Genomic DNA, 72,089 nt, shown 5'->3' with positions numbered 1-72,089 from the left:
TTCAAATATAGATGGTCTCCCAAGAGGTTAGTTTGTACATTATTCACAGAAATAACTTTGGCTGCACAAAGATTTGTGGAGCATTTCAATTGCCCTGAGATAATTAAGAATTTGTTCAGTGAACAAAAATGGAAACCTTAAAATCACAGTAGCTGAACAAATTATTCCAAAATGGCATCATTTATTTGATAGTAAAGTTTGGACAAAAATTAATGGAAGATTCTATTGTGGTCACTTCAACTGTCTGAAGGAATACAAAACAAAGAACAGAGGACTATTGAGTTGTTAAGTCCCCTTTCAAAGAAGGATATCGAGCCTCCATTAATAATTATAACTCAACATGTACCATACCTAACTGAAATTCAATATATTTCTTGGCCTGTAACTTATAAAACTTCTCATAGTTGATTCCCTATAATCATAGCATTGGTACAGCCTGCTAACATGTTCAATAAGGCAGCTGCACTTGGGCTCTAAGAGGCATACAATTTTCATTTCTGCCCTGTGATTGAGTGGCTACCTCTGGCAAAAATTCTTCTAATTAAATGTGGCTTTGAATAATAAATTCACTGTCCTTCAAAAGAAGAGTGCTGGATGTATGAAATGAAGAGTGGCCTTCACTTAAACCTACTTCCATCTTAACTGTATTACTCCTCCTGTTCTTGTGAGGGAAATATTCTTGATGCAGCTTAGAGAGAAGCTACTTTCATCACATATTTAAAGGAGACATATCAAACTCACACAGCAGAGTATTCTATTATACAAAAGAACAGCTATTCCTTTTGTCAAGAAAAATAATAATTTAAGGAGTGAGGACAAGCACAAAACTAAAAATTAAATGGGATCAGAAAAGGCAGAAAGCAAAGGGTCAGGAGGGAAGTATTTGTGTTCTAATTTTCTAACCACTTTCTTATTTTTTTACCTAATCTTTTTATCAGTTTTTATTTTTCTTATAGAAGAGGCTTTTAATAATGAATATGCTAACACTATCTAATCAAACCCAAACTTATATTATGCTTACTGCTTATATTAGCAGGTCATTCTTCCTTCCTCACAAGGTTTTTTCCTAACCAGGTTATATTTCAGGACCCAAATCAAATGTCAGTGGGGAAAATTCCCAGGGTCAGAGAGTTCAGATCATTATTCTTCTTCTGATTCTTTTAGTCTTTTAGTGCCAAGAGTGAATTACTTGATCATTTATAGGAACAGCATAAGAATGGAGAATAACACTGAAGCTCGATATCTAAGCCTAAACCCATATCTTCTGCTCATTCCTTGATTCTAATAATAAATCATCCATGATATTGATTTTTTAAAAGAGCAACTTGATTACATTTCAAAAATTTCCAAAAGTCACTTGTTCACTCAAATCTAAGGCTAGGGGTCATTTTGTTAGCATGGTAGGTCATGAGCTTAGCAAAATCATTATGGCTACATTTCAAAAGCTTCTTGTATAATTAGTAAGTTCTTAGAAGGAAAATAGTTAAACAGATCCAGGATTTTTCTAAAAAGTGCCAATCACAATGATGGAAAAGCAGACTTTCTCCACTTCCTTTCAGCTTATGCTGCCTAAATATTCTGTTTTAAATACTGATAAGACTTAGATCAGTTCAAAAGACCCACATTGATTTCACATAGTTGCAAACATCATCTCTACTCTTACTACTCAAAAATACACCTGTGTAACCAACCCTGATCTCTCAACTATATTCAAGTCCTATATTTCTAGTTGCCAACTGGACATCACTACTGGCTGTTCCATCTCCTCCAACTCTAGATTTTCTTCCCCAATATTTTAACTTCCCTCTTTGAATTGCTTCTACTTCTAAATTAAATAATGTATGAAAGTGAGAACAGTTCTTGGAAGATTAGCCTGTGCTTTCTCAGGGTTAGCTCCTTTTCTCAAACTCCCTATTTCTATTAGTCCCAAGCTTAATAGTAAACCATTCCATCTGCTCTATTGTCTTCATTAAGTCACTATCAAGTTATTTTTCTATTCCCACTTCTCTATTCTAGACTATGTTTATTCCTATCTGTATTGCATTAGCATTCTATAATTTACATCTATCTAAGTGTATTTACTTATAGTTAATAAGTGGGTGGGTGGGAAAAGATCAATCAAAGAACTCGTGTGCATATATGCATAACCCATGGAATAGACAATAGGGTGGTGAAGGCCTGAGGTGGGGGGCAGGGGAGGCCTAGAAGGGGTCAATGGAGGATAAAGGAGGACATATGTAATATTTTCCTGTTCCCTACTACCTGCAAACTGACATTTCTCAGTTCTCAAGATTAATCTTGCTAAAGACCTACATTTAGCATATTGGTCCCCTTCACAAAATCTACAGTAGACTCTTATAGCATGGAAAAAGTATTATAATTCTTCTGCAAAAATTAAAGTTTAACAACATAGAAGTATTACTGGTGAGAAGAAATCACTGATATCACGTTGAAAGCAAGGCAGAACACGCTGACACATGGGGTCCAAGATTAAAGTTTATATATGCAGGGACTGAGATAAGATCTATGAGGAGAGAAATGTTCATAACCTGTTCAGTCGGTAAGTCTTGTCACTGTTGCCTTCTTGTAAGTGTGTATTTGTGGCCTTGTCTACTGGTAATGGTCAATCATTTTTCAATTAAAATAAATATTAATATGTTTACATTCATTACTGTAAACAAATCTTATGAATGAAATTTCAAGAAATAACAGGTAATGGAAGGAAACAAAGTCCTTAAATTAGCCATTTTGACGTGATTCCCTATAGTGCTGTTAATATTGCTTAGAGATCTAAATGTCACATTATTTGAACACTACTGAATAATGTAGGTTGGTGTTTCCAGTGTTTGAATATTTGCTATAGGCTTTTTTTGGTAAATACTCTTAAACTAATATTTCCTATTTAATGCACAACTTTTAAAGAAATACATGATATAAAAAGTATGAAGTGCTTTAAGAATATCTTAGAAGGAACTCATACAACTTAAAAAAAAACAAGACACACAATCCAATTAAAAAATGGGCAAAGGACCTAAACATACACTTCTCCAAAGGGGAAATACAGATGGCCAAGAGATATATGAAGAAATGCTCAAAGTCACTGATCATCAGAGAGATGCAAATTAAAATGTCAATGAGGAATTGTCATTATGAGGAATTTAATTATCATACTGTTATGGAAAACAGTATGGAGTTTCCTAAAAATATTAAATATGGAACTGCCATTTGACCCAGTGATCCCACTTCTAGGAATATCTAAGAAACCCAAAGCACCAATCAGAAAGAATGTATGCACCCCTATGTTCATAGTGGCATAATTACAATAGCTAAGATCTGGAAACAGCCCAAGTGTCCATTAGTAGATGAGTGGATTAAAAAAAAGCTGTGGTACATTTACACCATGGAATACTATGCAGCAGTAAAAAAGAAGGACCTTTTACCCTTTGAGACAGCATGGAAGGCTCTGGAGAGTATTATGCTAAGCGAAATAAGCCAGTCAGAGAAAGACAAGTATCACATGATCTCATTCATATGTGGAACAAAATAGATCCAGAGACATAGAAGCATGAAACAGACTGTTGAATCTCAGAGGGAAGGTGGGTAGGGTGGAAAGAAATCAACCAAAGACGTTGTATGCATATATGCATAAACCATGGACACAGACAATAGAATGGTGAAGGCCTGGGGCGAGGGGCAGGTGTGAACTAGAAAGGGTCAATGAGGAAAAAAGGGGACATAAATAACAATAATAGAGATTTTTAAAAACAAAAAAATAACAATAATTTAGGACTTCAGGCATTCCCAAGAATTCCTGGGAATTCCAATTTCTCATTCCTGAATCCCAAATATTAACATCTGTCAGGAATTTTGAAACACTAAGAATTACATAAACAGAATTCTAATAAATTGAAATGAAGAAAAAAATAACAAAAATAGGAAAAAACAACAAGAAGATGGCATTAGAAATTGGTTATAAATACTAAAGTAGAAAAGAGTTCTCTCAATAAAGGGGAATGAGATGGATACAGAAAGAAAGCACACACAACACCACAGCAGTATAAATACACAGCTTATTTGGAGAGCAGTAAGTCGTCTGGTTTGGTTTACTGTTGAGAGTACAAAAAGAGACCAGGATAGACAAGACCAGGGTTGAAAAAATGTTGAGGCTACATTTGGAGGGTGTTGAATGCTTAAAAACCAAGTGTACCTATTTGAAACTGGTTCAACAAATAGTTGTTGAATATTTCCAATTTTCTCCACACAGACTTGCCCAGTTATTTTTGCACCTCCTTCTTTGAATTTCTATAGAATTTAACACTTTTACTAGACAATTTAACAGCTGTGAGCTTGCGAGATCTCAGAGACAGGTTCAGTGCTACTTGATGGCATTACCACTTGAGATCAAGAACTGCCTGCATCCTGTCATATCAAACACCTTCTTCCCTGTGGAGTTCCTGGGGGAGCCCTATACATGAAGAAGAGCAGAGTGGAAATCCAAGGACCACTATATTTACAGCTGAGTGCAGAGCGCAGAGCCTTCATGTTTAATCGAATCTAACATATATCGTGGGATCTGGAGACAAGTTCAGGATCATTTTAAGAGAGAACAGGAGTGGGCAAGAAATTCAGAAGTGGTCCTAGAAAAAAAATATAGGAAAAATAAAGGAAAAGAGTTTTATTTACCCCCAAAGAAATAGGTCCTGCCTCCATCTTTAGTATTGTGACAAAAAAAAAACTACAAGATGGTACATAGAATAGAGTCATGCTTTTAAAGGCATGAAGTTCTACTCACTAGCAAATGTTGGTCTAATGATGATTCTGAGCCCTGACTAATTTTGACTCTTCTTTGTGGGGACCAGGAAGCATCTAGTAGAAGATGGCAGGTGGTGGGTGTATAAATTTGCTATTACCTTCAAATAGGATTTCTTTACAGCAGCACCATTGACAATTTAAGGCCAGACAATTCTTTTTAGTGGGGGGCTATCCTGTACATTGTAAGATGTTTATCAGCATCCCTGACTTTCACCCACTAGATGCCAGTACCATCCTTCAAAGTGTGACAACAAAAAATGTTTTTGAGATATCACCAGATGTCCCTGAAGGAGTGAAATCGCACAATGTTCAGAACCATCAGTTTCTCTCTCACTGTCTCGCTCTCCCCCCTTCTTCTTTCCTTCCACTCTCTCTAAAATTCAATGGAAAAATATCCTCAGGTGAGGAAAATAAATAAATAAATAAATAAATAAATAAATAAATAAATACCATTACCGTCATACAGCTACCATTTATTCTCACTCATGTGACTGCTGGTCATATGTTGGGAGGTCAGCTGGATCTACTTCAACTTGCAGATTCCACTGGGTTTATTTATTCTGCATAGGTTGGACTCAGATCTGCATCAAGTATGTTCATTCCTGTGCCCATGCTGACCGTACAGCAGCTATCTAAGGGAAATACTTTCTAGGACAGTGGCAAAGACACATGAGGTGAAGCCCAACCATGCTAGCTCATTTAGAGTCTTTGCTTGTTTCATGTCTGCTGACATCCTATTAACCAAAGGAAAGCAAAAGGTCAACTCCAAGTTAGGGATGGAAAGCACATTGGCCAGCAGTAGAACAATTTTTGTTTATGTAGCAAAGGGCATGCATACAGGGAAAGATGAATACAGGGAGAGATCTTTATAACATCAGGTATGTTAGCAGTTGAAAGTGTCTAAATAATCAGATACATGTTTGCACGCTTTCATCCTCAATCTATGTCTCCAAGGGTTATGTCTGATCAGATGTGAAATGATTCAAAAGTAAAACCATGAGCCATTTTAGCTAGAAAGGATACTGAACTGTACAGAGCAGCCAATGTGGCCCTTTGTTACAACTCAAGTTCTGCTTTTTCTCAGACCCCATTTAGGAAATAACTCTCCTCATCAATAGGAGAGAACACAGCCTCTCCAATCACCATAACAAGTATAATTTAGGACGCAACCTGAAAAGCTCAGAGTATGCAGATATCAAAGAAAGATGAAGAGTTGCAGGGCCACAAACAGAAAAGTTATCTAAGAGCATTTGTACCAATTCTATTAGAGGACCAAACTTCCTTTGTAATATAATCAATTAAGAATCTTTTGGTAAAGACAGATTTTTCTGAAAAAAAGTAAAATAGTAAGAGTTATCTTGAAAAAAGAAAAAATAGTAAGAGTTCTTATATAAACATCTTAGTTCAGATCAACACAGGACCTAGAAGACTTGAAACAACAAAATAAAAAGGGAGTTCATACACAGCAAGAACCAACTATTCTCTTCTCCTTTAGAATTTTCTCCATATCTTTAGTGAGAAAAAGTTATCAGGCTTTACTCAAGAGCTTTCCACATCACTTATAGTTGACTAGATATAATACCACTTAACTATAGAGCAAATTGCTTCTCTACCCCCATGCAGTGGATTTAGTTATTCTACATCCATTCTTCTATAATCTTTAAGATCACATTTTATTCGAGATGAATAGCCAGATTAGTCAAGCCCACATGACTATTTAGGTCAATTGCCCAGTGGTGACTTCTGAATGTCCTACACATTTTAGCTATTCAACATCTCTTCCACAGAAGCCTCTTGCTCCATACCCTAAAATTATCTGATCCCTATTCTTATCTATGGAACAAAGAGGTGCTTGAGCACAAAGCACACAATTGCCAAGATCCATTCAGGCATTTCTGCTTTCACTACAATATTTATGGAGCACCTATTATAAACTAGACACTCTGCTAGATGAAAAGTAAATAGCTCTAACCAGTTTAGCTCAGTGGATAGAGCATCCCTCCCCCCCCCCCCCAGACTGAAGGGCCCCAGGTTCAATTCTGGTCAAGGGCATGTACCTTGGTTGCGGGCTCAATCCCCAGTAGGGGGCGTGCAGGAAGCAGGTGATAGATGTTTCTCATCGATGTTTCTAGCTCTCTATCCCTCTCCCTTCCTCTCTGTAAAAAAACAATAAAAATATTTTTTTAAAAAAAGAAAAGTAAATAGTTCCTATCCTTTAGAGTCTAAAGTTTAGACAATAGATCTAGAAAGGGATAGTGATAAGTAAACAAATAAATTACAGAGAATGTAAAGAGGTCATCAACGGAGAGAAGCTCCTGTGCCATCTGGGTAAGGAACGATACAGACGAAGGAATGGGTAACATCATTCTAGCCCAGTGGTCCTCAACCTTCCTAATGCCTCGACCCTTTAATACAGTTCCTCATGTTGTGGTGACCCCCAACCATGAAATTATTTTTGTTGCTACTTCATAACTGTAATTTTGCTACTGTTATGAATCGTAATGTAAATATCTGATATGCAGGATGTATTTTCATTGTTACAAATTGAACATAATTAAAGCATAGTGATTAATCACAAAAAACAATATGTAATTATATATGTGTTTTCTGATGGTCTTAGGCGACCCCTGTGAAAGGGTCATTCGACCTCCAAAGGGGTCGAGATCCAGAGGTTGAGAACCACTGTTCTAGAGGCATCAGGAACAACTTCCACAAGATGTAATGAAGTAGACCACATTTCTCCCATCAGGAACCTAAAGAATCAAGGTGACAATATATCTTTATATTTAAGCATGCTTTTCTAGCTCTGCATTTTCCACTTAGTGAGAAATATATTACAAATGGAAGTATTAAAGTGTTCATGAGTTGTTCTTAACCTTCAAAAAACTCCAAGGATGTGCTGTAGCTAAAACTATAATATCCAAGGATCTCCATCTCCTCACCATATTTTCCAAGTGTTTTTATAAACTATAGATTCTAGAGCAAATGTTACCTATGATTACACTGCATTCCATACTATTGATCTTTGTGACCTCCTGCTTCCTTTGCTAGAGTACTATAATTACCTTATAAAAAAAAAAGAGAGTGAAGTAATAGATGATAAAAACATTCACTGAATTTAGCTCTCACCCAGGCTATCATCTGGAATCTGAGTCTCTCAACCTTTTTCTAAAGCTATTAATATTATTGCTGTGTTGACCTTTGCTGCTGTTTGCCATTTTGAAATTTACAGATCAGCAAGCACCAGTAAATCTTGTCAGAATTAATGCAAATGTAAGACACAGTCATTACCAGCTCCTCACAGTAAAGAATAGCTTGCTACAATGTTATTACTGAGACACAATTTATCCTGATTGCCAGAAAGATGAGCCACCCTGAATATAAGCAGTAAACTCACTTGGAGAAATAAATCTCACTGGCATTGCCCACACAGAGATTTGCTCACACGATGAATGCTGTAATTTCAATGAGTGGCAGAGTGATTGATTCACTCCAAGTATCTCCCATCTCCTCCTGCTGGAAAATGAAAGTTAATTTGCTCTCATTCATTCTCTTCACCACACAAGACATTTTTAGGGGTTGAACTCAGCAAGTGAAGACAGGTATATCATGGTCGAAATAAGTCCTTTCCCCCCCCGGGAATGTGCCTTTATATTTTAGCCCTGCACATTTCTTTCATAGGACTTCCTAGGATTAATATACCAATGAATTCCAAGCCTAATAGAAAGTGTTCTTTACTCTATAGGATGTGCTTATGTTTCTGATATATAAATAAATTGTACCATAAAAGAGTTGGCAATATATAGGTAGCAGAATTCCTATTCATGACAATTTCATCTCCAAAGTGCATTTTTAAATCTATGAAGAATTCTTGAGATGATGTTTATTGAACAAAGAATTTGAATGTAGTAGTCTTCTTAGAGAAGAAGTGTGAATAAATGAGTAAACCCTGAAAAATAAACCTAAGGAAGAAATACTTTTATGTTCCAGAAAATAACTAGCTAAAATGTAGGTGTTTATCAATCCTTGGAGAAAGAAGGAAATTTTAAAAGAAATTTATTTTAAATACATGGGGAGGAAACTTGGATATATGAACAAAAAGAAACCTGGGCATGAAATGGACTCATCTTTTTCCACTTCCAGCCTCAACTGAGGACCTCACACTTCAGAGAACATGAGAAATCACATGTCACAAAAATGCTACAAAATGATTGTGGGAACCACGCCAGAGGCGCCTGATAATCAAGGCCAATCAAAGCACAGAGGCCTTGTCAATACACCAAGCTATCCAAGGCCACTCTGTGCCTCAGTTAAGATACCATAAGCAGGTGCAAGGCCATAGTGATCTCGTGGTACACTGTGCCCTTCTGTAGCCAATATGACTGATGTCACTGTTGGCAGCTAGCCTTCTTTGTCTCTGGAGTAATATACAGGTGACTGACCAGCTAGCGTGAGAAGCAGAGGCGGTAGACACGGAGAAGGTAGCTCCTGTGTGTGAAGAAGAGAAGCTAGAGAGCTCAGACAGAGCTGAGAGCTGCTGCTGCGATGTAAGACTAAGAGCTCATAGAGAGCTCAGAGGTAGGTAAGACTAAGAGCTCATAGAGAGCTCAGAGGTAGTTACTACGTGAGGCTACAGACACCAGCTGGAGAAGCTGCTGAGTCAGAGAGACTGGAGAAGCTGCTGAGCCAGAGAGACTGGAGAAGCTGCTGAGGCAGAGAGCTCAGGTACTACTATGATGTGAGGCGGTGAGTCTAGGGGGCAGCGTGCAGCTGCTCAGATAATAGCTGTGGGTACAGAGACTGATGCTGCTCTGTGGGAAAGATGTATCTGCTCACCAGCCGGTGTTCGGCTGCCTGCCTGTATGGACTTTGCTGTGAAGAGCTGTCTTGTCGGATGGCTATGTGGCCACTGGCTTCTGCAATAAAGACTCATTCTTTTTTTTAAAATATACTTTATTGATTTTTTTTTTCAGAGAGGAAAGGAGAGGGATAGAGAGTTAGAAATATCAATGAGATAGAAACATCGCTCAGCTGCCTCCTGCACACTCCCTACTGGGTATGTGCCCGCAACCAAGGCACATGCCCTTGACTGGAATCGAACCTGGGACCCTTGAGTCCGCAGGCCTACGCTCTGTCCACTGAGCCAAACCGGTTATGGCAAGACTCATTCTTATACACCCACAACCTCTCATGGCTTCTTCTTCTAAGATCCTGGGCCCTAACTGGATTGGTACATTTACACCATGGAATACTATGCAGCAGTAAAAAAGAAGGACCTTTTACCCTTTGAGACAGTGGATAGAGTGTCGGCCTGTGGACTGAAGGGTCCCAGGTTCGATTCCAGTCAAGGGCACATGCTTGGGTTGTGGGCTCTATCCCCAGTAGGGGGTGTGCAGGAGGCATCCAATCAATGAATCTCTCTCATCATTGATGTTTCTATCTCTCTCTCCCTCTCCCTTCCTCTCTGAAATCAATAGAAATACATATATATAAAACAGCAGGTGTAAGTCCTATATTTATAAACAAAAACACCTATATGGTTTAGAAACTTTAAGACCAATCTTTTGATCCTCTAAATATTTCTGTTCTGCCCATATATCAAACATTATTCTAAGTGCTGAGGATAAATACAGCCCCCCTTTAAGATCCTTACAATCTAAGAAGGGACGCAAATAGTATAGTTGTTAACTTGTGATGAACTGCATATGGTGAAGAAAATATTAAGTGAATCTCCTTTTTAAGCAAAAGTCCAGGAAAATGGAGGGTACATGCAGATTTACTTTTCTGATAAGAAGGTAACTGAGTCATAAGAAAATTGTTTTCATTAAATTTTTTCAGCTGTCAGAAAAGCTAAAAATCAAATATTAGTTGCCAATGTTAATAATAACCGATCAATCAAAATGAGTATTTACACTGGAGTAAAACCTTCTTAAATTTAACTTTAAAAAATTAAGAGCAGCCCTGGCCACATGGCTCAGCTGGTTGGAGCATCATTCCATACACCAAAAGGTTGCAGGTTTGATTCTCAGTCAGGGCACATACTTGGTTATGAGTTCAATCCTGAGTTCCTCTCTCTATCTCTCTATCTCTTTCCCTCTCCCTCTCTAAAATGGAAACATATCCTCAGGTGAGGATTTAAAAAAATTAAAAGCAGAATTTAATTGCTCTTGACCAATAAAGATTATAAAACTTACAATTTAAGAAATGACTTTATAAGAGCAACTAGTAACTATTGATGGAGAAGACACCACTGGGAAATTTTTAGAACACGGGGATGAGGACAAAGCACCTCTCTGTACCACAGAGACCAAGACAGACCACATTTGATGGGGTAAGAGGAGCAGCAACACGCTAACTTCATTGTCCCTTCCTTAAGCCAGGGCAGCACCTTATGGAGAGGTCGCCCCTGAGCCTACATTCTAACATTGGGAGAACAGAGCCCATGGTGGACATCAGCGAACCCAGCATTGTGGGTCACTTCTTGGGAGTTCCCACTGTTTCATCTGTGAGGGATTGTGAGGGAATCTGTGAGGCTTGACCATTGGGAATCTGATTTTGGCAGAGAAAGGAAGAGGGGTTTGCAATAAAACAACACTAATATTTGAGCAGACCAACTTTTTACCTGCAGCACCCAAGTAGTAACCTGTCTCTCCCCACACCTGCCACATCCTCCCACCATGGTGGTGGTGCCCTGAGATCCAGGAGACTCAGACACAGTGGAGTCACCCACTATTCTGGTCATCCAGTCAGCAGCTCTCACAACCACAGCAGTGCTAACCTCCCCGCTGCTCCCCACCTCCTCACCACCCCCCCGCCCCCTCCACCCCCCCACCCCCCAAACCCCCCCCACCCCCGCCGCTCCACGGAAACACAGACAGAGGTGGGCACCAGCAATCCTGGAGGTGCAAGTAGCAGGCAAATAAAACAAAAACTTGCATTATACCACCATCTACTGAAAAACAAAAAGAAACGTCTAATTATCAACCTGCTGAATTGTTAAAACCAAAAATGTGCCTAAATGAAAAAAGCGTTCATTACTTCAAATGTGCTAAGTCGAAGAACAATACACCCAATGCCATGAATGAGCAAGGTAACATGGTATCACAAAAAGAAAATGACAATTCTCCAGAAACCAAATTCAGAGTCATGGAATATTGTGACCTAAATAATAAACAATTCAAAATAACGATCAAGAAGAAACTTAACTAGATACAAGAAAACTCAGAAGGGCTGTTCTACAAGCTCAGGAATAAAATTAATGAACAGAGGAGTACAATACCAAAAAGATTAAAACTCTAAAAAAAGAACCAAACTAAAATTCTGGAGCTAAAGAACTCAATAAATGAGAAAAAGAATGCATTAAGAAGCATTAAAAATAAAGCAGAGCATATGGAAAAGAGAATTAGCAAACCCAAAGGCACAAACCTAGAAATGATTGAGGTGGTCTGAAGTACTTCTTCCAGCAAATGGTAGTGCCTTACAAACACAGGAGGTAAAATAAAAGTGTGTTAATTTTAAAACACAGGTGAGTACTGGCAAAAGTTTTCTAAAAGTGTATATAGTATATCTTCATTTTCCTTATCTCTAAACAATTATCATAAGAGTATATTCAATTTATTGTTGGAATTTGCCATCTACACTAATAAAAGAGAAAAATGGTAATTGGCGTACGACCGCTACCCTTCCCATTGGCTAATCAGCATATCCTTATGCAAATTAACTGTCAGCCAAGATGGCGGCCGGCAGCCAGGCAGCTGGAAGCGAACATGAGGCTTGCTTGCTCCCGTGACTGCAGACTCCAACGTTCCCCGCCTGACTTGCCGGGACTCTGAGCTGGCAGTTTGAAACATTCTAACAAATATAGCCGGCTGGGATCTCAGAGCTGAAGTTATACATTGTTTCGATTATAGAACCGCAAACAAACCAGCAGCGGAAGCCTCAGAGCTAGAGCCAGAGCTAAAGCTGGCCCAGAAGAAAAAAAAAAAAGAAAAAAAGGAGCGGTTGGGAGCTTCAGTCAGCCTGAAAGCAGCCCTCAGCCCCTCACCCAGACTGGCCAGGCACCCCAGTGGGGACCCCCACCCTGAAGGGTGTGTGACCAGCTGCAAACAGCCATCATCTCCTCATCCAGGCTGGCCAGGCACCCCAGTGGGGACCCCTACCCTGATCCAGGACACCCTTCAGGGAAAACCAGCCAGCCCCCAGGCCTCTATCCTATATAGTAAAAGGGTAATATGCCTCCCAGCACCGGGATCAGCGGAGCTGAGAGGCCTCCTGGCACCAGATCAGCATGACAGGGTGCAGCACCCAAACCCCCTGATCGCCCTGAGGCTCTGTGTGTGACAGGGTGCGGCGTCCCAACCCCCTGATCGGCCCTGCTCTGTGTGTGACAGGGGGTGGCGCCCTAACCCCCCCCCACGGGCCCCCACGGTGTGCGTGACGTGGGGGAAGGGGCTAGAGCCATAACCTCCCCCTCGGCCCTGCCCTGAGTGTGACAGTGGTGGCGCCCCAACCCCCTGACGGGCCCTGCTCTTGTGTGTGACAAAGGTAGAGCATAACCTCCCCCATTTGGCCTGCCCTGAGTGTGACAGTGGCGGGCAGCCCAACCCCCCTGATCCGCCCCTGCTCTGTGTGTGACAGGGGGCGGTGCCCCAATTCCCCTATCGGCCCTACTCTGTGAGTGACAGGGGGTAGCTCCCCAACCCCCTGATCGACCCTGCTCTGTGTGTGACAGGGTACGGAGCCCCAACCACCCTGATGGGCTCTGCTCTGTGAGTGACAGGGGGTGGCGCCGCAACCTCCCCATCGACCCTGCCCTGAGTGTGACAGAGGGGCGGTGCCCCAACCCCCCAATCGGTCCTACCCTGAGCGTGACTGAGGGTGGCATCGCAACCTCCCAATCCGCCCTGCTCTGTGCATGACAGGGGGCGGCCCCCAACTCCCCAATCACCCTGCCCTGAGCCCAACCAGGGGCTGCACCTAGGGATTGGGCCTGCCCTCTGCCACCCAGGAGCAGGCCTAAGCCAGCAGGTCATTATCTTCCGAGGGGTCCCAGGACTGCGAGAGGGCACAGCCGGGCTAAGGGACCCCCCCCTTCCCCCCCAAGTGCACAAATTTTTGTGCACCGGGCCTCTAGTTCTGCTATAAAAGCAACCCACAAAAGCTTTTCTGACTTGCTGACTTAAAATTTTTTATCTTTTAAAAATATAGTTAATTCCAAGGAAATTCAGAGTAAATCCACTCTTTTCAGGTTCATTTCTTTCCCTCACACATTATTTTCCAATCTTGTTATGATCACAGACATTTTTGTTAATTGAATGAACACTGCTGTGGATTCTCTCTTCAAAAAAGATGAACATATGCTTGTATACATAAAATTTTGTAAGTAATTTCCAAGGGTCCATGAACCAATGATTAAGAAACCATGCTCTAATAAAATCATGCTTGAAACTCACAGTAATTCTTTTAATGACCAATTTATTATTCAACATATTGATACAGAAGTGGTTCACAACCAGGACTATGAGAAAGTCCTTTTTAGATTTACATGTAAAACATTCATTTGACACGGGTGATACTTTGAGAACCTGTTAAGAAAGTTCATAATCAAAAAGAATTGTCATGATTTTATTTCAGTTTTAAATAAATTAAGCCACACCTTCTGCTATATTTAAATATATTTCTTATTGATTTTGGAGAGAGGAAGGGAGAGGGAGAGAAAGTCAGAAACATCAATGATGAGAGAGAATTATCAATTGGCTGCCTCTGCACTGGGGATTGAGCTCGCAACTTGGGCATGTGCCCTGACCAGAAATCGAACCGTGACCTCCTGGTTAATGGGTGGACACTCAACCACTGAGCCACAGCAGCTGGGCCTTTCTGCTATATTTAAAAACAATGGTCCACGAATGGGGAAAACACTTTATTCAGTGTAGTAACAATAGTTAGTGTACAGATGGGTTTGTAGACCCTGAGGAATAACTCCAAGACACATAAACCCCACTCCAACACAGTTCCAGAGGCATGAAGCCTGACTGGGAAAATATTTGAAAAGTTTCTAAGAGAAAGTTTTTTATTTAAATACAGAAGGATATCATCTGACAGACTATTAACAAAAAAAGTTTATTATAATATAACCCCTGTAATTATATTGCACTGCTCTTTTAAAATAGCCCTCATTTGTTTCAATAAGCTATTTGCATTTTGTTTCAAAAAGATTTCTTCCCAGCAAATTGTTTCCATTTTCATTTATAACCTGGTGTGACACAAAATGAACCTGATTCTATAAATTACCATGGAAAGTAGTGGGCCAACAATTTGACAGAACAAAGCCTCACGGATATAACAAGCCAGAGGGGAATATGGTGTTTGCAATTGCAGACTAAAATTGAAGAAGAAAAACATTTGAATTGCAAATAGCATATCAAAAATGGACACTACTCATGACTGCTTTATACAATAGCTTTTTAGGCCTGAGGTAAGAAATGAAAAGCTGGTCACTCTGTTTAGTACCACTGAATACTCATACTACTCTAGTATTCTCAAGGTCACTAGTGTTGAGTCCTGCACTAGAAGTGAACCTGAGGTCATTGACCTTTGATTGCTTTAAGGCTAGCAAACAACTTAAGGAGCTTTAAAGCTTTGCTTCACAGAGTCATGACCAGGTAGCTTAATAAAGCCACTTTGTGTGGGACCAAAACCAAGTTTTGCTGTGTTTATGGACATTTTGTCACAGAATTAAAGTTAACATTTTAAAAAATTCTCTTTGCAACAGAGGAATCCAGACATGCTCTATTTGCAAACTGACTGCATGAAACGAAAAGCACGGTAATTCTGAAGCCGTTGGCTTGGATAAAATGAGAATGTGATTAAAAAGAAAAGGGGTAGTAAAAGATCGTGCTGGGAATTGAAAATAAAAATCTGAAACGACGCCCCAGCTCGCCCATAAGGTCTTTTCACAGCAGAAAGCTCTACTGTCCCAAGGCCCATGTGCTTTCCCTCCTATTGCCTAGTCACATGCTTTGTATTAACAATCTCCACAAGCAATCAAAATTATTTACATTCAGAATATGCGCTGCATTACTCTAATGCTAATAACGACCTAAAATTATTTGTTTATTTTTATATTGAAGAGGAAAAAAGACTTTTAAAACTCTGTATTTCTTTTCATTCCAAACTCTGTTGTCACTAGCTCCTTTTCCAACACCAAGCACATTACCAATCTTTTCAGGAAAATTCCAGACCCATACTTTAAGCTAAATTGTGATTCTTGAGAGTATAAATACACGTGGGGAAAAAAGGAATCTTTTTGGCTTTGTTTCTCTATACAGCAATAGTATACAAAGCACAGAGGCTTTTTCAAACACATTTCACAGGATCACCGACTCAGAACAGAAGGGCGGTTTGGGAATCATGTAATGAATGCTCTCATTTTACACATAAAGAAGCTTCGACTCATATGATTTATGAAGGGTGACCCAGTTAGTGGCAAAACTGGTGCCAGATAGTTCCCAGGTCCATAAGCCACAAGCCCTGGTGATGCTCAGTGTGTATACTGAGGTCAAAATCCTCTCAGTTGATAATGAGTAACTTCATTCTTCCATTTCCTATTTCCACTATGACTACCCTGGTTTAGGTTTTAATCTCTATTTTATATGACTTCAAACTCTCATTATGTCAAGTTAATTGTCTAATACTCCAATGCTACACTAATTTTCCTGAGTCTCCTTTTGTCTACTTTGACAAAGATGGCCATATTTTTCTCTAGGCCTCCTTAGAAAAATATGGCAACCAAAATTCACATCCAATCTGAAGTCTAGGTCCACAATTTTCACCTAAAGTCAGCTGCAGTGACTGAGCAAAGGAAGACACAAGAGGGAAAGCAGGTTCCACATGGGAAACAAGACAAGTTTGATTTCTGATGCACTTTATCACAGCTATCAAACTTTCAGAAGTAGGATAGACCAGGACATTAGCTTGCCCAAGATTTCCCAAAGAGTGCTCCTAGGAACTCTAGAGGCACAAAACAGTGGTGTTAATAATGTTGTGGCCAGGTAGATTTAGGAAACTGTGCAGTTATTATACAAACTTAAATGGATTTCTTTCCTATAAAATTCTCAGAACCTTGTAATTGTTAACAAGCCTAGTAACAAACCAAGGCAGGAGAATTTTAGGTGGTATGTCCCAAACTAACTTGACCAAGAAACCCTTTTACAGACTTTCCCTTAGAATGACTGTTAGTGAGGAATATCGCTTGGGGAAATGCTGATCTAGACCAATGTGACAAATTGTAACTTAGTGGCAGAGTCAGAACAAGCACCAAATCTCTTTCTTTTCAATCTAATGTTTACTGACAGGACTATTTCTGTTTATCTTGGGCTTTTATGGCTGTAGAAAACTCCGCCAACCTTTATCAAATAAGAAGAAAATGGTGAGAGAGGCAGAGACAACAGGGAGCTTCATCCGGGTGAGCTGATCACAGGCCTGAAGAGAAGCATGGAGAATGCTATCTTCGCACAAGACTCAAACTGAAAGGCATAATTCTTAGTTGAATAATAATAAGCAGTAAAAAAAAGTGTGTGTAAAGATAAAGCATTAAAATTATTTGAATTAAACTTGAAATAAACAGAAACTCTCAGGACATGTATTAAAGGTACTTTTTAAAAAATGCATTGAAAATTTTCTCAACTCCCATTAGCCAAAAATAAAACATTTTAAGCAATAACACAAATAGTAACTGCAATTGATTGAAAACTTCATATTATGTTTAAATCAATTGTTTATATGTACATATAAATATGGCATACATAAATATATATATTTTCAGGACACATTTAGATAATTCTAGGTAAAAGAATCACATATATAATATGTTTCCTATACAAACTATACCTTAGGTAACCAAATAGTTGATGTGGGGAAGCTTCTCTTTACAGAAATTTTCCAAGTAATAAATGAAGAAGAAATGATAGACTTACAGAAATAATGGATCTGAGCAATGATCATCAAGGCCTTTAAATCACAAAAAAAGAGACTTATGGAAAATTTTTCTGCCTCTTGGTGGATCTCCTATAAGGTATTCTTGTCCTAAAATTGAGCATGATTTTGATCAATCCTCTATTTGCAAGTACCTTTTGTAGTAAATACAGGATGCAGAAGAGCATATTAAAAGACACCAGTATAGTGCAATGAGCAAAAATTAACAATGTCGGAAAATCTATAGAGCAAACACCCTGGTTTCTTCAACAAATCATGCATGAGGGAGAAAGAGGGCAGGAAAATTATAAATTTGAGACATAGCAGCTAATTTCAAATGCATGTCCTTTATTTGGATCCTGACTTAATTTTTGTGTGTGTGATAATGTTGCTATTTTTTTAAGTAATTAACTTCCAGAGATACATGCAGATACTAGAGAAATGTGGTTCAAAATATTTCATTGTTGGGTGAGATCTTTTTAAAAATGAAACAAGATTGGCTCTGAGATTATAATTGTTGATGATGGGTAATGACTGTATAAAAGGATTATACTATTTTCTCTACTTTTATATATGTTTGAAGTTATCCTTAATATTCATTGCTAAATCACAGTATAATTTTTCATACCACATCATATTAAGTCAAAAGGAGATAATCAATGCTTGATTATAAAATGGTCAAAGTTTATAAAATTAGTCATTTACTCATCCAATATTTTTTCTACCTATAGAATTGTCACTCCATCACCTTTTCCACTGAAAAACATCATATAGTAATGATAACTACCATTTATGAAATACCATTTATTCAGAACTTAGTATAAAAGGCAAGATGTAGAGCTGATTATATAGTTGATATAAGTTTCCATTTTATATTATTTTGTCATTTATATTTATTGTGAATCTTTATGACAAAAGTTAAAATCACACATCGCAAAATTTAGAAGAAAAATACGTCTCTTTAACTCTTTCCCAAATTTAACCACATTTCATGATACTTTCCTTTTTGCTGTATTCACTGCACATGTGTGTACAAAATCTGTAGCTCAATATCACAAACTTAATCTATATTTCACCAACTACTTTATTGAGTGTACTTATTCCCTAATCTATTATATTGTAAATAATCCAATAATTAGGTCCTTATTAATTACTGGGAAAAATCTCTGGGTCTCAATAAATCCAATTAAAACATTAAAAAGTATTGTGTGTTTTTAAAATAACAGTTTTTTTCAAACAAACAAATAACACATAGATACAGACAACAGATTCATGCACTGGTGGGGCCCTTCAGCCGGGCCTGCACCCTCTTGCAATCCGGGACCCCTCAGGGGATGTCAGAGAGCCGGTTTCAGCCTAATCCCCACCGGTGCACGAATCTGTGTGCCAGGCCTCTAGTATATTATAAATCATAACACAGACAAATGGCATTCCCTACAGAGACGGCTTCAGACCAGAGGTCAGCAAGCTCTTTCTGTAAAGGGGTGGATGGTAAATATTTTATCCTTTGCCAACCATGCAATCTCTGTGCAACTACTCAACCCTGTTGCTGCAGCATGAGAGCAACCCGCACATGTGAATAAATGAGAGTGGCTGTGTTCTAATAAAACTTTATGACACTGGAATTTTAATTTTATATAATTTTCATGTATTAGGAAATGTTATTTTTATTTTGGTTCTTTTCAACCATTTAAAAATTTAAAAACCGTTCTTAGGTGGCAAACCTTCAGAAACAGACAGTGGGCCAGATTTGGCTGATGAGCTATAGTTTTCCAACCCTTTATGCATACTCTTTCCCAAGTCAGTCAATAACCAGAGTTGGTTTTCTTGTTAATAGTATTCTATTTCTTAGACCACTGCAGAAACAGACATCTTTATGTATACAGTTTGCACTTAGTGGAAGCATGTTATGTAATTGCAACATCAAACGCAAATGACTACCATGTAAAGGATCTTCAGTATATTTGTTTGAAATTTTTGTATAATGCATTCTAAATATTTAGATGAAAAGAACCCTGACACCCTTAAAAGTCTCTGGCAAGATCCAAGTTATAAAACAGTTGGGCAAATGAAAGGTTATTTAAAAGGTAATCTTAGGTGACCTTGTATAATTACTATTTATACCAATGCAGGTGACGACAGCCAGGGGAGAGTAAGTTTAACTTAGGGACTCTAATTGCAAAGGAGGGCTTGGTTAGAAAGACTATGAAGGAGAAAAGTTGACAGTCTACTGTGTCAGTGGGATGGGGTGGTGTATATATTTTTATATTGGGTTCTGGGGTTCAGAATGAAGAAAAGTCAGTAACTTTTCTTGCAATATCTGCAACAGTGCAGGGAAAATCAAAGTGCAACAAAATGCAGTTCTTCCTTCTAAAAAGCGGACAAAAGGGTTAGGAAGGTAGAATGAGAAGAGACCCTGGAGATAAGGAGCTCTAAAAATGCAACTTAATGTCTTCCCCCTGAAAACTTGTATGCAAATAATTTGAAGACAGAGTAAAACCACCTCTCCCAAATTCTTTTTTTCAGTTTTTTTTTAATTTTTTTATTGATTAAGTTATTACATATGTGTCCTTATCTCCACATTACCCCCTATCCCCCTCACTCATGCGCTCACCCCCCTGTTGTCTGTGTCCATTGGTTAGGCCTATATGCTTGCATATAAGTCCTTTGGTTGATCTCTCCCCCTTACCCCCACCCTCCCCTACCTTCCCTCTGAGGTTTGACGGTCTGATCAATGCTTCTCTGTCTCTGGATCTGTTTTTGTTCATCAGTTTATGTTGTTCATTATATTCCACAAATGAGTGAGATCATGTGGTATTTATCTTTCTCTGACTGGCTTATTTCACTTAGCATAATGCTCTCCAGTTTCATCCATGCTGTTGCAAATGGTATGAACTCCTTCTTTTTTACCGCAGCATAGTATTCCATTGTGTAGATGTACCACAGTTTTTTAATCCACTCATCTACTGATGGGCGCTTAGGCTGTTTCCAAATCTTAGCTATGGTGAATTGTGCTGCTATGAACATAGGGGTGCATATATCCTTTCTAATTTCTCCCAAATTCTTGAATCCTCAAGTACCTGCATCAAGAATGGAGATGTGTGTGAACATTAGGTGCTTTCAATTCTAAGAAAGGTGACTTCAATTCTAAGTGTCAATATTGTATTAATCAATGCTGGATAATAAAATAGTTATTATTTATCAAGTCCCTACTGGGTGCTTGGCAATTTCTCAGATGACACACAACCAGTGCACAGATTCTCATCTTCATAATGAGGGTTGAAGAGATAAGTGACCTTCCTAGGCTCACAGGACTAGAAAGAGGCCAGGCAGAAATTTAAACTCAAGCTCTTTCCCTTTTTATAGTGAGCAGCATAAGGCTTGCTTTGGCGTCCCAGAGCTGCCCTTCCGTGCTCCTGAATGTGCAAAGTGGCAGTGTACTATAAACAAGCCCGCAGCTCTACAGGGACACGCAGACTGGAGGAGAGCTAGCGCCAGTCTTGAGTCCCAGCTGCCTGCAGATGCCATTGCAAGCCCCTGAGTTTATAGCTAATAATAAGGAGAAATTACACAAATGGCAGTAAAAATCTAGTTAAAAGTTGGTATTCTGTCCATGATGCATTTCAACACTTTGAATCTCCAAACCATTTCCCTAGAGCAATTAAAAGAGTAGAGGGATAGATAGTCCAAATCTACATTTTGAGATCTGTGATTTTTATTTACTAGTATAGTAAGAGATTTGATTGCCAAGATTTAATTTTCCTTAATGAAAAGAGTGCAAATTCTAAGTCACAAAGGAAAAGCTTGAATTGGACCCTTGATTCCCAAAGACATGACAAAGAAAACTCTTTTCACTGGAGAGCTGCAAACAATTCTCCAAACACCTTTCAACTATTCGTTTAATTAACAGGGATGATTTCTTCCCGTAAAGAAACAGAAAGACTGCCATTTCTCTTCTCTGTGTTTCCTTACACAACCGGATACCCTGGGGCTCAGGACACTGAAGTAGGGCAGTGTTAATAGCCTCCAAGGCCGGCTAGGTGAGCAGAGAAATGCTGTCACAAGAACATCTCTACAGGGCCAGGCCAGATGGGAGGAACCATCAATGTTCAGAAAATGTGGAATCAGAAAGTCTGTGCTAAGGGCTCTAACATCCCAGGAAAGTTTTTCTGTCAGAAAATGACTTAGCATATTAATGAATTGTGGAAAATGGCCATGGAAGCTTTACTTAATGTGAGGATAAGTAGGATATTTGTTCATCCACCTTCTCTATTTCTTTTCCAGTATTTCTCTCTATTTCTCTTTCTTTAATTAATCCTATTCCTACATCCTCTTACTAGTTATCTACAGAAATATTATAATTTCCTTTTTTAAGAATTTGTCATTCCTGGTTTCCACAGATCCTGCCTTGTACTGCCTCTTTGCTAGAACACTTGTTTGAACTTTTGTTTTTTTTAATCTTCTGTTCTGTCTTTCTTGCCTATCATAATGGGAACTGGAGACTAAATAGACAGGAAAAATGTATTCCCTGAGATAAAAAGTAGCAGACAGGCCCTACTCTCCATATCTTCCTGCCACCTCACCCCACCCCAGCAAAGTGATTTCTGTTCCCAAGTCCTTCCTAAAATTCTCCCAGGCACTTCGAGACCAGAACAAAGTGCCTGGATTAGAACACATCACCAGGATTAGAACACATCACAACAAAAGCATTTAGGCAGGCTAATTTGCCTGGGGATATTTTAATAGCTGGTAAACTAAGGATCTGGAACTTTAGAGACCCCTGCATACAGCCTGACCAGGTAGCTGGGCCACGTGCAACTATACTGAACACAGGTTTTGTTCCCTCAGTTAGTCTTCCTCTCTGCCCAAATTCACTGCCCTGTTATTTATTCAAAAGTTATTGCTCAAAGTAGACGAGCTAAGTAACACTGCACAAGTGATTCTTATTTCTTTAATATTAAATTCTTTGATTGAGAATATGGTACACACATGCACAGAGACAAACAGACAGACACCACACACACACACACACACACACACACACACCAAAGAATGCCAGAAAAGAACTGTGAGTGAAATGGTGTTTATTGGATTATGTGGGTTTTGTCTAACTTGGAGATGAATGGAGATGAATTTAAAAATTCATCAATTTTTTTAAAAAATCTAGTTTTATATTTAATATCTTCTGAAACTCAAATGAAATCTGGGTAATATGAAAACATTAGAGCATACATGAGAATTTAACAGAAAAGAAATATTCCATTTTTTGACAAAAGACCAAGTATGTAAAACTGAATAACTTACATCTAATATATGATAAGTGTAGGGAAAGGCATCTCTTTAAACTATTTTCTGAGAAACTTTTATTCTGGTTCATTTTCTCTCTCCTTTTCTGGTGTGATTGCTTTAAGAATACAGGGAAACTCACTCCATCACCACCTTCTTGCACTGAGGGTACGATTTGGGGAGAGTAAAAACATCAGTGTGGACTAAAATCTATGCTTCTATTGAATTCTAGTGCACTTCAAATCTCTCTGATACAGTTTCATATAGTTGAAGCTTTGTGTTGTTATCTTAATGTTGTTGAAACTGAATATGTATTGATCAATTTGAGTGGTGGGTTTAAATGTTAGTCATGTAACATCCTCAGTTATTAAAAAGTTATTTAAGCCCAGCTGCTGTGGCTCAGTGGTTGAATGTCGACCTATGAACCAGGAGATTATGGTTCAATTCCAGATCAGGGCACATGCCCAGGTAATGGGCTCTATCCCCAGTAAGGGGCATACAGGAGGCAGCATCAATGATTCTCATCACTGATGTTTCTATCTCTTCCTCTTCCTTCCTCTCTGAAATCAATAAAATATATACATATATATTTTAAAAGATGCTGATGCCTGCATCCCATGCGCAGAGGTTGTGATATATAGGGCTGGAGTGTAGCCTGAATATTGGCATTTTAAGTAAAAAAATGAAGTTAATACAGCTCTTTAGAGATAGACTCCATTCAGTTTCACAGTTTCAGTATTGAACTTCTGAAATTCATATCAAAAATGGAATGGGCAACATACTATAAAGTAAATGATGTCACTATGCCAACTTTAATTGAATAAACTATAACTTAATTAATATTCCCATATCAATGAGTTTCTCATATAATTTCTAACATACTTTGATTTTAATTCTAAATATGTCCATTATTTTAAAATATCTACTTTATTTTTAAAACTCAGTTAAAATTCCAGATGAATTGTACCCTATGTATTTATATTACTTTTAGAATTCCCATTGAATTGCAAAAGAGTTATGTAAATTACACATTAACTCATTCTATAAAATGATAAAAATCTCATCTTTTTTTTAAAGTTCTTTCCATACAGAAAACAATAATATACTTCTGTGTTTCTATATTTTGTTCTCTCTGTCAGGATTTTACTATGAATTATTAAAGAGTAATTTAAATTACAAATATAGTCCACATATTCAGACACAAACTGATTTTAAAAAAAGCGAAAAGAATGGGCCATTGAAATAGTTTAATTTGCAAATTGGGTTAATATATTATAAAAAACACTACTGGTGCAATGCTATTTTCCAAGGAATTAAAAAAAATGCAAACCTTTTTCATTTTCAGAAATTTGATAAGAAATTTTGATTTTTCCAATAATTATTATTTCCTTTCACCTAAATATATCCCCTACCTTTAAAGGCAAACAGGTTAACCCACTGCTGCATGTCAAGTTCTGTTGAAAAAGTGAAAAGAATTTTATTTAGGGAATGTCATGTTCCCATGTTCTAAAGAATGAATTTATTTTCTATGAAATTAAATAGGGGAGGGGGACTTAACCCTATATGCTAGTATACAATAGTTCACTCCCCATCTCACTTAGAATAAAACACAAAATCCTTATCATGGTCTACAAGGCCTTACGCGATCTGCCCTCACTCCTATCTCAGTACCCAACCTTGTCTCCAACAATCTCCCGGCTTGCTCCTCTTTTCCTGCCAATCATCCTCTGTGTAATTCCTTCTATTCCAAAGAACCTTAGGGCCTTTGTACTTGCTATACCCTCTGTGTGAAACGTTCTTGTCGCAGTGAACCACACAGTTCAATTCATCAGTCCATTCAGCTCTCTGCTCAACATTACTTCAGAGAAATCAGTCATCCTACCTAAAATCGTTCATCTTTTACCCCATCACTCCCTATTCTCTTCTCCTCCACATAGTAGGTGCTAACATATTTTAAATGTTTGAATGAGTGCTGCAATAAAACACTAGTGGCAAAGATTAAACAACGCTTCCCAAGTATCATGGATGTCTGCAGGGCAGCCCTTGGTCTGGGTCTGGAAGGTGAATAGAAACCCACTAGGCATGAAAGAGCATACACTTGTGCAAAATGGCCAATGGTTAAAGAAACGGAGTAAAAGGGGGTGAGCAATTGGAGATGTGACTGTCTGACTTGCAAAGGAACTTAGTCACTGGGGAATAATTGAGGGTTTTTAACCCTGCAGAAAAGCAGAACTTTTGGAAAGATCTTGCAGATAAAAGTATGGAGGACAGATTTGGGTCAGGTAAGAATGGAGTTTAGGAGACAATTTAGTAGCCTAATAGTCTAAGTGAGAGATGATGGGAGTTTGAACTTAGGCTATGTAATATGAGATGTTAAGAAGAGCATAGCTTTTGCTCATAAAAAAAAAAATCAGCAGTGATGACACTATATAAATAGCACAGTCAAAATAATTTTAGAATAATCTTTCTTTACCTTGTGTAATTTGTTGAGCAGATGCAATATGAAAACAGAGAAATAAATACAGAAAAATATCTAGATCGTTGGATAATTTACTACATTCCCTAAGAGACAGCAGATGAATCATGATGGTCTCAACAGATGCTGCTGCACCTTGAAATGGCAACCACTGAAATACCCACTAATCATTGTTTCCAGAGCTTGTGGGTTCCTATGAGACAAATGCATTTGAAAAGGCTTGTGGTTATACACAGAAAAATTGTAAGTAGTGTATAGGGAATCTGATGAGTTGGAAAGATTGTTCACAGCAAGATTAATACATGGTATTAAATTAAATCAATAAATTTCTCTCTCAACTCAAGCACTATCTGGTCTTCACTTAGGTGGTAAAACTGAGTGATAAAACAAACCATTCCATCACTTTCTCTGATAATGATACAGAATTATAATCCAAAGATGGAATTTTTAAAATAATATTGGAAACTTCCATGCTCAAAATAGCTTCAGATAAAAAAGTATTTTATCCAAATACGCTATTTTGTATAGAGAAAAGCAAAAGGATCCATTTTGCTTATTTTCTAACCAGAGGCTCAGTGCACAGATTCATGCACTGGTGGGGTCCCTCAACCTGGCCTGTGGGGATTGGGTCAAAACTGGCTCACCAACATCCCCGGAGGGGTTCCAGATTGAGAGAGGGTGCAGGCCAGGCCAAGGGACCCCACCGGTGCACGATCAGGGCCAGGGAGGGACCGCGGGAGGGCTCCAGGGCACGTCTGCCCCATCTTGCCCAGTCCCAATTAGCCAGACCCCAGCAGCAAGCTAACCTACCAGTAGGAGCATCTGTCCCCTGGTGGTCAGTGTGTGTCACAGTGCCTGGTCAAGCAGTCGAACGAACGGTCAGACACTTAGCATATTAGGCTTTTATTATATAGGATACATTAATACTATAGATGGTCTCAAACTTATAATAGTCTCACTTAAGATTTTTTGACTTTACTATGTTGGGAAAGCAATGCATATTTGGTAGAAACTGACCTTCTGGCAATATGCTGTATGATGCTCTATGCTCAGCTCCCAGCCGTGGAGGCCATCACAAGGGTAAACAGCCAGTACTTTACAGGGCACTCATTGTTGATGATTCTGCCCAACTGTAGGCAAATGAAAGTGTTCTGAGCACATTTAAGGTAGGCTAGGCTAAGCTGTGATGTTCAGTAGGTTAAGTGTATTAAATGCATTTTCAACTTACTATGTGTTTGTCAGGACATAACTGCATCATAAATCCAGGTCATCTGTATTCTGTTTATGGGTTTAAAGAATACACTGACCACATTTGCAGGTATTAATATATTGCCTCCCAAGTCTAAACCCACCTTATTTTCTCTGAACAGACTACATTTCTCCTTTGCCAGTTGGTTCATTGTGAGGCACAGCCATTGGAGAATCCTGGGAGGACATTACCAGGCTAAGGAAGAAAGAAGGGCCTTGCTGGGACCCAGCAGCCATAACAATCCTGGAAGTTCAGCAGGAGGAACCCATCAGCAAGAGTCGCCACAAGAACAATGGCTCTCAAGTTTCAAGGCAAGCAGACCCCACCAAGCACTGTAGTCACCGCAGTGGTGAACACCACTGGGCAACCACCTCTCAGAAGTCTGAATCAGCCTTGCGGGACCTTCATCTCAGTTCCTTCCTTATTGACTTTTTCCTCAGCTCTCAGGGGAGCAGCCACTCCCTGTAGATGCTACCTTGTAGATTTTGTTGTTCTCTTTTATCCTTTTCAGTTGTTTACCATATTTTATCTCATAAAAAATTATATCAAACTATCTAAATATCCATTAATTTATATCCATTCATTAAAAGTGATTATTCAGTCTATATTTATTCACATGGAATTACATTCATCATACATAGGTTTTAAAAGGATATCATGAAATAAAATAAAGAGTAAGATTTTATTTCTATAAATTATGCATAGAAAATTCTGAAAGGTTTTTTACTAAAGTGTTACAGTGGTTAATTTTGGTGGAGGGAATACATTAGTTTTCTCTTTTAATTTTTTTGTGTTTTCTTATTTTTCTACAATAGAATAAAACCACTTATATTCTGTAGGAGAAAATAGAAGAGGAAAGAAGAGTGAAACACATATTTAAAAAAAAGACTCAGTTACGGAAGAAGTCATCCTTAGTAAAAAAAAAAAATGACTCTAGTAACATAAGGAATAAATTAAAATTAACTATATAGTGTGTGAGCTTCAACAATGATACAAATTGAATGAATTGAAACCTATCAAGTATGTCCAAATTCATGAGTTCATCTAGCTTTTCCTGGTAATCCACAAGGTAGTCAAATGGGAGATGAAAGGAAGTTTCTCTTTATAAATTTACTAGAGGCCTGGTGCACGAATTCGTGCATGGGTGGGGACTGGCCATCACCGGTCCTGATCGGGGCCGATCAGGGCCAGGCTGTCCGGGGTGAGGGGCCATGGGAGGTTGTCCAGTTGGCCCCGCCCACCCCATCAGGGCCAAGCGGGTGGGGGGGGCGCCCGAGGGAGTTCAGCCAGCCGTGCCCCAATCAGGGTGGTTGGCCAGCTGCAGTGCATGTCATAGTGATCAGTCATTCTGAAAAAAGAAATGATAAAATTAAAAAATTCTATTTATAACTGCCAATGAATAATTGATATAGGCATTAAACAAAATGGTTGCTAAATTACAAAAGAAAAAGAAAAACTGGACATGTACCTCCCAAAACTATAACAAAGACTAAGTATAGACTTGTCAAAGGAATCAAGGTGAGTCAGGTCAACCCTGTGAATTTAATTGCCAATGTGTAAGAAATATCCATGACAAAGAAACATGTTGAACTGCACCAAAAGGATAGCATCATCAACATCCAGAATCTGGGAAATTTTACATATCAGATTTCCCAGGGTGTTTAACAGATACCCCATAAAGTAATAAAAGAGATGGAAGATGAAGATAGAGATTTTGTAAAAGACTGAAAAGCATATCAAATATTTTAAGAATACACTGTGTTCATGGATTGAAAGAATCAACATCATTAAAATGTCCATATTATCAAAGCAATCTATAGATTCAATTCAATTCCCATTAAGATACCAATGGCATATTTCACAGACCTAGAACAAGCTCTCCAAAAATTCATCTGGAATTTTAAAAAGACCCCAAATAGCCATAGCAATCCTGAGAAAGAAGAACAAAGTAAGGGAGATCTCAATATCAGATATCAAGCTATACTACAAAGCCATTGTTCTCAAAACTGCCTGGTATTGGCACAAGAACAGACATATAGACCAATGGAACAGAACAGAGATCCCAGAAATTGACCCAAGCCAGTATGCTCAATTAATATTTGACAAAGGAGACAAGAGCATACAATGGAGTCTAGATAGTCTCTTCAATCAATGGTGTTGGGAAAATTGGACAGATACATGCAAAAAAATGAAATTTGAACACCAACTTACACCATACACAAAAATAAACTCAAAATGGATAAAGGACTTAAATGTAAGATGGAAAACCATAAAAACCTTAGAGCAAACACAGGCAGCAAAATATCAAATATTTGTCATAGCAATATCTTTACTGATATAACTTCTAGAATCTAGGGCAATGGAACTTAAGGAGAAAATAAAGAAATGGGATTTCATCAAAATATAAAGCTTCTGCAGAGCAGGAAAAACCATCACCAAAACAACAAGAAAGCCCACTGCATGGGAGAACATATTTGCCAATGTTATCTCTGATAGGGTTTAATCTCCAAAATTTACAAGGAACTCATACAACTTAACAAAAGGAAGATAAACAACCCAATCAAAAAATAGGCAAAGGACCTAAATAGACACTAACTGAAAGAGGATATACAGAAGGGCAAGAATCATATGAAAACATGCTTAAAGTCACCAATCTTCCAAGAGATGCAAATCAAAACAACAATGAGGTACCACCTCACACCTGTCAGAATGGCTAACATCAACAAATCAACAAACAACAAGTACTGGTGAAGATGTGGAGAAAAAGGAACCCTCCTGCACTGCTGGTGGGAATGCAGACTGGTGCAGCCACTGTGTATGGAGTTTCCTCAAAAAATTAAAAATGGAACTCCCATTTGACCCAGTAATACCACTTTTAGGAATATATCCCAAGAAATCAGAAAGGATATGTGCATCCCTGTATTCATGGCAGCACAATTTACAATAGCTAAGATTTGGAAACAGCATAAGTGCCCATCAGCACATGAGTGAATTAAAAAACAGTGGTACATCTACACAATGGAATACTACACTGAGGTAAAAAAGAAGGAATTCTTACCATTTGCAACAGCATGTATGGAACTGGAGAGCATTATGCTAAGCAAAATAAGCCAATCGGTGAAAGATAAATATCACATGATCTCACTCATTTGTAGAATATAGTGAACAACATAAACCGATGAACAAAAATAGATCCAGAGACAGAGAAGCATTGAACTGACTGTCAAACCTCAGAGGGAAAGCAGTGGAGGGAGGGGTAAGAAATCAGCCCAAAGAACTTGTATGCTTACATATAAGCATTACCAATGGACACAGTCACTATTGGGGTGAGGGCATTTGCTGGTGGTGGGAGTGGCCAGGGAGAGAGGTCAATAGAGGAAAAAATAATAATATTGTACTAACTATGTACGAGCCAAGGGGGATACTTGAAATATTAGGAGGACCACTCTGTAAAGTATGATCGTCTAATCACTATGTTGTGCACCTGAAACTAATACAGAATAATATTGAATGTGAACTATAATGGGGAAAAAAAGATGAAAAATTTTATGTTATATGTTTTTCATCCTCATAATAAAAAAAGAAATATTTAAAAATGTAAACTAGAGTGTCTAGTGATACATATTGAGTGATAAAACTATAAAAAGAAAAATGCAAAGAAGTCACTATAGTCTAAACTAAAGTTGGGCAGAAGTGCATTATAGTTGGAATAGGACAAATAGAAGGGGCTTCTCGGTGATTATTTCTTAAGCTGGGTGATGCTTACCTTATAATAAATCATTAAGCCATATATTGATTTGGGTGATTTTCCATACCTGTCTTTTATTTTATAATAAACAGGGTTTTAAAAATAAACAGAGCTGACATACATAGGATTAGATAAAGTTTAGCCTCCCTTTTTTAGGAGAGGAAGCTCAATAGAATAAATTAAAGTGTAGGAAATTGAGAGAGATGACAAGATATCGCAGGGAAGGTGGAAAGTAAAGTGAAGTAACATAAAGGAAGTTAAATGTGATGAGAATAAAAAACTTTTCCAAGCTCACAATTTTGTCTTGCTCAATTCATACCCCTTTTCAGAATCTTTTGTGCTCCATAGGGCACAGCCATAGGAGTCCTAAAAGTGCAATGATGCTTCCCAGCCACCTAAGGGATAGTTTCTGACTATCTTTTATTTTCTAGATATCAAAATAATTATGCATAAATGAAAATAAATATGTCAATAATATTGAAACACATGTTAACTGAATCATCTTCCATTGGTTTCCAAAGAAGCAAAATAATCCATAATTTTTTAACAAAGGAAATCAGTCCAGTTCATACTATAAACTAAAAGAAACCATTTTGAGATTCTTAAGACAGTATTTCCAAGTTGCAGCATACTACAAACTAACTAAATTAGAAATAATTTGTCCTGAATGTCCAAGTACTCAAATTTATCTCTTTGAACTGTTTCATCCCTTTGTCTCCCATTTTTTTTCCTCTGATACTCTTTTCTGTGCTCCACTGACCACCATTCCAAACTTGGATGGTAACAGAAAAGAGATGGGAGGGGAGAAGAACACATGGCAGGTTCAAGAGCAGAAGTGTGGCTCAAATGAAAATATATTTTAGAAATAGTTGTAAAGCAGGGGTCCTCAAACTACGGCCCGCGGGCCACATGCAAATACAAATATTGTATTTGTTCCCGTTTTGTTTTTTTACTTCAAAATAAGATATGTGCAGTGTGCATAGGAATTTGTTCATAGTTTTTTTAAAAACTATAGTCCGGCCCTCCAACGGTCTGAGGGACACTGAACTGGCCCCCTGTTTAAAAAGTTTGAGGACCCCTGTTGTAAAGGATGTATTGAGGAAGGAAGGGGGGAAGGACGCAGATGCATAGAGAGACCAATGTAAAGGATAATCCAAACTGGGCCAAAGACCTGGTTTCTTAGAACTAGACATCATTGTTGTGGTTTTAATTTGCATTTATCTGATGGTTAGTGACGTTAAGCATCTTTTCATGTGTCTACTGGCCACCTGGATGAACTATTTGGAGAAGTGTCTATTCAGGTCCTTTGTCCATTTTTAATTGGATGGCTTGGTGTGTGGTTTTTTTGTTTGTTTTGTTTTTTGCTGTTGAGGTTTTTTCTTGTTTCTTTTTTAAATTTATCTTTATTGTTGAAAGTATTACAGATGTCTCTTTTTTCTCCCCATTGACACCCTCCCCCCACTCTGGCCCCCTCCTCAGGACTTCACAGCACTATTGGCTGTGTCCATGGGTTATGCATATAAGTTTTTTGGTTAGTCTCTTCCTGCCCCCCCCCTCCCACCTTCCCTCTGAGATTTGTCAATCTGTTACTTCCATGTCTATGGATCTATTTTATAAGTTCTTTATAAATTTTATATATTAACTCCTTAACAGGTGTATTGTTGAATATGTTTTCCCACTCAGTGGGCTGTCTTTTCATTTTGCTGATGGTTTCCTTTGCTGTGCAAAAACTTTTTAGTTCGATGTAGTCCCATTTGTTTATCTTTTGTTCTGTTTCCCTTACCTGAGGAGATATATCTAAAAAATATATTGCTACAATAAATGTTCAAGATTTTAATGCCTATTGTGGTTTAGAGTCTTCTAAGACCATTGTGGTTTAGAGTCTAACATTTAAGTCTTTAATCCATTTTTAGTTTATTCTTACATACAGTGTAAAAAGATGGTTGGTTTAGCTTCATTTTTTTGCACATATCTGATGAGGTATTATAGAATTACTAGAGGCCCGATGAACGAAATTCATGCAAGGGGCTCCGCCCTTGCAGCCACGGCAGCTGCCTCAGCCTTCGAAGCACCAACTTCGTCCAGAAGGTTGTCAGAAAGGATGTCCAGAAGGTCATTCGACCATCTGGTCTAATTAGCATATTACACTTTTATTATTATAGATACCCCTGAAATCTATATAATTTTGTTAACCAATGTCACCCTAATAAACTCAATAAATAAATAAGCAATAAAGTTATCCACCAATTGTATAACTAAAAAACAACACCCAGACAGGATCAGAATAGACTCAGCCAGTATCCAGACCCATGTTTCCAAAATATTATGACCCAGATGAAGCCATTAGAGAGATAGGAGAGGGTCCCTTTCAATCTAGCATGAGCTAAGTTTAGGGATGTTTAACCAGCCCTTTCCAGCTTTCCCGGACATGAGAGAATTTGAAAGGCATCTTTGTGAATGATATAAACTAAAAGGAGAAATTGTGTTAAACACATAACTAATCTAATTGTAATATTTCTTTAATGATTAAGAGGCTCTTTGATATGTAGCAATAACTAAAACTCATCATTATAATCAATTATCACTGCATTTGTGATTTACAGATATACTATTTGAAACTCTAATAAAGAGAACTCTGAGAAAACAACTGTACACTGAAAACACTTCAGTGTAGGCATCCTTTATTCATCTTTCCTATCTTTTTTCAGACAAAATTAAAATATTTACTGAGAACATGTCTACCAAAGCCAGTAAAATGATACTTAAAAAGCCTAACAACATTTTCGAAATCTAGAACATATGCTGTTTATAAAATATATTTGGTCATGCATAAATATATTGAGCACATTAATAAATGCCCCTTTTGAAAGCTCTTCACTCACAAGGACTTTAAGTCATTTTTCAAAAAATAAAGGACTACAAGGAATTTTAAAAATAAGCATAATTCAGCCTTCTCCAAGTTATTTTGACCTGCTTCAAGGTTAGTTGTTCTTATAAAACATATAAATATGCATATCTTGTCTCTGAGTCAGGTTCATTTCAATGTCCTGAAGCAAAAGGAAATAGGAAAGTCATAAGAGACTTTCAGGTATGTGTCCAAATGAAACAAATACCTTCTATAAATGTGTGCCATTAAGTGTTTTAATATTTTTCAATGCCCAGACTGCATTTCTATCTGGCTACAAGATATCTATATTGGCTGCAAGGCTTGACAGCAGCCTGTGCAAGCTGTTTTCACCAGCCATTGTGTTTAATCCATCTACGTGCAAAAGCTGAACCCTATTGGCTCCACAGTGTTTGCAAAAACAAAGTGTCTTTATGTGGAAGTCCAAACAAATATAATTCGATTCTACACACTTTACTAATAGGACAGAATTCAACTGGCTGACTATTATCTGGGACAATTTTTTCTTTAAATATCGAGTTCATGACAATATTCAGTTTCCCCATCAAAGCATAACATGGAAATAAAGGAGCAGGAAGTTACTTTTAAAAATTAAAAAGAAAAAAATCTTACACAGCCAATTACCATATTTAGAGGGCTCATCCTATTCAGGAGAGAAGTGGGTTCATTAATTTAACTTTCTCTTCTAATTTCAGTATATTTTTAGCATTGATTTACTAGCCACTGAGATTAAAATTGAAAAGTTCCCTTTTCTCATATCTTAATAAACTAAATAATTTTATTATTTTAAGCCACATTTCCGAAGCTACTGAGAAGGGAAAAAAAAGGAAAGAGGGAGGGAGAGAGAAAGAGAGAGAGAGAGAACCATGAAAACCTTTCTTACAGTGACATGGAAAATACATCAAATTCAACAGCCTTATCAAATAGGATAAAGCAAAGATATTATTTGCCGCACTGAATATCATAAGTGCTCAAACACCAAGTCCAATCTTTGTTTAAAGTGCTGTTGTTTAGTTTTCTCACATTCCACATTGAAAAATGCTGTAATATCCAAGAGGTGTATGCTGCACACAGGCTGGTAAACAGGATAATTATCCAACTGCATGTAAGTCATTTCAGCTGCAATTTCCGAGCCAGTGAGCACAATAAAAATGGGCTTCTGGTGATTTGATATATTATCAGACTACTCTCAGGCCTTGCCCCTACACTAATGTGGCAGAAACACTAGTGCAACCCAGAACAACATACATCCAAAATATGCATTGCTTCCTTTTTTCACAAAACACCAGGTGATCTCCCATATTGTAGCCAATATGTAATATAGGATGAAGTACCTTCAACTGTTCACTTCAAATAAGAAGCTAAATGGCTAGTCGGGAATAGCCAAGTATGCTGATCCAAGTTGAGCCCATTGTTCTCCTCTAAATATATCCATTATAAAAAAAAAAAAGTAACAATAATTTTAGCTGAACATAATTTTTTCACACTAATTCAATTCAACAATATGTATTCTATATGCAATGTCCTGTGCTGGGCACAATAAGAAATTAAAAATAAAACACAATCTTTAAAAGCTAGAGTGGAAGGCCAGAGTGTACTATTCCAGAAGGCAAATGATAAAGGAGCCAGCTTAAATTATTTTCAGTGAACGATGACATAGCAAATTAAAGAATCCATAACCTCGTGAATTCTAAAATCTCATCACTTATTTATTATATTTTCTATTTATAAATAAAAAAATATTCTGTAAATGAAAAGTGAAAAAGTAGTATGTACAAAATTGAAGTTTTTAAAAACATTATTAATTAGAAGTACAATGCAGATTTATTTCATGAAATGTATAAACCAGTTGGTAAGTCACTAAGTCAATTCAATGGAGATTTTTAAGTCCAAACAAAATAACTCCAGAAATTTTATCTTAAGATTCAACAATACAAGGTGGGGCACTGTATGGTTGAAATTCTGAGAAGGCCAGTCTTTCCACAAGCACATCATTAAAATAGCCTCCAGGGAATTCAATCACCTAAGAGTATTATTGGGATAAGAAAATTCTTCCAACAAAAAATGTCATTCCATAGCTATGGACTTGGTATCTGCCTAGATCTCTAATCACCCTTACTCATGCTTAATTCACCCTTAAGCATGCTTAATTTTAAAATTTAAATAATTCTTATAAATTTTAAGCACTCCACTTTCAGCAAAGGAACAAAAAAGGAGGCTACTCAAAGCTTTGAGTACATTGTTTAGCAACTACACTCAACCTGAGCATTTCTTCCTCCTTAGAAACAAACCTAATGTCTGGCAAGAAAAGGAAATGCAGTCTAGGAAACAAAGCATGATAAATTGCTTCCATTCTTTACGCAGAGCATTAATCTTGGAAAATTAATTTGACTAATTTTATCTTGCAGAGGAACTTTTATGTTTGTCAAAGAGAGAAGATCATTTCATCTGAAGGGACAAAACAGTCCCTTTTTTAATGTTAAAAAGACATCCAACTGACTTCCCCCAAGATGGATAGTGTAAACTGGTGAGTCTGTTTCCTGGTGTAGACAAGTACATTAGCCATTAAATTACTTTTTGTATAAATTCAAGGTATATGTACACTTGTTCAGTCCTCCAGTGAAGACAGTCTGAGTGCACTTAATGTCATTTATGTCAGTAACAGGCATTGGGGCAGAAGCATCCTCTTGTAAAGACAATATCGGGCTTAACAATTATAATTGAACAATCATGAAAAATTTTCTGTTTCAACATGATGCTGAAGTAGCATCTCAATAACTAAATTTTCTTCACTGAACCAAAGAAAAGGAAAATGTGGATTATTGTCAAGGTTATTCATCAGCCTTCCTGGTGTGTTGCTTCAGGGTCTTGGTCTCCACTGATGGGTCAGCACCAGGGGAGTGGGTCATTAGTCATGCAGCTGCCCTTGATGTCAGCCATAGCATTGCTTCACCAGATTTTGCTGCTTTTCTGGTCCTGGAGCTGAAAGAAACACAGCTTAGGCCTAGATCAGTAATGGCGAACCTATGACACGCGAACTCATTTTTTTGGTTGATTTTTCTTTGTTAAATGGCATTTAAATATATAAAATAAATATCAAAAATATAAGTCTTTGTTTTACTATGGTTGCAAATATCAAAAAATTTCTATATGTGACACGGCACCAGAGTTAAGTTAGGGTTTTTCAAAATGCTGACACACTGAGCTCAAAAGGTTCACCATCACTAGCCCTAGATGCTATCTCCTTAATGTTTAAGGGCGTGCTGGTGGGAGGACTTCTATTTTTGGCCATTGATAAGCACCTGGGACTCTTGCCCTGGTAACCTTCTGTACCTGGCCCATCTTTCCTGCTCTGCTTATGCCTGTTTAGCTGCCTGCTACAGGATTGTTGATTTTGAAAACTGAAAATTAGAAACACACTGACAATGTCTTTTCATGTAAAAATTTGTTTAAAAAACAGATTCTATGATGCAAAAAATTCATCTAATTTGGTATTTCCATAATTATTTTTAAATAAAGAAATCAAAGTCATATAAAGTAAATATCTGAATAGAAAATGGGTTTACTATTAACCACAAAAGTAACAACCAAACTTTGACAATTCCAATCATGTGTGGCTTTTTATAATTATAATTATCAAATATTTGAACATAACTAATCTGTGATAGAATAATAATTACATTGTCCAAGAGCTTACTTTTAAAAATTAACAAAAAACACTAATGTGATCCTATTGACGGTGATCAAAAACAAGCTTTCATACCTCGGACTTTGTGAATGTAACATGGTTGGGAATTACTCTGATAAAAATCAAATTTGCCCAAAGGCATGCTTAATCTAAACATGAAATGTCTCAAAGCTGAACAACTATGAGGTAAGCCAAAAATAAAGTAACTCAAGTAGAGAGTAGCCTACTTCTTCCTTAAAGAAACTTAGAAAAATCTAATTACTGATCTGTTTCAACTCTGAGGTTTTATCTTTAATCCACTAAAAGTTAAAAGGCAATGCATCAAAACTGTAAGCCTGTGGGGGAAATGTTGCCATGGAAAACCACCTGGTTTCACATCCATATATTTAAAGCTTTGCTTTTATTCCTGTTTCTCTATTTTTATCCTCTAAGACTTGCTACACTGGAGACTTATGAGTACTATATTATTGCAGTGACTTTTGAAAAATCACAAATAATAGACACTTGGATAAAACACATTTAATGACCTTACTACTAAAGAATGTGATTGTTTGGAAGACAGATTTTTCCCTGTATGAGGGGGGGGAAAGGATAAGATAAAAAATAATAATAACAAGATAAGTAAAAATAAGAGAAAAGAAAGACATAAATAAGAAAGTTCTGTAATCTTTTGCCATACAATCTTTCTAGCTTTATCAGCCATTTCTCCTCAAAGTATAAGCCCTGCATTCTCTGATACAGGTATGGGCCATTTCCTCATGCTTTCCCACCTCTGCACCTCTGCAGTCTCTGCTGATTTAAATGTCATCCATCTTAGACTCAGCAGAAATCCCATTTCACTAATCTCAATTGTGCCCTAAAGCCCCAAACACATATTCAACCAGATGTTCTCTTTTCCTGAGCCTTTTGACCTTTTATTTCTATCATTGTCACAGAAACCTTCAACCTATTATGGTGTTTACTACAGATATATATACGTGCCGTACTCCCACACCCAGAGACTACCACCTCCTAAGGCAGGGGTCAGCAGTCATGGTCATTTTTGTATCCCTGCAGTGATTAGAACAGTGCCTTTCCCAAAGTGATTAAAGAACAAATAGTTGTTAATTACTAAACTTCAGTTTTGTTTCCACTCTCTCTTTACTTTCATTTTTACAATCTGTAAAAATTGTTTGTTGTGTGTATTTTGTGCTTCTTTATAGCTTTCTCCACTTAGACCCATTACAAAGAACTGGCAGAATCTTAGTCACGTTCTTTACAATTTGGAACTCTCTTTCCTTCTCAGTTTTCAGGAATCACCAGCATCATGACAATAGTCCACCATTGATGTAAATGTAATTCTACTTTTTTACATATAAGTTCTGTGAAAGCTTTTTTTCAAACATTTTCTCCATAACAATAGTAATTTTGTTGTTGAGCAGGGGGAATGGGAGGGATGTCTAGCCTACCATTCCCACCACTGCTCCCACTACACTATGAAACCTGTTCTTACATTAAAGCAAATGGTGTAAATGAATAGTGAAGAATTGGGGAGAGTATGTAAACTTAAAGAATTCATGCCAAAACCTACTTCCCTCCAGTGAAAGCACACTAGAAATTTTTAAACTTTACCATGGTTGTATTTGTGCATTAGTGCATTGTAAATTAGCACACTGGCTAACAAAGGCCTGTTGGGAAGGTATGTATGCCACATGTTTAAAGCCAAGAACTGGCAGTCCCAGTACCACATACTAGTAAATAACCCTTTTTGTGTACACAAAAATCTCAAGGAATAAAATAATTGTTCACCTAAATCACAAGGTCCTTAAGGACTAGGACTATGTCTTTAATCTGCTTGTCTCTTCCAAGGCCCAGTAGAATATCTGGTACTTTTAAAGACCAGTGAATAATTAATGGAATATATATATATTCTATTTAATAAAAGACAAAAAGGGTAATTGACCTTACCTTCGCTACGCTTCCCAATGGCTAATCAGGGTGATATGCAAATTAACCGCCAACCAAGATGGCAGCCAGCAGCCACGCAGCTGAAGCAAGCAGGAGGCTTGCTTGCTCCAGTGATGGAGGAAGCCAAGGTTCTCCACCTGCCGCGGCCCGGCTTTAAGCTCTGAAAGCAACAAAGTTTCAATTATAGAAGCTAAACAAACCCCAGATACCTGCTTTCAGCCGGCGGTGACCACGGAGCTGGAGCCGGCTCTCAGCTCCAGTGACAGCAACAAAGTTTAAATTATAGAAGGTAAATAAATCCCAGAATAAAAAAAAAAGAAGAAAAAAAGGAGAGGCTGGGAGCTTCAGTCGCTGGCCAGCCTGAAAATGGCCCTCAGGCCCTCACCCAGGCTGGCCAGGCACCGCAGTGGGGACCCCCACCCTAAAGGGGGTGTGGCCAGCCTGAAAACAGCCATCAGTCCCTCAACCAGGCTGTCCAGGCACCCCAGTGGGGATCCCCACCCTGAAGGGGGTGTGACCAGCTGCAAACAGCCATCAGCCCCTCACCCAGGCTGGCCAGGCACCCAAGCGGGACCGCCACCCTGATCCGGGACACCCTTCAGGGCAAACCAGCCGGCCCCCACCCGTGCACCAGGCCTCTATCCTATATAGTAAAAGGGTAATATGCAAACTGACCCTAATAGCAGAAAGACTGGAAATGACTGGTCACTATGACTCACACTGACCACCAGGGGGCAGATGCTCAATGCAGGAGCTGCCCTCTGGTGGTCAGTGCACTCCCACATGGGGGAGCTCTGCTCAGCCACAAGCCAGGCTGATGGCTGCCAGTACAGCAGTGGTGGTGGGAGCCTCTCCTGCCTCCTCAGCAGCGCTAAGGATGTCTGACTGCAGCTTAGGTCTGCTCCCCGCTGGCAAGTGGACATCCCCCGAGGGCTGCCAGAGGGATGTCTGATTGCCATTTTAGGCCCAATCCCTCAGGAAGCAGGCCTAAGCCAGCAGGTGGTCATCCCCCGAGGGGTCCCAGACTGCGAGAGGGCACAGGCCGGGCTGAGGGACCCCCCACCCCAAGTGCACAAATTTTTGTGCACCGGGCCTCTAGTATATATATATAACCCTAAGTGACCAGTCAACCGTTCGACCAGTTGACTGTTTAACTGGTTGCTATGATGCTCACTGACCACCAGGGGGCAGGCACTCAATACAGGAGCTGCCCCCTGGTGGTCAGTGCACTCCCACAGCGGGAGTGCCGCTCAACTGACTGTCAGGCACCAGACGCCAGACTCATGACTGGCGAGCGCAGCTGCGGCAGCACGAGCCTCTCCCACCACTGTGGGCACCACTACCGAGCAGGCACAGAGGGACCAGGATGAGTGAGAGTTGCGCGGTGCCCAGCCCAGGCTCGGGCTCCTCCCCAGCTGCCTGCTGCTTCGTATACTACTACATCCCTCAGGGGATGTCAGACTGCTGGTTTCAGCCAGATCCCCACAGGCCTGCGGGGATGGGGCCAAAACCAGCAGGCCAACATCCCCCAAGGGATCCCAGATTGTGAGAGGGCACAGGCCAGGATGAGGGACCCCACTGGGATCATGCACTGGGCCTCTAATAAATTAATAAATAAATGAATGAATGAACGATTCGTGTTATTTTACTACATTATATGCTTCATAATCCCTTAGCACTGTTAACAAATATTGAGGGTCAGCTTTTTATTTTGTCTCATGCCTCAGTCCATTCATGATGCTACAACAAAATACAATAAACTGGGTGGCTTATGACAACAAACTTTTATGTCTCACAGTCCTAGAGGCTGGGAAGTCTGAGATCAGAGCGCTAGCAGAGTGACATTTTGGTGAGGGTCTCTTCCTGGTTTAGCTGGTGACTTCAACTGCATCCTCTAAAACTGGAAGAGCTAGGGATTTCTCTGGAGACTCTTTCATAAGGCACTGAATCTCATTTGTGAGGTCTCTGCCAAAGGCCCCACCTCATCTTTGGGGGTTAAGATTTCAATATATGAATTTGGGGTGGGGGGGAACAAGCATTCAGACGACAACACGGGGAATACTTTCAGGCACTGACTTTTGTCATGGTTACAGGCTTTTAGCCAACATATGGAAGTGGAAAAGTTGATACTTAGTGAAAACTCTTGGACCAGATCATAATATTTCACTAAGTCAGTATCTCCACGTACAGCTTGGCTGGCCTCTAGGTAACCTGGCCCAGAGTATATCCAACAGGGAAACTAAATTGTTTAGGTTTCCATCTTCCCAACTTGTACACAGGCCTAACAAGCTTGAGTCACTAGAATTAGCCTGAACATGAAAGATTCAGACAGAGCAATCCTTTTTCCAGTCCTCCTTCCATTGTGACCCTAGTAAGCACCACCTGGAATTACACCTGGCTTCACGGCTCCCTCTGTACAATGCTGGACCATCTGGTATTCCTCTCAGGCTGCTCATTTTATTTTCTCTTCTGAAATCTATATCCTTGTAATAGCAAGATTTTTAAACTGAAGGACATTTCTATAGAATGAGTCTTTCAGCATAACATCTAGTTTAATAGCTTACTTCTAAGGAAAGTAAAAGTCATAGAAAATAAAATGTCAGATTAGCTAGATCCATAAGGCATCAACAAAATTAAATTTTTATGAAGAACAATGTGAAAATGTGTCACTTGTTATCTGGGAAAAGGTCTCTATAATCTAGAACACTTTTACTTAGCAATTTATTTTAATGACCTTATTTCTAAATGGACCACTTTATAATGTATATGGAAAATACTTCCAAAAGCATCCCAGTAGATACTAAGTTACGTTATTTGTTCTTATTTTTAATTATTGCTATGACTATCTTCAACCAATTTAAAGTTTCACTATAAAATTACATGGTAGCATTAGTAGTAGACATAACATATATGACTCAAAAACAAAATATAGGTAATCTATTTTTCTGATTATATATTTGAAAGTAAAATGTTGAAAAGCTGAACATACATGACTTCAAAGTTGTTTCATCCTCATAAGAATAAAAAATAATAAATAGCTATATAGCTACTTAGCTATTATATATAGCTACTAGTATATAATAATAATAATAGTTCTGGTACTACTGCCCTTCCAGGTCCAAGCATCATGGTGAAAAAAATCCTTGCAGGCATGTGGAAATGTCAGGCATTAATGACAGGTGAAAGAAATGCCATGTCCCAAGAAACTATAGAACTTCAGACTTGTCCTCTTTCCATACCTCACCTATGGGTGTTGAAGCTCTCTCTAGTCCTTAAACCTCTGCCTGCAGGGCCCAATATGCACTGGGCGCCAGATAAAAGGAGGCTGTCCTACTCTGCATCAGCACTTATGTAGCCTCCACAACCCTGAGCCTCCAGTTAAGAGTGAGTAGAGGAAGAAGTGGGATGCAGAGAGTAGTACATGAAAAGGTAAATTAGGCTGCATGAAAAATCACTATGTGAATGTACAAGGTCCAAGCCACTGGAGGCATAAGAGGCCCCTTAGTTCAGAGAGTAAGAAGATTTGGGTAACTGAGGAAGATTTGGAGCTGGCTAAAAAACCTCCCTCTACTGCCACACTAAAATCAGGTCCTTTTCCCAAGGGCCAGAATCAGATTACATTGCAGCTGAAATTATATTTCATCAGAACCATATGAAAGACCCAATTCAGTGAATAAGAAACTGTCTATATATGGACTGTATGTTGTATGAATGTGGGGGCTGTGTAAAAGATAAATGTTAAAGACAAGTAGTACAAACCATGCACACCTCCAACCATCATGTACTGATTGTGTTTTTATGAGTTTCTAACATGGGCAAGGCATTTTTCAAAGAACTGAAGATTGAGCAGTGAATAAAACAGATGAGAAAAATGCCTATATGGTTGCCATTAAAGAGTATCTTTTAATGTTTACTTTTAAAATCAGAGAGAATATAAAGAGTGATAGAACTCATTGTTCTCCCCCTTCTCTAAGAACAATTTTCCTTTCTCCATTTTATCCATGAATCCTTCCTGACCACAGCTAGCCAGAAATGTCCAGACTTTTCTGGGATCCAATAAACTTATACTCTGTTCTTCTCATTTCACTCTTAGCATATGCTTCTTCATTTTGTTTTTCACTTTCTTATGCATGGGTCTTATAAGCACTGTGAGGTCAAGACTTCTAATTTGTTGTTTAACCCACACCCCCAAGTCCCAGTTGGCACAGAGTAGGAGATTCATAAATGTTGACTAGTGAGAATAAATTAAAAGTAAAATAATAATACATTCCAAAGACTAATTTCCTGTAATTCAGGATTTGCTGGCACAAATTTGTTGGTCCTTGACTAAGTCTTACCATAAATTAAATAATTAAGGGTCAATAGATTTGATCCTAATGCTAATCTATCCATCAGAAGAAAATATTAAACATTTTTTAGAGAGCTGGTTCTAGTCTTAACTCTGATACCAACTTTTGGAAGCTCAAGCATGTCTCCACATTCATGCTAGGTATGCCAAAAATGAAAGGCCCTAATGGCCCAGGTTGGGTCATGTATCAGGGTCATGATTGCAGTAAGCAGCCTTGAAAAATGAGGTCATGCCTTTCTCCAGTAGTGAATTCCCCCAGTCCCAACCTCAGTGTTTTCCGGTAACACAACTCACTGTGTGTGCAAGTGCTCATCTGGGCCCACCTGCACAGGACGCAGGGAACATAGAGAAACAACTCACATGAACATGAAATGCAGGCTATTTTTTCTGAGTAATGAAGTACTTTGTCTCTGATGCAGCAGTATCATGTCTTCTACCAACATCTATGAAGTGGTGGGACATAAGCTTGTTAGCCTGGGAGTTGGGTAACATTTTAGCCTTTTCACAGTTCCTGACGATAACTAGTGGGGTAACTTTTAGTAAGTCAGTCTCTCTCTCTCTCCTCACCTTTTAAAATAAGGAATTTGAATGAGATTACCTCTCAAATTGCTTCTAAAAGTTTATCCTTCCTCTGACTGGAGGAGGAAATAGCTTAGAAGAGGATGTAGTCTTCCTTCTACTTATCTCCACCACTTCTAACTTTAAAGATAAAAATGAAAATATTTTATAAAATTCTGTTTGCTATTATTTAATCCCAAGGAAGTTGGGGGGTGGGGGGTGGGGAGGGAGAGCATGTATGATGCTAAATATGGAGAACTTTTTCTATATTACTATTGATATAAGAATATACTCTTAGAAAAGGAGAAATAAAATCACTGATCATATAGTATTTGTCAGTAATGTTTTTAATCCCTAAATATCTTCTGTCTCCTATGTTAGTCTAATATTAAGTAAGAGCCCTTCTGTATTCCACAGAGATATTTACTACTAACCAAATACCTCTCTGATTTTTTGTATTTCCCACCTCCCTTACCTTTAAGAGCCAGTAGATAGCTTCCTTTTCCCCTTCTGAAACAGCTATGAGGTCATACGCTGAAATAGTGACATTATAAGATGAAAGAGCCTTGGTCAGCCTGGGTCTGTTAATAACTACATTGTACAGGGCCTTATGCTTTTTGGACATCTAGTATTAACAAGTAATAAATCAGTGCTGTGTTAAGCCACTGATATCTCAGAGTAAATTTATTAACACAGTGGAATCTATCTAATTAATGCAGAATTCCTTCCAGGTTATGTTATGTTACTGTGTTGCCATAATAAAAACTTAACATATGTCACTGGCCTAGTGGTCACATAGCAGAAAGCAAGGAAACTGATATCAGAGGCTAAAAATATGGTCATCCTTATTCTTCATTGGCAAAATATTTGGTAAGTAGTTACATGAAGTAATTTGGAAAGCAAACAACTGAGTACTGCACAGGGAGCTCTAAGAGAAGAGGTTGGGGAAAAATTGTGTGTATGTTGGTTATTTTTCATTGAGTCTGGCATGTAAATACCAGAAAAAAAGATAACAATATCAGGAAAGAATTTACTGATTATAAGAAGATATGAAAGATAAAATAGAATGTCCCAAAATTCAGGGCCCTATCTATAATAATAAAAGCATAATATGCTAATTAGCCAGGGCTTTTAGGGAAGCCTGGGTCCTGGGTGCCGGAGGGAAGCCGGTGCTGGCAGCCGGGGGAAGGAAGGCCTACTCTTGCATGAATTTTGTTCATCAGGCCTCTAGTTGGTTATATAAGCCAATTGCTTTTAAAACCTAAACTGTAAAAGATTAAAAACTGAGCAAATAAAGCTCAATAAAACCTATGGATGGATTGAAATGCTTCAGGGGAAGAGAAGATTAAAAGTATAAAAGTATTTATTGTTCTAGATGGATTCAATGTATTTACTATTATTTATTCAAGTAAAAGAGAGTTTGTGATGAATATGTGAGGAAAGAAAAGCAAAGAAATATAGCAGAAAAGTCCCAAACATAACTGTCTGTTCAATTACCAGATTATATCACTGACTCCATTTAAATACAAGTTTATTAAGTGTTCAAGAGAGTTTTACCAAGCAGCTTTTTGTCTCCTCAAATCTCTGCTTGGTTTGGCCCCCTTGCATCCATTCCAACCTCCACCATCTCCATAAGGGAGACCCAGAAAACCTACGGGTGTCTACCCCTGGCCCCCAGGCCTTCAGCAGCCACTCTTACTCAAGTGGGCCCTGCACCTGCATCAGCTCCTTGGCCTTTTTCAGGGTGGGCATGGCTACCAGATTGCCTGGGCACCAACATGAATCTGAACAGGGGCTATGGCGGGGCTAGGAGCAGGGAGCATCACAGCTGTCCAAGTGAAACAAAGCATGCTGAGTCCCCTGAAGCTGGAGGTGGACCCCAACATTCAGTCCATGTGCAACCAGGAGAAGGAGCAGATCAAGAGCCTCAACAAGTTTGTCTCCTTTATTGATAAGGTGCGGAGCCTGGAGCAGAAGGATAAGATTCTGAAGACCAAGTGGAACCTCCTGCAGCAGCAGAAGATGACTCACAGTAACATGGACAACATATCCAGAGCTACATCAACAACCTTCCGTGGCAGCTGAAAAACTGAGGCTCGAGGCAGTTTGGCAATATGCAGGGGCTGGTTAAGTACTTGAAGAATAAGTATGAGGATGAGATCAATAAGAGCACAGAGATTGACAATGAATTTGTCCTCATCAGACGGATGTGGATGAAGCTTACATGAACAAGGTAGAGCTGGATCCCACCTGGAAGGACTGACCGTTGAAATCAACTTCTACAGGCAGCTGTATGAAGAGGAGATTTGTGAGTTGCAGGTCCAAATCTCTGACATGTCTGTGGTGCTGTCCATGGACAACAACCACACCCTGGACCTGGATGGCATCGTTGCTGAGGTCAAGGTCCAGTCAAGATCTCCAACTGCAGCCATGCCAAGGCCGAGACCATGTACCAGGTCAAATATAAGAAACTGCAGACATTGGTTGGGCAGCACAGGAAGACTGAGATTTCTGAAAGGAACTGAAACATCCGCCCACTCCAAGCTGAGATTGAGGGCCTCAAAGGCCAGAGGGCTTCCCTGAAGGCCACCTTTGCTGATGCCAAGTGTGGGGAGCTCAGGCCAAAGTGGTTGAGCTGGAAGCCACTCTGAGGGCTGCCAAGCAGGACATGGCCCAGCAGCTATGTGAGTATCAGGAACTCATGAATCTCAAGCTGACCCTAGACATGGAGATTGCCACCTACTACAGCTGCTGGAGGGCGAGGAGAACCGGAGGGAGTTGGAGTCTGGGACGCAGAACATGAGTATCCATACCAAGACCACCAGCGGCTACTCAGGAGTGCTGAGCCCAACTTACGGGAACCTCAACTATGGACTGGGCTTCCAGGCCAACTTGGGTTCTGACAGGGGTATGACTCCTTCAGCTACACCAGCACCAGCTCCTCCAAGACAGTGGTTGTGAAGGAGATTGAGACCCTCCAAGGGAAGCTGGTTTCTGAGTCTGATGTCTTATTCAGGTGAAAGACTACTGCAGACCCTCCTGTCCTCGAGCCTGTGGGAAAGGAGCCTTGCAGAGGAGCAGTGGACACAGGAGACCTGCCTGAGGCTCAGCCCCAATCTTCAACTCGCCCTTGGGGTGAGGGAGTGTACTGTCTGGGGACTGCCTCTTACCCATGCCCCCAACTAAAAGCCAAATCAAGTGTTTTTTCCAAAATAAAGTCTCAACTGGCTCTACCAACCCTAGAGAAAGAGAGAGAGAGTTGTACCAAGAAAACTGCAAACTTGTGACTATTTGTGATATAAACTGACTCAGGCTTCCAAACTTCAAGGGATAGGAATTAGTCTTCAAAAGCCACACACTCTCTAAAAAGTTAATATTATTCAATGTCTGCTTCAGAATTGGACAAAGAAGATAAAGAAAAAGATGAACCCCACAAGGGGCACAGTCAGGGCCAGTGGAACAATGAACAAAAAAGCAAAGAAGCTTTGCAGAGGAGCTAAGACTAGTCACTGAATGTTCTTCTGATCCAGGATAGGGATAGAGGGCCCTCCCAGTGTCTGCCAGTGGGGATTTCAGAATCACTACAGACCAGTGACTGCCATGTCTTCCATTTTCCTATTTCTGAATAGTTATCCTGTCCATTTCACACTACTTCGAATTATATTTATCTTTTAGTTCAGAGGATTCTAGTGCATTCAGACCTAATGGAGACCAATATGTATTATTTTGAGCTTAATGCAATAACTGGATGAAACTTTGTGTCCTTTGAGGAAATATTCTACATATGTACAGAGAGAAGAAGCTATTAATGACTGAAAGGGAATATCACACTGGAGACATTTATTGTTCACCAAATATCCACATGCCCCTCCATATGGACAGCCCCTGATGGTTACATATGAAGGTTGGGGGACTATTTCTGACCAATGGGCAGTGAGCAGAAGAATGTGTGTCACTTCTAAGTCAAAGTATTAAAAGCCAACACACAACCCTCCAGTTTGTTCTCCCCCTGCTGGAACAGCCATGCAACCAACCAAATTTTGAAATGGAAGTATTACAAGGTGATGGTGGCTCAGCCAGAGTGGGTCTCTGAGCAACTATGTGGATCAGAACCCCACACCATCATTATTGACCTTCACTGGACTTAAATTGTGAGAAAAAAAATCTTTATTTTATTAAACTACTAATGTTAGGGGCTTAATTTGTTACTTCAGCTTGCCCTAATATGTCCTAACTAATATATTCTCCCATGGGGTAGAGGGATCAGTGAGAAGAATGAGTGGTCACAGACAAGGACTGTAGGGATGGATTTATTTGTCACCCTGTGAGGAACAGATCCAGAGAACCAACCCTGTTAATTTGGTCCCAGTGGCATAGAAAGCTGAACAATTAGCCAAGGGAAACCATTAACACTGCATCCATCATAAAACATATAATCCCTCCTAAAGGAGGAAATACTGAGAAGTGAGAGAATAATACCACAGAAGCCACGGTGGGAGGAAAGAACGGGAACATCATTTCCTTCTTTATTGACTTCACCCAGAAAATAAGACTATTTATTTTTTTAGTGTCTGTTTTTAAAATGCCATCAGTTGTGAGGATTTTTCAGATACGATTTGACAAAACTAGTCCAAAAGCTTGTCTTCAGGCAAAGTCCCAAAGGAACAATTTGAAGCTCATATTTAATAGGTCATTTAAAAAAAGTGTTTTAGCAAAGAAAGAAAGTTAATAGGCAAAAATAAATTCCCAAAATAGTATTCATGTCTTTTGGTATCTAAATACTTCTTTTTGTAGAGATAGGGAAATGTCATTAGAGAAAATAATTCTAAAAATTATGAGAAAAGGTGTTTGTTCATAGTTAAACTAAACTAAACCAATGTATTTAAAATGAAGTTGGAAAATTTTTAATGCCTTTTTTGTTATTATTGAAATAGGAAAGCTTCTGCTTGTTATTCTTTTGATGAATTAGTGCAATTTTCCCCATATTTGGCCTTTTGTGTAACACATTGGAGAAAATTATATGTTGTGGAACAATTGTCAGGGAAGGCTGAACAGAGAATGCTAAAATTCTATCTTTCTTATTTTCTCTAAACATTGTTTTATAATTATCCTAGAAGCTGTAAAATCAATTACTAATGCACCAACTCTTCCTCATAGGAAACAAAGAAAATAAAACAATTCTGAATTTTGGTATACATTTTTAAAAATCTGACTGATGACAATATTTTTTTTAATTTTTATTGATTGATTTGAGAAAGAGAGAAATTGATCATTGTTCCACTTATCTATGCATTCATTAGTTGCTTCTTGTATGTGCCCTAACTGGAAATCAAACCCACAACCTTGGCCCATGGGGAAGACATTCCCATTAACTGAGCACCCAATCAGGGCTGACAAGTGGCAATTTTTGAAAAAACTTTGTTAGTTTATAAAATTTTGTCAAAAGATAAACTTTTATAATTCTTTTATGTCTCTCTTTTGTTGAAGGCTTTTGTTTTTGTTTGATGTTTAGGAAAATGACCAGAGTCCAAGATAGTAAACTTATTTGCATCACTGGTTAAACTAAAAGAGTTGTATAAATCCCAGCAGCAAATAGTATTTGATAAAACATTTTGATCTAGTAAATAATATATATATAAATATATATATATATATATGAAAGCTTAAGCGACTGTTATGACTGGAACGACCAGTAGACCAGTCACTATGATGTGCACTGACCACCAAAGGGCAGATGTTCAATGCAGGAGCTGCCCCCTGGTGGTCTGTGTGCTCCCATAGCCAACCTCCCATGGCCCCTCCCCCTGCCTGGCCGCCCCCCCCCCAATAGGCCCCAATTGGGGGGCTGGCTAGTTAATCTCCTGGGGTCCCTCCCCCCAGCTGGCCATTCCCCGGATAGGCCTCAATCACTGGCCAGTCTGAGGGACCCCACCCATGCACGAATTTGTGCATTGGGCCTCTAGTCTATCATAATAGCTATGTTCAAATTAGACCTTGAAACTTTAGCTATAATTTTGAAATTGTAGTGGATAATATTTGTTGGGAGTTGAAGTTATTTTATACTCATATTTACATGTTTCCCAAGCAAACTTTACAAATAGGATGGGGAAGTATGATGAGCTTTGTAGATTCTGACTGACCCTAAAGTAGTAGATGGAAAGTCTAAATAGAATAGTTTCTTCTGTTCATTGCCAGCTAAATTTTCACCCCCATAAAATTATTTCAGATAATCTTTCTCTCAAAATTCTGATCACTTTGACCATTCAATTTTTATTGTGCTATTATCAAATACCACTATGCACAGGGTTTCCCTGGTCATGGTGGAGAACAAAATAGAAAGGAAGGAAAGGAAGAAAGGAAGAGGAAGGGAGGGGAAGGGAAAGGAAGGGAAGGGAAGGGAGAAAGAAAAGGGAAGGGAAGGGAAGGGAGAAAGGAGAAAGGGTGTGAATCCAATCTTTGAGCTCACCATCTAAGACTACACTGTCTGACAAAAATTTAATTTGAGCCACAAATGTGAGCCACATGTATAATTTAAGCTTTCTAAAGACTACATTTAAAAAGTAAAAAGCAGGAGAGCCCTAACTGGTTTGGCTCAGTGGATAGAGTGTTGGCCTGCGGACTGAAGGGTCCCAGGTTCGATTCCAGTCAAGGGCATGTACCTTGGTTGCTGGCACATCCCCAGTAGGGGGTGTGCAGGAGGCAGCTGCTCGATGTTTCTCTCTCATCGATGTTTCTAACTCTCTATCCCTCTCTCTTCCTCTCTGTAAAAAGTCAATAAAATATATTTTTTTTAAAAAGTAAAAAGCAGGAGAAATTAATTTTAATATGTTTATATTTTATTTAGACTAATTAACAAAAATATATTAACATGTAATCAATATAAAAATTATTGATATATTTTACATTTTTGTACTAAAGTTTTTAAATTTCTATGTGTTTCATACTTCCAGCTAATTTCAAGTTGAATTTTTCACATTTCAAGTAGTTAATAGCTATCGTGGCTATTAGCCAATATATTGAACAACATATGCCTAAAAAGAGAGACTGGGGAAGAGGGGGGGAAAGAAAGATAAAGACATATCCAAATTATATAAGAACATACTCACAGAGATACATTAAATATTTGAGATACATGAACATGATTGGTCAAGAAACACATATAGGCAATAGTGGAACTTCAAGTATAGCCTATTTCTTCAGAGTATTGCCTTTGGCATTTTAATTATTGTGTCTTGCTTTGGGCCTGTTTTAGTTCATCTTGTTTGAAACTTTCTGTGCTTCTGAGACTTGTATGTCTATTTTCTTTACCAAGTTACGAAGTTCTCTGTCATTATTTTTTCAAATAGACTTTTAATTCTTGCTCTCTCTCTTCTCTTTGCAGCACCTCCATGATGCACATGTTAGAACTCTTGAAGTTGTCCCAGGGGTTCCTTACACTATCCTCATATTTTTGAATTCTTTATTCTTTTTGCTGTTATAATTGGGTGTTTTTTGCTTCCTTACTTTCACTGATTTAATTCTCAGCTTCATCTACTCTACTGTTGATGCCCTATAAATTCTTCTTCATTTCAGTTAATGTATCCTTCATTTCTGACTGCTTCTTTCTTATGGTTTCCATGTCCTTTTTCATGATGTTGAAGTTCACACTACATTCACTGAGCATCCTTATAACCAGTGTTTTGAACTCTACATCTAGTAGATTGCTTGTCTCCATTTTGTTTAGTTCTTTTTCTGGAGTTTTATTCTGTTCTTTTATTTAGGACATGTTTTTTTGCCTCCTCAATTTGGCAGCCTCCCTGTGCTTATTTCTATGTATTAGGTAGAGCTGTTACAGCTCCTAGGCCTGGTAGAGTGGCATGTAGTAAATGTTCTATAGGGTCCAATGGCACAGGCTCCCCATTCACCCAAGCTGGGCACTCCTAGTGCACCACTCTCACCTTCATGTGGTCTGTGTACACCCACCTGTTGTAGTTAATCCTTGATTGCTGTTGGTACATCAATGAGAGGGATTTATCCCCTGGCCATTGGCTGCAAGAACTAGCTGCTACTACCAACCATTGTGGAGGATCAGCTGTGCTGAGTCCACCCCTTGAGTATGTTGCTTGTAGAGGTGGTTGGTCTGAAGATGTCCATTAGTTGCTCTGGCTCTAAGGTGACTAGGAGGTGCAGGCCAAGGTCAGCAGTCGTCTGTGTTCTGCTCATGGATACTGGGCGTGAGCTACAAAGTGATCTGCAGATGGCTGCTACCTGTGCTTGGCTTGGAGGTGTCCAGGTGAGGCCAAGCTGTGAAACAAGATGGTTGCTACTAGTGGCTGGCCTGGGGCCACTAACAAGAAATATATAGAGCATGCTGAGGCCAGATGCTGCTTTTTTTAGAGACTTGGGAAAATCTGAAGCATGAGCCAAGACAGGACATTCATATGGAAATACCACTGGAAATTTGAGTGGGCCCAAAAGTTGGGTGGGGAAGGGCGGGACAAACAGTAATAACCAGATTAATGGAATCTCAGATATGGCATCTGCCTGCAGGCTCTATGCAGGAGAGGGCTCATTAAAGGAGCAATGGCCTCTAGCAGCACTTATTTCTGGGAGAAAGTTAACCCCCTCTCCCAACTCTCACCTGGATGCAAGACAATTCAGGTCTTCCCATATGTCGCTGGTGCCTTCCAACTGCTGACCCAGTACTGGAACTCAGAAGGAGTGAGTTCTAGTAAGTCCGTGCATGAGCCCTTTTAAAGGAACTGCCTGGGACTCCAGCAACCTTCTGTCTTCTTCAGCCTCACTCCCTGCTGGTTTTTATAGCCAGAAGTTATGGGGACTTATTTTTCTGGCACTGGAACCCACAGCTGGAGAGCCTTGTGTGGAACTGGGACCCCTTATTCCTCAGGGGGGACCTTGGAAACCAATATATCCCTCCAAATTTTTATCTGGCACATCTGGGTGTGGGACCAGCCCATTCTGTATCTCTGTCGCCTACCAGTTTCAATGTGGCCTCTTTAAACCTCTAGTTGTAGGACTTCCATTCAGCTAAATTTCAAGTGGTTCTGAATGACATTTGTTCTGTAGTTTAGTTGTAATTTTATGTGGTTGTGGAAGGATGCAAGTACCATGTTTACCTATGCTGCCATCTTGACGGGAAACCCATCTCTGATTTTAGAAGTTGGGAAGAATGGATCTTTGTGAACCGATGGAAAAGTGCTAAAATAAATTTATTGAAGGTCATTTTTACAGTGAACATTTTTGGGAAAGGGAAACCCCAGGAAAAATGAAGCAAAGACATATTGGAGGAAAGATGGTAAAGACAGAAGCTGTGCATGTTCATGCAGACAAATCTAAGCAGATCAATAGGCTTCTTAAAAATCTGTTAAACCAGTTTCATAGATCTGGCAACTTAAGGAAGATGGCAATCCTCCAAGAAAACTCCTGTTTGGATCGGGCTGTTGAATTTGTGGGAGAAACAATGAAAAATGTGTCCATAAGAGAATCAGGCTGCATTAGTGTGTGCATGATAATTAACAATTTACATATGGAGCAAAACATTCTTATAAAGTTGAAAGGCTCACATGGTAATTCTATTTACTCAAAAGCATTTGCTATTAAAACAGTGATCTTTTTTTTTTTTAGCCTTTTTCAATGTCAATCTCAGTCTCTATAATTTTTAGGGAGGAGTAGATTTTTTCTCTTTTATCCTCTTTTCTGGAACAACATAGATATCTATCTTTTACATTTTTTACATTTATTTGTTACTGAATTTATTAGGGTGACATTGGTTAATGAAGGTACATAGGTTTCAGGTATATAATTCTACAGTACATTGTATTGTGTGTTTAACACCCCAAGTCAAGTCTCCTCCATCAATACTTATTCCTCCTTTCCTCGCTTCTACCTCCCACAGACCCCCTTCCCTTTGGCGGTCACCATACTGTTGTCTATGTCCATGAGTCTTTCTTTCTTCCTTCCTTCCTTTTTTTTTTTGGCTTAATTCCTTTACCCTTCTTACCCAGACCCCAACACCCTTCTCTCTGACAGCTATCAGTCTATTCTCTGCATCCATGAGTCTGTCTCCACTTTGTTAGTTTGTTTTGTTCATTAGATTCCACGTATAAGTAAAATCATATAGTCCTTGTCTTTCTCTGTCTTAATCTCCATAATTAACCACATGCTTGCAGAGCTGAAAAGACTCCTTGAGTGATTTCTGATTGGGTGACCTCTGAAGTACGGGGTGGACAAGAGCATTAAGTGGTAACTTTCTGACTCTATTCATATTTTGCTGTGCAACACAATTGTCCTTTGTGCCCACTTACATTCAGAGAAGTGGCATTCTGCTGTGGGAGTATGAGAGCCTTGTGTTTACTGTTCTAGTTTAACCACATTTAAATGGTCTGAATCTCATCAGATTCTTTGTTGGAATTGGCAATGTCTGACCAGTCTGATACACTTGGACAATACCCCTTGAATTTAATGGAGGAGCCATGAAAGCAGTTTTTGATTCTGATATAAAGTTCAATGCATAAATATCAGTGCTACTTCTACCAAAGCAAATATAGTACTAAAACTTGGGGATAATGTTTACCTTTTTCTCATTATTATTTTATGTCCACTTGTATCTCTATAAAGGGATTTAGCACTATTTTTGTCAGTTTTTTTCCCTTACAATTCTGAGTACGTTAGTATTATCCACATTTAAATAGACAAATGGAAATCATTATTTTTTTAAGCCAAGTACTATAGAAATGTGTCCTTATAATTATGTGGAAAAAATATACTAAGTCCACACAACTGTATTAAAAAGTCATATCCCTTCCAAGAACCATCTACTGTAGTAAAATGAATAAAATCATCAGGCTCTTATTAGAATGAAGATAATTGTTTCCTAGGTGGGAAAGGAAACCATTATTTCTAAGGCTTTGGGGACTGGCATTTTAAGTGTTTGTACTGTAAATCTTGCAAAATAGTGGGTTCAGTAAAATGTGTTCAAAGCCATGTCTAGGATGAGAATGATTGGATAGCTGTCTCTCTCGGTGCTTTTGTTTTGTTACAGACCAGAACTAGATCAAGGTCTGGGTGCAAGGTCTTCACGATAATGCTTCTCTCCTATGTCAAAGGTGGCCCTAGAAAATCAGCTAACTGGTTTTCTATGTTCTTGGCCTTAAAAGTGATAAGGAAAATGAATATGTGTGCTTTAATGCAAAAAAACTAATTGATCTTTGAAAATAAATGTAAACGGTGAATATCACCAATAATAGAGTATGCAAAGAATGAGTATGTTTAAGTGTTTTATAAATTATTTTAAAATAAACCTAGTTTTTCTTTATTTTTTAAATACATTTTTATTGCTTTCAGAGAAGAAAGGAGAGAGAGAGATAGAAACATCAATGATGAAAGAGAATCATTGATTGGGTGCCTCCTGCACGCCCCCCTACTGGGCATTGAGCCTACAACCTGGGCATGTGCCCTTGACCGGAATCAAACCTGGGACCCTTCAGTCCACAGGCTGACACTCTATCCACTGAACCAAACTGGCTAGGGCTAAACCTAGTTTTCCTTAAAATATATAGTATTTGACAATCAAGTTTGATCCCACCCTATTCCCATATTTTCTAAGAGATATAAGCAACATTTTTAGCTAAGATTCCTGGTCAAAATTGAAAGAACTGAAGTTCTCCTCCATTTGTAAAACTAAGTAAACTACTATGAGAGTATTCTCTTTATAACATTATCCTTTCCAGTGCCATCTAAGGTGGGTGCTAGAGCTTATTTTGTAGTAAATATACAAACCTGAGGAACAGCAGAATCTGCTTTAATTATATCTTTGCTGTCTCTTCAGTGTGTCCAAACATTTTGCATTTTGTTGCCTCCTTTTTGCTTCTTTTTTTCATACCTTGTCCCTTTTGTGTGAGTGATTCTCCACCCCAAAACTAAATGGTATGGGATCCCCCACTGTGTTCTTAGATAGACACTTACTCCCATCAGATAAACTCATCTGTGATTGCTTTATGTAATCCTTCTTCCTGATTAAAATTCATCATTCATGGGTTCCATCCCTTAAATATCCTACTAAAGGCAAATTGATGTTAATACACGGTCCTCCTACATTTTATATTTGCACTTTTGTAAATTTAGCTCTAAAACACTATCTCTAAGGTTGAGTACTTCATATTGTAGTAGGTAAGGTGGGAAGATATTTGGATCAAGCTCACCCTTTGATTCTGTCAAAGAAAAATTGCACCAAGTGCAGTTAATTTAAACAGGCAAGGGAGAATTTATTCAGGACTATTGCAATAGGGAAGAGAGACTATTGCAACAGGAGATAAACCCGGAACTCAACTCTGAATACAACAGGTGCAGCTGGGATTTATAGCCAATGAGCAGGGTCAGGAAGTCATTGAATAGAAAAATACTGAGAGGAGCTTGATTAGATCAAGGGTGGGGGAACTCCTTCTAAACTGGCTTAGTGGGATTTTCACAGAAGCTGAGCTCACCCTGATTCTTTCCTAAAATTTGACTCAGCCAGCCAAAGACAGGGCCTAATCAAAAAGAGGGCTCAAAGTAGCCTAACTAAAGTTTGGTCAAGGGGGAAGTCCTGTGAGGTCGTAAGTATTAAAGTGCCTTCTCAGATGTATGAGGCCACATCTTATCAGACAATTGTGTGATTGTCCCAATTGCTCATCTAAGAGAACTTTAGTCAGAACCTCCTATTTTTCAAATATGATTTTGTCTATTTTAATTTTATAGTTTCTGTATTCTTGCCTGTTGCCTTTACCTTGAGGTAGAAAAATCTAAGAATACTTTCTGAAATAAGTTATCCAGATGAGTAACATGTTTTTCTTAAAATATGTTTGGTCTCCTCCCTAACTATACAAAAAGTGGTACTGACAGGGATTAAATTTTACTTTCTTGCTACAATTAAAATTCAAGTTGGGGTAGGGGAGGGGGAGAGATCAACCGAAGGACTTGTATGCATGCATACAAGCCTAACCAATGGACACAGACACCAGGGGGGTAAGGGCATGAACGGGGGGGAGGGGGGTGCGGGCAATGGGGGGATAAGGACACATATGTAATACCTTAATGAATAAGGAAAAATTTATATAAAAAATTCAAGTTGGAACTGGATACTAATAAGAGTGTTAACTTAAATTTTGAGAGATAACAGAATATTAGGGAGGCTGGTGCACTGTTGATGTTGCTGATTGCAAAAATATATCTGAAGTTGGCATTTGATGACTGAAACTCAGGACAGGAAATGATAAGAACAGATGTAAAAGCCAGGCTTGACTCTAGATGTGCTGTGAGGCCTTTGAGTTTTTACATAGGCTTTGGTTTGGTAACATAAAAGTAATGATTATTGTATCTTACATTTGTAAGTGTCTGTCTTACAATGAACGCACAATAAGTATTTATTGAATGAATAATGCTTTGTACTTTTCAAAGTTCTCAATGTTTCAAAGAGAATTAGTTTAGAATATCTGAATAGTGATTATTATGCATTATATAGGCATTAATGAAAAGCTAAAATTCATTATACATATTCAATTTTTAGAGGAGGCTGAAAGGTAGGGAAAGGAAAAAATGAAACACTAATACAAAGAGGACTGGTAGGAAGACTAAGAAACTATGAATATGTTTCTCTGAAATTTAGAATTATTAATGGTGGTGTGAAAGGCTACAGTGGTTCTCAACCTTCTGGCCCTTTAAATACAGTTCCTCATGTTGTGACCCAACCATAAAATTATTTTCATTGCTACTTCATAACTGTAATGTTGCTACTGTTATGAATCGTAATGTAAATATCTGATATGCAGGATGGTCTTAGGCGACCCCTGTGAAAGGGTCATTCGACCGCCAAAGGGGTCGCGACCCACAGGTTGAGAACCGCTGGGCTAGAAGAATAAAGGGAGTAGAGGATAATACTGTGATTAGTTTTCTCACCTTACCTCTTCTGAATATTAGATTTCAGAAAAATTCTTGTTACTTTTGTTTCCCTCAACTTTAAAATCATAAGTGACTTGAGAACAACAACAAAACCCTTTCTTTCATGTATTTCTCAGTTCAAGGAAGTGGTTTGATATATGTGTAAGTGAAGTACCCTGTGCTTTCCATGTAAAGTGCTTTATGTTTCAACTATATTATGTCATACTACCTGGAATGAATACCAACAGCATGAATATGTTTTCTTATGCAGGTAACATGCACATTTTAAAAAAGAATCATAAAGCCCTAACCAGTTTGGCTCAGTGGATAGAGCATCAGCCTGTGGACTGAAGGGTCCCAGGTTCGATTCCGGTCAAGGGCATGTACCTTGGTTGCGAGCACATCCCCAGTGGGAGTGTGCAGGAGGCAGCTGATCGATGTTTCTCTCTCATGGATGTTTGTAACTCTCTATCCCTCTCCCTTCCTCTCTGTAAAAAAATTAATAAAATATATTTTTTAAAAAAAATAAAAAAGAATCATAAAACTGTTATTAAAGAATTAAATTTCTCCATCGCTTGTGGGAGTGAGGTGGAGGTATTGGGGTGCTGGTGAAATAAGCATTTTCAGAAGCCGCCAGGGAGAATGAGAGATGGAAAAAGGCTTTATTTGTGTTGTTACATTTCTCTGGTTCCAAAGTCCCCTGCCCTGTAAGCCAGTCCTGGAAAAGATGCCGCTGGGCTTCCAGGGCCAGTGTCCAGAACTTCCAGGGATGGTACAGCCAGGCGCGGTGCAGCATCCAAGCTAAAGTCCATTAGTCCATGTGTGGGGCCCCACATGGCCATGAGCCACATGGGCGCAGGGGAGCGTGCCCCTGCAACAGGAGACACAGGAGTCCGGGGCCCTGGGGCCAAGAAAAAGTGGCTCCTTTGTCTAGAAGTTTATATATTTAGATTTGACATGATTTCAGTGGCCATGCCCATCCTGGACACTAATTTGTTCCCAGGCATGCCTGGCAGACAGGTAGGCACCTTCCCACATCACTCAGACCTACTGGGCATGCGTCTAAGCTGCCTTTGTCCAGTCTCTTCCTCCACAGATCAGTGGGGAATAGACTTGGAGAATGTTTTAAATGCAGCTTTTTGGCAAAACATATAAATGACATGTCTATATTATTTGGTCTTTTCTTTTCTCCTTTTTTGTTAAATAATGACCAGGTCATTACAGCAGCATCAAAACCAGGCTATTTTTTAAAACCAGAAGGATATATAGTACATCAACCTCTAGGTTTGTAAGATACCACAATGAAAAATACAAAAGGAATTCTAAAATTTATGAGAGTTTCAGTAATCAGATGTGCTTAGTACTACATCACTTTAATATAGTGGCATTCATTTCAAATCACTTATTTATACCAAAAATACTTTCCTGCGTTACTTCATCCAGTCAGATACTGGGAGAATGGGGAATGGCGGGGGGATGGGGCGGGGGGGGGGGGGGGGCTGTTGGCCAGCATTGCAAAGTAGAACTGAGAACAATGTGTGTCAAAAAGAGACTATTTAGAATTCAAACTGTTGGTGAAATTTGAGTTGGCAGTTATAATTGTAGGTAGAATTTCTGTGAAAATAATGTAATTATCCAAACTGCATTTTAACTAGCACACCTGAACACTTCAAAAAATATATTTTAATACCATAAATAAATACCTCCTTTGTCCCATTTCTCACTGGAAAGATATCTGTTCTGGGGTGGGTTGAATTCCTGGGATTTTGCTTTAGTTCTGCTCAGTGGGAAAAGTGCCACCTACTGAATTGCCAGTCTCCTGCCTGTGGAGATCTTTGATCATGCAAAGGAAATCATTACTAGGTATTTGATGGCTATTAGTGTTTGATATCTTAGAAATCTGCATTCAAATACTTTTCATTTTCATTAGGTAAGTCAAAAGTTTTAAATTCAAACTCTATCAGGGACACAATGAAGGGACTGATGTCAGTTGGCCTGGGTTAGGGGAGCCTGAGAATCAGTTTTCCTTCTGGATCTCAATTAAGAAAATATTCCACCAATTACAAGAAACAGTTTAAGAGTCCTTTCCAGCCCAGCATATCTGAAATAAATCTCACCTGGTCATTGTTAGGGTCGCCAAAGGAGGAATGCATGAAGCCAAAAGGGGTAAAGAATTATGAATTTATTAGGTCATCTGAAAACCCAGATGGGCTGAGCCCCAAAATGGCTCCAGCACCCAAAGACAGGCAGTCAGAGGTTTTAAAGGACTTATAGGTGGGCTTTTTCTGGGCAGAGAATTCTCTGGGAGGGTCCTGAGGGAAAGATAATGGTCTTAGCAAGTAGAATGTGGTCTTAGCAAGTGCTAAGCAAAAGGGAATGTCTGTAGTGAAGTGGTCTGTCAGTTCCCAGGGGAGGGGGTGTCCATTCAAATATTTGATCAGACCTAACAGTCATGTTATATGATTTCTTTGGTACATTGTTGAATTTGATTTACTAATATATTGTTGAAGATTTTCTGTCTACATTCATGAGAGATATTGATTTGCACTTTGCAGTATTTTACAAATAAACTTCAAGACTTTTGAGTACATTATTCAATTAATTATCTTATACAAAGCTTAAGTTATGGTCTTTCAAGAGAGAATCCAATGGACTATGTATAGAATGGAAGGCAGAGCAATTTGATTTGTGTTACTTAGGAAATAGTCAAACCCATATATTTTATTCTTTGAATTAACATTATGATAAAAAAAATCAAAGTTAATACTGAAATATTTTTCCTTATATAAAAGTCTACTGTACTTTTATTTCAGTTTAATTCTCTAAACAATAAAAAATAAAATTTATTGATCCAATAGTGAAGACATTTTAAAACCTCTTTTATTCAGTAAAAATGTGTTTAGCTCTTTGAATATTTTTATAAGGGAATAGTGATAATTTATGACATGTATTTTAAATTGTGTATACATTCCTTTTGAGATAATATTGGGAATATTTGAATAAGGGAAGGAAGTACAAATCAAATAAAATCTTCAAATTGAAGTTTGGCGAGACATTTAATTTTAATACTAAATTTTGATTGCCTAATATATGTATATATGTATGTAGTTAATAGATATAGATACAAATATAGATTATATCAATATGGATGTTATATATATTACATAATATATTAGTAATAATAATATGTAGTATAATATTAATATACTAAATATAAATATTTCAAAGTTTACTTATATTTGATTTTCTAAAGATAAGTATATTATAAACTGATAGACAAGTTTTAAGTTTTTGTGTGAGATTAGTTCAATGTGCTAAAATTTTATGTATTTTACTTTGTTTCAAAACTGATGAGCTCATGATTAATATTCCTAGAAAAAATATTTGAGAGATGATTGCTACTTTAGTAAATTTTTTCATATTTAGAAGAATCATACATTTTAAAAGACTGTAAACAAATTAAAAGTATTGATTGGAATGTCATTCATTTCCAAGAAACTCTCATTATTGTCTAGGTAACAATAGTAGAAATTCTCATATTTTTATGATATATATTGTTATTTTAGAGACTTGAAATGGACTTGGGAGGAAATGTTTTAGAGCTAACTAGTTCCATATTAATGGATTTTCTTATTCGGGAGAGAAAAGTATATAAAAACTGGATAAATATGATGACTCTTGGCCGTCATTTTAGTTCCCTTGATTACAATAAAGCTAAAAACATCATGCAACACATACTGCATATTTCTTACTATAGCATTTCTAGTTGACAGTTAATGTAATAATGCCAGATTCAAGGGAAGGTGAGAATCACAGAAACAAACTTGGCAATGGAGTCTCTTGATGGTTTTTTGGTATGTGTTTACAACTTATTCATCCATATTGCATCTTTAAACAATAATTTGTCCTAACTATTGGTGAAGCACTCAAAAGTCTACTTAAATCTCCATCTATCCATCTAATATTAAATCAAGTTCAATTGTGCTGATTATGTGCTTGAGAGGGAATAAATCCTAGACAAGTACATTACATCAATCTCTCTGCAAAACACCTTCTGGGAAAAAGTTGAAATTCGTGTCTCCATTCTAATGGAATGGAAGTGTGCAGTTGAGAGACGCCATTGGTGCCAAAACTAAGGAAATAATAGCTTACTTGCACTGTTCAACATTTTATAATTATGAGGTTTGGGTATTTTGTGTTTAGAGGAATGTCTTAGTAGTTAAAAAACTGTGAAACTTTGTTGTCACCATTGTAAATGAATTTTACAATTCTTTTGGAGGAAAACCCACTTTTACAATCCTCAGTCCATTTTATCAGACAGCTTTTTCAGAGATATAAGAGAATATTGAAGCATAAAGTGTGCAAGACATTTGATTTCAAATTATTATTTGGCAACAATACTGTCAACACTGCCTACAACTCGCAGCAAGGATAAATAAGCAACTAGGAAAGTAGTAATATTCCTAAAATGCTTTTTCCAATAATGTCGATGCTTTATTCCATTTCTATAAAAATTGCCTTCTACCCTCTTTTTTAGCCTCATGGTTTTCTTTTATGTCTATGCAGAAAGACTGAATGCCAAGAGTAGAATTGACACCAAAGCTCACGTTTTTCATAACATATGAGACTATCCTACTATTAAAAAGAAATGACTGCACTCCCAAATACATTTTTAGAGTTGTATTGCCTGCCACTTCAGATATGTTCAGTTTTGGAATGATTCTGTCTGCAATCTGTTCACTTTTCTTTTACTTCTTTTTTCCTTCTGTACTGTTTCCCTATATTTTCAACATTCCCGCTGGTTTCATTTTAGCATTTTCCTTTGAGTTCTCACCTTTACCCTCTTTTCCATTCTCAGTTTTAGTTTAATAGTGTGTTTTTTATCTTGCCTTGCTGGGATTCTACCAAGTCACTCTGGCTTTATGTATGCAATGGGCAGACTAAATCTGACAAAAACCTGTGAACTGTTCATCCAGTCACCTTTTCAATACATACCAAGTGATGTGGGAGCTAAGGAACAGAGGTTGTACTTGCATGTTAGTAGGGAGGATTGGGGATGTTTTGTGTGAGGGTTAATGTTCTACCTTTTTCATTTTAGCACTTGTCTCTGATATCTACTTAAGGCAAATTCTGTAAACATCAAATGAAATCCCTAGATATTATGTGATAAAAGCAGCTAGAAACAAGGAAGAAATAGTTTTATTCATTTGAAGTTTGAAGGATAATATTATATACTAGAGGCCCAGTGCACGAATTCGTGCACCTTGAAAGGAACTGTGGACCACAAGGCTGCGGTGGGCACAGGGGTGGGTCTTGGCCCATCCTCTGTGCCTGTGCCTGGCCCCTCACACCACGGCCCTTAGTCCCCTGTCTGCCTGCATCCCTGCTCCCACCGCCGCCGCTCCCATGCGCTGACAGCGCAGCGAAATTGGGGCCGGTGCCAGCAGCAGGTGCAAGTGGCAGCTGCTGCCCCAATTGCCCCTCAGGAGCAGGGGGAGGGGGAGAAGCCCTCAGGGATGATCGGGGCTGGCAGCCACCACTCACACCTGCTGACGGCGCCAAGCAATTGGGACCAGGGCCAGGTGCCAGCAGCAGGTGTGAGCGCTGGGCGGGACCGTGGTCCACAGGAGTAAAGAATTTTCAGTAACCACCAGAGACTCACCCAGATGACAGCAACCAGCACCCAGCCTCAGTCTGGTGCCCCCGCTCACCTGTTCCACCATCCCGCCGCAGCCAACGTTCACCACATTCTGCACTCTGCTGCCTGTTGCCGACACCCACCATGTTCCACATGCCCCCCCCCCCGATGGTCAGCACACATCATAACATCATAGCAACTGGTTATTTGGTTGTTCTGCCATTCAGTCTATTTGCATATTAGCCTTTTATTATATCAGATTGGGAGACATAAACACATACCACATATACAGTGGTGGGTGATGAATTATAAGAAGTTGTACTTATGAAAATAGTATATGAAAGATTAGGAATATAAGTATAATTATCCAAACTAGATAAAGTATAGCAGAAAATAACTAGCCATATTCATAAATCCTGGAGGAAGTGGTGAATTGAGACACAATTTGAATGGGATTTTTAACCATACATATCAATATTAAGTTAAAATTTTATATTTGAGCTAATTAAAACAACAGAAAATTTCTTCTTGCAACTAAAACCTCTTAGTCTTTAAAATAAATCTATTTTACTAGTTATGTCATGGGACTCCAAGTGCAAAGTGTACCAAAGCAAGATGAAAATACTGATTAATACATAAATGTGACTTTTCTGATGTCTTGATCTCTGAAAGTGTATGTCTTCAGAATGCATACCATTTGGCAATCTATTCTGGTGTCTACTATCTATTTTAACAAGTTAAACAGGTAGAGAAGTAGGTGAGCAGAAAAGGATCAGAAAAATACATTAAAAACTAAAATTTAAATAGCTCCACTTTATAAAGTACAGGGTAGGACAAAAATAGGTTTACAGTTGTTTATATGAAAAATAATATAATAGCTGCTAAATAATAATATAAAAATAAACTCTGTGTTTTACATACTCACAATTGTAAACCCACTTATGCCCCACCCTCTGCATAAAACAGCCTATAAAATTATGAGAATAGTTTTTAATGTATTAACCTCCCATTAGTGTGGGGTTTACTACTCACAGCTCAACTAAACTAAACATGTATTGGGTTTTAAAGCAACCTAATTAGAGGAGTTATATCTCAGAATTGCTTTAAAAATACCAAAGATGCCTTTTGAATGAGTAAAACTAATACTAAAATATTGTCAGTATTCTTACTAATGTTACATTCATTATTAGTGGAAAAAAATCAGTGTGTCCTGGTCAAGATGTAAATAGGCACCATGACACTCACACTAGAGAATCTATTCTTTAGTCACCTTCCAGTCAGTAACATAATGTATTAACCCAGTGGTTCTCAACCTTCCTAATGCTGCGACCCTTTAATACAGTTCCTCATGTTGTGGTGACCCCCAACCATAAAATTATTTTCGTTGCTACTTCATAACTGTAATTTTGCTACTGTTATAAATCATAATGTAAATATCTGATATGCAGGATGTATTTTCGTTGTTACAAATTGAACATAATTAAAGCATAGTGATTAATCACAAAAACAACATGTAATTATATATGTGTTTTCCAATGGTCTTAGGCTACCCCTGTGAAAGGGTCGTTCGACCCCAAACGGGTCATGACCCACATGTTGAGAACCGCTGTATTAGGCATTGTTTCTTAATTCACTGAAACAGTGCCATCTTTGCTATAACTGACTAAGATTTTTGGATGTTTTAGAACAACTATTCTCAGCCTACATGAGCCTAGTGTCACCTTGAATATTCACCTTTCACAGGATAGCACTTTTGCCATGGGAGCTCCCACATGTGATTCATTTCCATGGCAACCCGTAAATTACAGAACCCAAAGTCTGCTGCAAGGAAAAGAAAATAAGGATCCTCGCCCTTGTTATTTTAGAGTTATCCTGGACATCTTTGAAATCTTTTCGGTTTTGTTTCAAAACCAACTCTGTCATAAGGTAGACAGGAAAGTTGTGCTTTCTACCACTGTATATGTGGTAGGTGCTTATGTTTACCAATATATGATATTATCCTTCAAACTGCAAATGAATAAAACTATTTCTTCATTGTTTCTAGCTGCCTTTATCACAGACTATCTAGAGACTGGCGATTTGAACCAAGCTATCTTCTTATAAGCAAGAACCTACAATCACACCTACAATCATCTTTATTTTTAGACAAATATACTTCTCTGCGTGACTGTCTACTTTGGCAGCAACCAGATGTTAAAGCCAAAAAAATTTACATGTGACCTTCTGTAAGAGCCTCCATGAACCAAGTACCTACCTGTGCCCTGCATGTTATCACGTTAAATCTTCATACCAGTTCCAGAGGGCGGGGTTTCATTCCCATTTTTTAATTGAGGAAACTGAGGCTCAAAGCTGGTAAGTAACTTGTTCAGATCATCCACTTATGAAGTAGAAGAATCAAAATTCAAAGCTGGGAGAGGTCAATGGGGGGAAAGGGAGTCTCATATAATACTTTAAACAATAAAGAATTTAAATTTTTAAAAAAAGTCGAAGAATCACTTGTATGAGCCCATCTTTAAATACAGAATTCAGAGTAAAAAGTACAATTTCCTCACTTTTGTATTTTGAAGAACCCCTTTTCAAGTTAATTATTTATTGAGATTTTTTTACAACACACATTTTCAATAAATGATAATATGAGCATATTAATGCATCCATCTGGCTTATTAATGGCTTCACTCATTTAAAAAAAGGAAGAAACGAAATGCAGGCATTTGCCACATAACAGGTCATTGTGCCTTTAGTATTAATTGACTTTCTGCACATGTAGTTCTAGGACATCCTAGGGCCTAATATAGAGACTCTCCTTGATGTATATTTTATTACCTATAGAACAATAGATTACAATATTCCTTTTGTTTCCGATAAAATCAGGACATATAAAGCAGTGAGGTACTGGCCTCCATGTATTGCTAACAAATTTATACAGATTTTTAATTTATCACCCACTCTGAAAAGCCTGGCTAAGATAGGCATTGTGCCATACTGGGTTTGTTTGAATCCTGTGTTGACATCAACCTTAAATAACTGTGAAAGCAGTGCTTTTACAGATGTATGTGAGCTGGTCTTTTCTTAATTCATTTAAATGTCGATGAGCTGAGAATGTATTGAAAATCATGCAGTCAGCTAGCTTTATGTGACTTTTTGTCCTTTTCAGGATGCATTCCTAAATTAAATCATATTTTAATTTAATTATATATACATGACTATATTCAATTACCACAGAACAATTTTGTTTTATTTTGTTCCTGCCCAATCATAACTTGAAGCCAATCTTCATCTAATACTAATTACTATATCTCACTAATGTTAACAAAAGAAATCCTGAAAACACTATTGCTTTCCTCTTTCTACATGATAGACTACTTCTTTCCTCTTGTTTAAAATATTTCTTTGAATTCCCACTGCATATACATAAAGTTGAAATTCCCATGACAAACAAGGCTCCTTACCAGTAGACTTCCCTTTACTGTCCACTCTTCCAAGAGTCAGAACACAGGCTTTAAAGCCTGTTAGACCTGAATTTAAATCCTGCCTCTACCACTTTCTGCCTATGTAAATTTGAGATGTTTTTTGTTTTATTTTTACCTTAACTCGGCTTAGATTTCTTTTGGGCAGTATCAGACTAATAATACTTGGCTCGGAATTTTTGTGAGGAGTAAATATTGGAGAACATACAAAACATTGAGAACAGTGACTGGTCATTGCTGCCCACACAGCATCCCATCCAACCCTTTCCCACTCCCAGTTCTTCTCTAAATTCCCTTCTACTCACACTGTTCTTTAACCACTGAACAATTTTCCTTTCCTCAAGTAATAACTGCTTGCCTACTCCCTACCTTGACACATGACAGGCACACTGCCTTTACTCCCTTCTTCCCACTGCACTTCTACTTTGGTCATCTGGGTCGCATCTCCTTTATAATGCCTTACTCCACACGAGTTCTGAGTCTTTACTTTTTTTCTGAACACATGAAGAATCTTTAAATACCTCTGTTATGTAACTCAGGATATAATGGCATCCTTACCTCTATTAACCTTGTAATGGGGCGACCCGCGGAGAGGACCACCAGGGACTCAGATCAAGATTTAGGAGCCTTTATTAAGCTGGCCAGCGACTACAGTTATAGCACCCTGCCAAAGCAGAGGCTGAACTGCAGTGCCGACTACAGGAGTTACAGCGTTTTTATTTGCAAAAACCACAAAGTTAGTTACAAAACCTTGTGTACACAATTAGTTCCCGACACAGTACAGTATCAGTACAGTGACTACCTTCCTATCTATGTGTTCTAGGAACAGAGAGCACAGCACACCCTGCCTGGCCGAAGCGCCAGCACATTCCTATCTGTGTGTTTTAGGAACAGAGAGCACAACGCACCCCATCTGGCCGAAGCGCCACATATGCAGCCCAGCACAACCTGAGCTCTTTCCAGGCAGAGTTGCCACCTAAAGCATGTTTGTGTCCCTAGTACCTAGTGCTCTTCACTTGTTGAACAAAAGAATCCTATGACCAGGAAATTCATGGGCACTATATTCCATATTCTTTTTAATTATTTTTATTGTGTATTCTGATCCACAAGACAAAACTGCTGTCTTGGTCTGGGACTAAATGCTTTTGTCTAATGCATTTAGTAAGCATTAGACAAATATCTGTCCAATTAAATATAGTGTGAGCAATAGGAATTGGTGTTGCTGAAAGTAGGAGATTGATAATGGAGGGAAGGAGAAAAATTAAGAGGACTTGAAAAGAGAAGGGAACATGGGAACACTACCTTCATTTATCACCTCCATTTTAATTTCACTTTTGAAAACTTGACAAGTATGTAGCAGCAAATGTGTGTTATGTTCTACAGAAGATAGATTTCTTTTTTCCCCTTTTAACTTTTTAAAAATCATGTTCTAGGAAGAATGCAATTGGGAAGTGTGTTTCATTTTTAAAATTATGAGATAGGTAGCCTTTAAAAGTCTTGATGATGAAAAACAGCATAATAGAAGGTAGACGGTTTCCCTGAGCTAAGAACATCAAATTTCCTTAAAAACAGTCAGAGGGGTCTAGGGTTAAAATTAGTATGTATTCTGGAAGGAGAGCTATATCATGAAATGTACCCCCATATGAAAAGTCTCCTTTAGTCTGCTGACCCGGGCAGATGCTCAGGTTGATTGACTCGATCTCTGTCACGAGTAGAAGAAAAGGCAGTGGTGACTGATGACTTTCTCACTATCCATTTTTTACTTAAGGAAGTCAGGAAGATGTCTTGAAATAGATGCTGAACTAGGTGTCATCTGTCTTTTTAATCTGATATGGTTTCTTTAAGAACCTGAAGATTCATAGTTTCTTAAGAATCTGAAGTCGAGGAAATTGAAAAAAGCAGAACAAGGGTTCTTAATGAACAGATTAAAATTTTTGCTAACTCCTAATAATTTTTACATCTTGAAATTTCCTTAAACATATACAAAAGATAGCAATAGCTAAGATGGTAAAATTATACAGACACATTAATGTGTAAGTGTGCTCAAAGATAGGTCTACCACTCAACCACCAGTAGTATATTTATAAGTTGATCTTTGAGATGTAACAGAATACTAGATCTTTCTTCTTGAAATTGTCACACACATACAAAAGCCTTAATGCTTTTGTCTCTAATCGATCCAATCCATCTGTACAACAGATAAAACTGTAAAATACAGGTCTAATAATCTTATACTTCTGCTTAAAACTTAATCCACAGAATGTAATCCAAACTTAAAACCATACACAAACACTCCCAGTTTAGTTTTTATAGTTTTTTTCTCACTTCTTCAACACATGACCTGCAGTCAGACAAACCCTGCTAGACACTATGCCCTTATATGTTGGAGAACTCAGTTCCCATAAAACTCTCAGCTGCCAGTTTTCTTTTCTATTCATTGACTTTTTACATTTTCTGCAATTGTCTTTATTTAACACAACTTTAATTATACATTTATTAAATTAATTAATCTTTGCATAGAATTTCAAATAATTTCAGTGACTATAAAGTTCCCCTAGATTTTTATCCAATCCCCTTCTCTTCCCAGAGGAGCCATCACTATTATAAAAACATTAGAGGCCCAGTGCATGAAATTCGTGCACAGGTAGGGTTGCTAGGCCTGGCCGGTGAACAGGGCTGATCTGTGGGGCAACAAGCGGGGTGGTCGGGGTGGGGGTTGCCTGCTGGCACCCACCTTAGCTGGCCTGGCACTGCCCATTCACCAGGCTGGGGGCAGCTCCTGCATTGAGCATCTGCCCCCTGGTGGTCAGTGAGCATCATAGGGACCAGTCATTCTGCCATTCAGGCGATATGCATATTAGGCTCTTATTATATAGGATTGTCATGTATTTCCTCACTACTTCTATGCAACTTTTTTCTACTTTATTCATTTTTACTCAATTTAATCCCCTTTCTTTGCTTATAATATTTATAATCTGATTAAACAGTAACTGTTAAAACATACATTCATTGATAACATGTAATATCATAGGATGAGTCTTTCTAAAAAATCACATTACAAACACATTGAAAATTTTTTATTGCTGTAGGACTTAAAATATAATGTGGCTGCCTCTTCTTGTGGGCTATTGCCCTTCTGAAGCACATTCAAGCATGGATGGAACAAAGGTTATGTTTCTATACTGATGTCCTTTGATAGTCACAGCAATCTTAAGAAAGGGGCTCTAGGAAGTATGTTTTGAAAGAAAGCACACCATTTCCATTTGTATTCAATTTATTATTTAAAATTAAATTACACAGTACATTGGGTCCTGGATAAATTATTCTAAATAAGATAGAGAATGTGAATACCATTATTTCTTTGTGTGTGTGCTAAGCAAAATTCACAGAAGCAAAACCCTAGGATGTAATGTTAAGCAAGGCCTTCAGAAAGCTAGCAATAGCATATGTTTGGAAAATAAAAAGTAAGATGTGTACACCACAGGAGCTAAAACAGAAAAGCCTCCTATGAACGTCCCTTATCATAGCAATATTCTCTGGAAAGGATGGACAGTCATATCTGTCGTTTTTAACCACGTTCCCACTCCTGAGTAGTAGCACTGTCAACATATAATATTAAAACCATCAATACACGCTGACAGGTGGTAAGAAACCCTGTCATCTGAAGAAGGAAAAACAAATATTAGGAGTAATATCTTGGACTGAGATGAGAAGTATAGCAAACCACAGAAGAACAACAATGGAAATAGAAAGTGATGTAAATAAGAGAGAAAAAAGAACTGATCATTTAAGGAACAGAGGCAATACATCCATGTGTATTTAAATAAGAGTAAAAGCATCTGTTTTATTATTTATTATTGGACTTATCATGCAGATGGTTGTTGGGGATTATACAGGGTAGAGCAAAAGTAGGCTTACAGTTATGAGTATGCAAAACAGAGTTTCTTGCATTATTATTTATTAATGATTGTATTATTTTCTATATGAATGACTGTAAATCTACTTTTGCTCCACCCTGTATTACCCATGTATAGCCATCCACTGAAAAAACTTTTCCCCTAGTTGAATAATTATTTATATAGTACTTTTCTCCCATGAGCAGAAAATATAACCTGTTTAATTCTGAACTATAATTGTGGAAAAGCAGTTAGTGAATGTGGAAATGAAGTCACTTCACAGAGAGGTAACTAATAACTAAGACACAGGAATGTAAAATGACTTCTCTGAAAAGGCACTCTACCCATAAATAGAACAAAAGTCTACTTGTTTAATAAAATGTACTAGTTATTTTGTTAAGTCTTTATGAAGCATGGTTCTGGCAAGCTTATGTTTAGATTCAGAAATTGAAACAGCCCTGGCTGGGTGGCTCAGTTGGTTGGAGCATCATTCCATACACAAAAAGATTGCAAGTTCCATTCCCAGTCAGGGCACATACTAGGTTGTGGGTTCGATCCCAGGTTTGGGTGTTTGGGTACATATAGGAAGGCAGCCGATCGATGTTTCTCTCTCACAATGATCTCTCTCTCTCTCTCTCTCTCTCTCTCTCTCTCTCTCTCTCTTTCTCTTTCTCTCAAATAAATATATCCTCTGGTGAGGATTAAAAAAATAAAATTCCAACAAACATCCTGCCCTTGAGAGATTTAACACTGGTTAGTGACCCATGATCCACACACAGAGTTCAGATACACACATCAAATCAAATGAGCACAGACAGTATGTACTTAAGAGAGTGATTTATCCAGTAAAATATCATTTCCACCAGTTTTAAAATCCAATCTGTCTCTAATTCAGCTTTATAAATTAAAAGTATGTGAATTGGAATAATTTCCAATTGCTATTAAAACTTTTTTAAAAACATGGAAATATTAATTTGGAAAATAAAAAATTAAATTCAACAAGTATTTACTGAGCAACTACTGAATATTAGGAGCTAGATACAGGGGTGGGCAAACTTTTTGACTCAAAGGCCACAATGGGTTCTTAAACTGGACCGGAGGGCCGGAACAAAAGCATGGATGGAGTGTTTGTGTGAACTAATATAAATTCAAAGTAAACATCATTACATAAAAGGGTACGGTCTT

The 72,089-nt window shown here is 38.3% G+C and overlaps 1 pseudogene; it reads left to right on the top strand.

Annotated features, from left to right (window-relative positions):
* Positions 1-43,857: 43,857 nt before the first annotated feature.
* LOC102430521 lies at positions 43,858-47,009 on the top strand (annotated as a pseudogene).
* The last annotated feature ends 25,080 nt before the right edge of the window (positions 47,010-72,089 follow it).

The sequence above is a fragment of the Myotis lucifugus genome, unplaced genomic scaffold (assembly GCF_000147115.1).
Source record: "Myotis lucifugus unplaced genomic scaffold, Myoluc2.0 scaffold_81, whole genome shotgun sequence".
Taxonomy (NCBI): domain Eukaryota; kingdom Metazoa; phylum Chordata; class Mammalia; order Chiroptera; family Vespertilionidae; genus Myotis; species Myotis lucifugus.
The sequence above is the reverse complement of the archived record's forward strand: the minus strand, read 5'-3'. Positions and strand labels throughout refer to the sequence as shown.